The sequence below is a fragment of the Bombina bombina genome, chromosome 6, assembly GCF_027579735.1.
Source record: "Bombina bombina isolate aBomBom1 chromosome 6, aBomBom1.pri, whole genome shotgun sequence".
Lineage (NCBI taxonomy): Eukaryota > Metazoa > Chordata > Amphibia > Anura > Bombinatoridae > Bombina > Bombina bombina.
Genome location: NC_069504.1, coordinates 264,901,913 through 264,974,001, shown reverse-complemented (window position 1 = coordinate 264,974,001; position 72,089 = coordinate 264,901,913).

The following is a 72,089-nucleotide window of genomic DNA, read 5'->3' as shown; positions in this document are numbered from 1 at the left end:
AGGCTTACCTGTGTACCTATGTATAAAGAATGTGGAATATACAATGTAATTGACTAAATTAAAGTACATTACAAAAAATTTTGATAATGTGTTAAGAACCCAGAGTCCGTATTTAGTCCAGAATTAAAAAAGTTGAAGTGCATTATCATTTTCATTTCAAAGATTTTTCTTTCCATGGTGTTTTTGAAGTTGCCTCTGAGAATTTTGATTTTGAAGTTTTGGATGGAGTGGTCAGGTTGTGTGAAATGGTGACCAACAGGGGTACAGTATTTTGTTTCACAGTGATTTTTGATTGAGTGTCTGTCTAAATTCATCCGAAGGTGCAGTTTTTGGCTTGCTTCTCCAATATAGCATTCCACTTCACATGCAGTTCAATGTATGATGTATACCACATTTGCAGATATACATGAATATGTAATAATATATTCATGTATATTATATCATGTATATCTGCAAATGTGGTATACATGATACATTGCACTGCATGTGAAGTGGGATGCTATATTGGAGAAACAAGCCAAAAACTGCACCTTCGGATGAATTTATACAGACACTCAATCAAAAATCACTGTGAAACAAAATACTGCACCCCTGTTGGTCACCATTTAACCCAACCTGACCACTCCATCCAAAACCTCAAAATCAAAATTCTCAGAGGCAACTTCAAAAACACGATGGAAAGAAAAACCTTTGAAATGAAAATTATAATGCACTTCAAATGGTTTAATTCTGGACTAAATGTGGACTCTGGTTTCTTAACGCATTATCAAAATTTTTTGCAATGTACTTTCATTTAGTCAATTACATTGTATATTCCACATTCTTTATACATAGGTACACAGGTAAGCCTATGTACACACTTTTTTTTTTTTAACTTTTGTATTCCCCCTGTATATACAATTTCACATCTTTATAGATATTGATTCAATGTTGATATATAACTTTATGTCAGTATATGCTCTATGTATAGCTATATATTTCCCCTGTCTGTTCTCCTACACTAGACACTGTCTGCCTGTTACCTAAGCCCCCCTCATGATTTTTACGACACCTCCTCCTCTCCCTGCACTTTCTGTCCTCTTAGCTATTCTGTGTTTTAAGATATAGGCCTCTATTTATCAAAGTCTGGTGGAACTGATCCGACAGTGAGGATCAGGTCTGCCAGACCTCGCTGAATACTGAGAGCAATACGCTCTCCATATTCAGCATTGCACCAGAAGCTCACAAGAGATGCTGGTGCAATGCCGCCCCCTGCAGAATCGCGGCCAATCGACCGACAGCAGGGGGGTTGTCAATCAACCCGATCGAACTCGATCGGGTTGAATTGCGGCGATGTCTGTCCGCCTGCTCCGAGCTTTAGACCGCTGCTTCATAACTGGTGTTTCTGGTGAGTCTGCAGGCTCTCCAGAAACACGGGGCCTCAAGCTCTATCCGGAGCTTGATAGATATGCCCCATAATCTGTAAATTCCATTGAATTGGTCAGTATTGCTTCAGACTTGATAAAAGACGGAACTCTTCCGAAAGCTTGTCAACTTATCAATCTATAGTTAGTCCAATAAAAAAAGTATCATTGCTCAATGTAATACTCTTGTTATTTTGATATCTAAATCTCTGGCCTAACACGGCTACTCCAATCAACGTATATATATATATAGTATATATTTTAATATATATATATATATATGAAAAAGCTGTTTTTGCTGATCTATAAATACAATCTACTTCAATGGCGGAGTTTGCAGAAAGAGCAGAAATTATCTATTCCTCTAAACACAAATGCCTCATCTAATTTTTTTGTCTAAGCACAAAAGGTGATACTTTGGTCCTGATTATCAAAACTCGCTAGCATGCAGGGAAATCATGCAAAATCTTTGTGTTTTTTTGAGAATTATATTTTTGTATGCAATAGACAGGGAAAAGGGACATACATTTAATTTAGCTACACATGCAAGTGCTAAGTAAGTATTGAAAATTACTCACACTTTGCAGGCATTATGTGTGAAATTGGATTATTTTTTCTGATGTCCATATTGGATATTTTAAGATTTTTTTATGACAAACATTATCAACTAGTAATAGTTTATATCTTCAGCCAGCTAAGTGCCCCTTTTACTATAGTGGGTATCACATTTGCATTTCAGATTTTAATGTATGTGTCTCTTCTTCAAATCCAGAATCCTGCATATTAAGATAAACACATCTCAAGCTAAAATTTGTATTTCTAAAATTCTTTGAGGGGCCTTACAGTACTGACAAGACATCTTAGATAATCTCACAAGATTAAAGTGCTTTAGATCATGTGGCCCTTAGAGAGAGCAATTAAAAAGTAAGATTTTAATACCTGTCTTTCCCACTCACTACTGGCCTACTGCTAATTCTTGTTTACATAGCCTTTCTTTAGAGAATACAGAAGTATTCATATGTGCTAATTTTAGCAGGCAAATTTTGTTTTTTTTAAAGTTGATTTTTATTCTACATATGATATGACACATATAATGTATTTCAGTAGGTCTGTAAAGATACATCACTTTCTGTTGCAACTGGCCACATAAAGGTTCAAGTAGTCCATGTTTTAGATATTTATCAACCCGTCAATGCATCTGTTTCTGTGCGAGCCTTCAGGCTGCCGGAAACAGGAGTTAAGAAGCAGCGGTCTTAAAACCACTACTCCTTAACTCATCCGCCACCTCTGAGGCGGCGGAAAGCAATCAGACCGATCAGATAGGATCGGGTTGATTGACACCCCTGCTAGCAGCCGCGAATGTGTAGGGGGCGGCATTGCACAAGCATTTCACTAGATCCGCTACAGCAGATCATGTCCGCCCACACATTAGTAAATCGGCCGCATTGAATCAAGCTATTTTATTTCACTGAAACTGATAGATTCAGAGTTTACAATCGGTTTCAGAGTCAAACGTGTGTGAGCTGTAGATCTGTCAAACAATTGATCTTTATTGTTTTGATTTTGAAACAAAACAAGGGTAAAGTAACAAAAAGACATTAAGTAAAACAAATAGATAAATGTATACTTGTATTGTGAGTAAGAGCTGCTTTAAGGTTTTTAAATGATTTTTAAAGAGACAGTAGAAATGTTCTGATGTTTTTGTTGATACCTTGCTGTACATAAGTAAGAACATTAGAAGTGCACCTAGCACTTATCTATTTCATTTCTGATCTGATCTCCATTGTCAATTAACTCAATAAGGTGGAAAATTATAAATGTATCACAAAAGCATCAGGAGTGACAGATGCAAGTTGCCTATAGGGATTCCCTATTTAACTCAGCAGCTGGATATAAAAACACACTTCCTTTTCATCCTCTTTTCATTTGCTATTTATATTTGATAAAGTATTGATACAAGGCAGGCTCTAAGTTTTGACGTTTAATGAATCCAGACATGACCTTTTCTGTTGCTCCAGAGAATGTTTTTTTTAAGATGAATTATCTCTGGAGCTATCAGCCATTTTGTGGTGGAATGTTACCATATAAAGCACATCTTTGGCTGCTGCAGTCACAGACACGGACCTACGGAGCAATAAAACTGTGATTTACCGATTTACAAAAAGCAGAACAGTGTCTATGATATGTTGTCTACAAGAGACAATTTATATTTTACTACTCATCAGCAAATTCTATCTTAATGGATAGAAAAATCATTATACCATAGTAAAATTGTAACATCTGGCAGAGTATTACATGATTTGAAAGTAATTTTCTTCATTTAAGGTCTCTGCAGTATTTATATTCTTATTCCAGGGAAAGCTGGATTTTTTTTTTTCTGTTTAGAATGTCACAGCCAAGCTATTTGTTTCACCACCTGTCAATGTTTCATACATTATTCAGTGTTGCTAGATGATTTATGAATTTCACCAAATCAATTAACATTGCTTTGACTCTAATAAGAACTTAAATGCCAGATCCCTCAGTAAAAAGGTTTAGTTTACCATTAAATGCTTCCTGCATCACATGTGCCACGGGCTTCTGTAACCACAGGCAACACCTCCCTTAAAGCAAATGACATGATAAAGCATTTTCTCGGACCCTCAGGGAACAAAAAAGGAAAAGAAACGTGCCATAGGTTAACTGCAATAAATAAAAGGATTGCCTTGTGAGCATCTCTCATGCAGCTGGCTGGTTTCCTATACATATTAAATCTCCTGTGTGAGATGTAAAATCTACATGGGAGATATGACTACAGCTTGTTTTGATCTATTGTGTCATGTTAATTCTTGTTTATACTTAACTCTTATTTTATATTCCATATGCATTGTTCAATAAAATAACAATTCTCTACTTAGAAGAAGTAACTCTCCACTTGATTTAAATACTATACTGGGAGAAACAAGTTTTTAAGAGCAATTATTATGACAGATGGTCTCTACTAACAAGATTAAATTGTAGATAATCATTCCTACTGCACTGTAAAATGTGGAAAAGGATATAGAGGTTCATATAGGAATATAGACATCCTAATTTTATATCCTAATTGTGAAATCATTTTTATTATAGTGTTTTTTAATTACTGATACTATAGGAAAGCAGCAAATAAGTGTTTATCCTACTACACCTACAATGTTACCCACTTGAATGCCAAGCAAGACTGCAAAGCATTGGGCGATCAATGTGCTGGCACCGGCAGCAGTGGTTTTCATTTGTTTCAAAGAACATATCAGTTCTTTTTGGCTTCTTACTTCATATATAGAATATATTGTAAGAACCCCAATTCCTATGGTCTCAAAGTGCAGTAAAAATGCTTATCAGAGAAATTCACAGTTTTCTGTTAATCCAACATTTCTGTTATTTTCATTCATATCTAGTCCATGCTTGACTGGATATATAGTAAGCACAGCTGCATCTGCCATTGTTTTTATTGTAGGAATGGATCAGCTTCTTAAAATAATCAAGTTGGTGCATATAGACAGTAGACAGGAAGTGCAGCAGCACATATAAATATATGTGATTTTTTTGGAAAAGTGAAAAAAAAAAATACGTTATGACTTAAGTGTTCTTAGTCATGTTTAAAGTTACAATGAAACACAGCCTGTATTTAAACAACCAACCCTAGCACCGCCCCCCAATTACTGATATCTCTGCCATTCTTTAACCCATACTTAAAACATGCTGTTCAATTAGACCGCAATGGGAGCCTTGGTTTAGTATGCATCTTGTGGTTTGGATACCGACAGTTCAGGCAGAGGATTTCTGTTTGCCATAATGCACTGGGGAGATAGGGAGATGGATATTTGGCTGGAAATTATGACTCCATTGCATGGTGAAGCAGTCCTTTTAGACCATCAGGACAAGTGGTTTGGGAGGAACGGGCTCAAATAATGCAGTTGTGATTATAAAAGGGATTATAAAATTGTTCTCAATTCAACGAAACCCAGTGTTGCTTTGGATCCTTGTGCAAATATAGAAATAGAGAAATCTTCTGGTCGGGGGGGGGGCGGGGTGTGTGAATATGAAATGAATGGTGCTTAACCTGGTTAAAGGGATATAGTAAGCTGATGCGGTTAAAGGGCAAGATGCAGAGTGTATTCTTATATGATTAAGTTTGGGTTTCAATACTCTGTTGTGAAGGAATGCTTAAGTGTTTATGTGAATTTAAAATTGACCAGAGAATTTCAGGAAGATAGTCAAGGACAAATTAAGTAAGGAAGTAACTTTGGGACGAATTGCTGGTCAGTTCAAGGATATCCCTTGAGCAAAATTCAACTGTCACTGGTAGTCCCTAAAAAAGTCTGGGACAATTTTGTCAATGAATAATGCAATTGATCCCAAGTTGTTTGCAGTGTCTTATGCATGTTTTGATTAGGTAGTTTAATTAGCTCAGGAAGCAGGGGTTGGAGCTTTAAAAGCTAAAATGGATGTAGATGTAGAATTGGCTTTCCATCTCCTCATTTATCCAACGTGTGATCATTTCTTGGGTTGTTCATTTGATACATATTTCCTTGTTCTTGATCTTATTCTTGCTCACAGGATGCTCTAAAAACAAATTAGATTGAAAGAAAGAAATGCAATCACTGTTGGATAAACTTAATTGTGCATGCAGAATCATCCCCAGTTGTCAGCAGTTGCCACATGCTCTGGTGGGAATGATAGAGCCTCATCACTATATTCATATAACACAACAGTTGAGAGAAGATTTAAAGATGTCCTTGCGGTTCCTTAAGGAATACAGTGGGAGATGTTTGATTCAGCAGGTGGTTGTGTTGGATTCATATTCAAATCCTATTCACAGATGCTGCTGGCTCATTGGAATTTGGAGCCTTTTTAGGAGGTGGTTAGTGGTGTTATAATGCATGGCCTTTGATATGGGTAAATGCTATTTTGATCAGGAACCTAGAATTCTTTGGGCTTTCTCTTTGCGAGTGTCTTTGAGGGTTTTGCCAGAGATATTAGGTAATAGGAAAGTTACTTTTCATTAATATAATTTGGGGGTGGGTGTCGGCTATTAACTATTTATCTGCATGCTCTCCCCCCTGTGGTTCATTTGCTCAGGCTGTTTGTGTTGGAGTGCTTGAGGTGTAATATTTTGTATTTTCTGTACTGTTTATATACGAGGGAGATTGAATATGGTGGCTGACGCTATCTCCCGTTTTCAGTGGGATCAGTTTTGAGTCTTGGCTCCAGGTGCAGAGGAGGAAGGATGAGGTGTCTGGAGGAGCTGTGGAAGGAGGCTTTCACAATCTCAAAAATATGGTGAGAAGAGCGTTCGCTTAAACAACTTGGAGAGCATATTTTTAGGTATTGAAGCTATTGTTTGAGAGATTGTAAGGTGTCTAAATGCTATTTGTAGCTGATCGATAGCAGGGGCCCTGCTGAGAATGCATGCAGGAGTGTTCAAAAGATGGGGTTTCAGGTTCTATGGTATAAAAAAGGTTGGCTTTAAACAAAACTTTGCCTCCCAGGAGGTATGTGAAGAATTAAGGTGTTACAGATTTTTAATTGAGAGGGACAGATTCAGGGGCCCATTTCCCCCCTCAGAGAACTGCTGGAGAATAGTCAGAAGGGAGATTGGAGTATGGGGTTTTGACAAAATTACTCCGGTGTAGAAGTTAGTCACAAGCCTGCCACAAGGTCGTCGTGAGACTGGTCCCTTAGCCTCCTCTGTTAGGTTGTTTATATACTCCTAATATATATCCTCTGCTTTAATGTATCAGCACTGGATTGAACTGTCTACTGGGCATACAGTAATTTCTACAGCTGGTAAATTCAGTGTTCTGGGTGCTTGATGGGCACTCACATAGCCCACAGGCTATCAGCAGGTACTTTTAGTATTGCTACATCATAGCCAGGGGACTTTAATATAGCAAACTACTCATAATAGACGTTATGGTTGTCATATTCCCTTTTATCTAATGGAGATTATGGAGCAGTAGGGAGCTCTGTTGGCTATACACAGTTCATTTGGCTTATTTTTATTTCTGGGGCTCTGATGGTGTTGACTCTACTTTATTTCATTTTATCTCTGTGTGACTGATACTTTTCATTTATAGTGTTGTACTGCACTAATAGGGTTCCATTAACTCTGCAGCTATTGCTTAATATTTTTATTCTGTGTGCATTGGCTTCTCTCATACAAGTGGAGGTGCCGATGCAGCTGCTGTGCCTTGCTCACATTTGTTTAAATTAGCGCTCCTGATATTTCTCCACATATGCCATGTGTGCAGAAGAAGTAATTAGGTGTTGCGGGGGTATAAAAAAATATTCCCGCAAATGGAAAGCTTGCTTTCTCTTCTTCCACACAACAATCAGCCTCTATTATTGTATAACCTAATTTGCATATGCCAGATCAATTTAAAGGGTAAGTAATCAAATAGGACTTTGGAGCAATAGCAGCAGAAAAGTAATCATCATAATTAAGCTTCAAGCCTTCCCACAAAAGAATCCCATGTTTTAAGGGCTTTATCGCAGGTAATAACAAATTATGAGCCCATTTAAGGGGCCCATCTGATAACAAAGAAATAGTAGTTTGGGGTTTCAAAGAAAACATTACCTCACAGGCCATAATAAAGGTTCTAAAACTGCTGCCGGTCCCCTTTAAATTTATTTTAACATAGGCAATTTAGGTTATACAATAATGGAGGCAGATTCAAAGGGATTGGAAATATTTGCAGTGGTGTGAGGTACAGGAGAAGTTACTTGCAAAGACAAATCAGGCTTGTTATTATAATACTAAAAAAAAAGAGACTGATTAGTTTGCATATCTTGCAGAGATTTAGCAAAAGAAGCTACTTGCATAGTAAGGAACTTAATAGTTTGCACCATCTCTGCTGTTTCTATTTTTAGGCTTGTGTAAGTAGAAAACAGTAAACCGTTTTCCTGGCCGGGCCTGCGTCTTCACCAGCATCAAGTAGAGTACTGTTCCATAATAAAACAAGCTGGAATCAATGGTTTAGAGGCCCAACTCACCACAAACCCTTACCGGGGCACTGCAAGCTAAGAACAGTAACCAAGCAGAGACTAGGGGTAAGAGAGGAATGAGTCTAAACTTAGTAGCTGTAAGGCTTAGATCTCCTCTGTACTTTAGTCCTGTAATTTCTGTTGAGAGTGAAAAAAGGGAACCTCAACTGCAGACTGAATGTGAAATAAAGTTTGTATATGTGTATATACAAAGTTATGAGCTAGCTCCCTATTAAGTAAAATGATATTAGTGTGCCTCTTATGTTGATATAAACTATAGTGTTCAAATAATGCGCTCAAGAGATGAAGGATACAGTGTAACGGTATTCTAGTTACACTGTATCTTACAGGAGGAATTTGTTATACCCTGTGACGCCGGAGACACACAGAATATGCTAATAACCCTTAGCAGATGTGAATACGGCGTCGTAGAGACAGATGAATGTTAGCTAACAAATGCAGGTGATATAATCCAAAAGTGACAAACTTGTAAAAAATAAAAAATAAACAACTGCTTACCACAGAAAGAAGAGTCACATATGAGAGCAGGAGGCGGAGGGCAGAAAGAGTTGATGTCACTCGGCTGGCGTGGATGAAGAAAACTGATTAGCTAATATTAAAAACGGAGGCCACACGGTAATAATAAAAACGGAGAAGTATACAGCCGAAAGTGTAGTATGAGAGATCTGTACAGGAAATCTCCCGGTAGCAACAAACAGGAAGTTCAGGGAAACGATGTCCGGTTAAGGTACATACAGGCTTGGAACACTCTCTGAATGAATACCAAGCAATGAAGTGATAGAGAGGCTAGCTTGAAGGGACACTGAACCCAAAATTTTTCTTTCGTGATTCAGATAGAGCATGAGATTTTAAGCAACTTTCTAATTTACTCATATTATCACATTTTCTTCATTCTCTTGGTATCTTTATTTGGAAATGCATGAATGTAAGTTTAAATGCCGGCCCATTTTTGGTGAACAACCTGAGTTGTTCTTGCTGATTGTGGATAAATTCATCCACCAAATAAAAAAGTGCTGTCCAGAGTTCTGAGCTTAATAAAAAAGCTTAGATGCCTCTTTTTCAAATAAGATAGCAAGAGAACAAGAAAAATTGATAATAGGAGTAAATTAGAAAGTTGCTTAATCTGCATGCTCTATCTGAATCCTGAAAGAAAAAAAATTGGGTTCAGTGTCCCTTTAAATAGGCAGGGGAGATAATCACAGGAAAGTCTTAATAGGAATAGTACACTTTCAACTTGGCAAGTTATGAGGAAATCCGTAACAGTAGCTGAATTCTCTCTAGTACTTTAATCAGCACCTTCAAAGTAAAAGGAACAAAAAAGTATTAGAAAGTAACTGTAAATTTATAAATCCAAATATCAAAGGAAAGCTTTTTATAGTAAACCGTTTAGTCTCATTATCCAGACGAAGACAAACTTGCATAGGTGACTTAAATGTTGCCAAAACAGTCCGGGGTCAAAGCCTCACAGGGAAAAACAGTACAGAAACAAGCTAAAGTCAAATACCAAGTGATTTCAAATCAAGGGTTTAATACAGAAGCGTGGTCAGGGGAAGCAAAATCAAACCGTATAGTCAAACAATAAACTGCCAGAGTAAAGGTAAGAAAACTCAATAAACAAGCAGCTTCATGTTCAAATAGAGAGCTTATAAAGACTACTACAGTTAGGGCCTAGCAAAACCTACAGAAAACCCCACCCCCAATTAGGACAGAAAAAACCGCCAAAACTGTCTCTATGGTAACCACCCTAGACACAAACATACGATGAACAACAGTGTGTAAATAAATTTAAACTTGTCTGAGCATATCATTGCATCGATATATAATGTAAAGTGACCTTAGTAAAGCGGGAGGATAAATAGCATGTAACCCCAGATATGGAAGACATAGATACCAAATATAAACACTGTACCAAATGCCAAGCAAATGTATACGTCATCTAAACCTATATAGAATTACATAGGATGAAGGGACATATTAGTCTCATAACATGCAGGCATAAACTCACTATAGATGGCCACAGATGAAAACCGCTCGTTATATTACAACCTAATAGCTTGCACCGGCACCACATCGTAAACCCGGGAAGTAGCCGCATCTCACAGTCCAGTGCACGTCATGATCACGCTGTGAACGTGGAACCAATCAAATGACGGGCATCATCGTAACCATGAAAATGTGGTTATTATTATAGCGGAGATGCAACTAGGGAGCGATATCATAGAACAATGCCAATAGGGTAATCTGAGTGACATCCTATTAGCTATGCAGACCACTGGCTTGCAGTGGTGTCTATTGCACATATTGTATATCCAAACTACAGTGGGTCCTAAGAGATACGCTAAAATGCCTTAACATGTTATACATTAGACTAGGAATAGGGTGATATCAATCTGTAAAAAGTACCTAAAACAGAGGAGATGATCATCTTACAGCATGTAGAGATATATATTAACAAAAATTGCTTACTAATTACCAGGCTATGTGTAAGAGCACCATAATGACTATATTCACAGATACTCTGAATAAAGGCATTTACATGTATTATGGATACAAAAAAACCTGTGCATAAAGCACCTATATGTAAGCATGTAACTACAGCATCTATATGGGGATATATTCATACTTAGTCAAGCTAACCTGGTGATGGTACATCAATAAAACTATAAGAGGGGAGAAGTATATACAATCAAAGCAGTGTAGGACATTGTTACACTATGTGTAGTATCATGGACTCTCATTGTAGGCACACTAAATCCTTCCCAGAACTAGGGTCAGCTGAGTCAAAGAAGCAGTGCCAATCAAACATAGTAATTTAGTCCCATTGGGCTGTAAGGTGTTTAGTCGATGGATCCATCTTGCCTCAACCTGTACGCAATCTTTTGTTCCTATCCCCACCATGTTTCAAGGGGGGGAACATGATCTATAAAGAACAAAACGAAGGACATTGACATTATGTCCGGCCCTCAAAAAAAGTGTCTTGCCACTGGCTATTCACTTTTTTTGTTCTTTATAGCACTCTGAATTGCAGACCTGTGGTTGGCGAAATGAACTCTGGCGTCGATCTGTGGTCTTGCCCACATAGAATCTGCACAGCTGCATTTCTGCAAATAAACTGCATGGGTGGTAGTGCAGGTCTACAAAGTGTCTGATGGAATATCTTCCTCTGCATATGTGGGTGACCAAAACTAAACCTTTAATCATCGCACTAACAAGTCATGCATCCTGTACACCAAAGTGAACCACTCTTCTTGCCCTGCAAAAGCCAGGTGTCCTTCTCATAGCAGTGAGTGGGATCCATGATCATTAATGCATCTTTTAGACTTATTTTGTGTTTGAAGCCTACCCTAGGAAGTTGCCACCTTGAGAAAGGTAGTGTTGGATCACTTTGTATTATGTTTCCAGTGTTGATTTAGGCATTTACCCCAATGATCTCACCGATGGACTGTACATCATGGTAAAGGTCAACCTTTGTTCATTCATCTTGGCCTGACTCCTCAGTGTTGTAGGGTTTTCAACCATAGCTTTGCTTTGGCTGATCAACCTTGGGTTGTAGCCCCTCTTGATAAATTTGTGTGCCATTTTAGACAGTTGTCCCTGTCTACCATGTGCCTCACTGTAAATTTCTGCTTACATGGATCATTTGAGCCCTTGGAATAGCCTTAAGCAATGATGTTGGATGGCTGCTGGTCGCATGAAGCAGCGAGGTTCCTGTCCGTAGGTTTCCTATATAATGCAGTACCGAATCTATTATTTTCTGTCTTGAAAATTCTCAGATCTAAGAATTTATAGATGATGTATCGTAAGAGATTTTAAACTTTACTGGGTTTTTCATGAGTTTAATTGAGTAAATCAGTCCTCCAGTTGTTCCACTGACCCCCTCCATATAATGAGGAGGTCATGTAGTGTCTATAAAATACCACTTCTGGTTTTTAATACACCTGCATCACACTTGTCTCATATTTCTCCATGAACAGATTCGCCAAAGAGGGGGCCACGTTTGAACCCATGGCCGTACCAGAGGTTTGTTGGTAAAACTTACCCTCAAAGCAAAAATAGTTGAGACAGCCAACCTAGAGGTGATAGAATTCCTTTCCTTCAAAGCAAGATTGAACAAGCAGTGGAACATGGCCTGAATGAAGGTTTTATAGATGAAAACACCTTGAAGTTCCTGAGGTTAGAGTTTCCTTCCTGCCCAATTTTGTATACACAGCCGAAGATCCACAAAGACATGAGAAGACCACCTGGCAGACTGATTGTCTCGGCCAGGAATTCTATCACCTCTAGGTTTGCTGTCTTTGTGGATTACTTCCTACAGCCACTTGTTAGGAATATGCACTCATATCTGAGGGACCTCTTCCCATCTTATTGAAGAGATTGCATCTCTGAATGTTGAGGAGTCCTGGATTCTGGCTACATCCGATGTGAACAGTCTTTATACAATAATACCTCACGAGATTGGCAAAGAGTGTATCAGTGAAGCCCTGGATAGATACCCATATATTATTCCCCCAAGTGAGTTTCTGATTGAACTATTTGACTTAAGTCTAAGGCTCAACTATTTTCGCTTTGAGGGTAAGTATTACCAACAAACCTCTGGTACAGCATGGGTTCAAATGTGGCCCCCCTCTTTGGAGAATCTGTTCATGGAGAAATATGAGACAAGTGTGATGCAGGTGTATGAAAAACCAGAATTGGTAAGTGGTAGAAGTGGAGGGGGTCAGTGGAACAACTGGAGGACTGGTTTACTCAATTAAACTCCATGAACAACCCAGTAAAGTTCAAAATCGATTACGATACATAATCTATAGAATGCTTAGCTCTGAGAATTTTCAAAACAGAAAATAATAGATTGGGTACTGCATTATATGGGAAACCTACGGACAGGAGCGCACTACTTAATGCGACCAGCAGCCATCTAACATCATTGCTTAAGGCTATTTCAAGGGCCCAAATGATCCATGTAATCAGAAATAACAGTGAGGCACATGGTAGACAGGAACAAACTGTCTGAAATGGCACACAAATTTATCAAGAGGGGCTACAACCCAAGGTTGATCAGCCAAAGCAAAGCTATGGTTGAAAAACCCTACAACACTGAGAAGGAGTCAGGCCAAGATGAATGAACAAAGGTTGACCTTTACCACTATTTAGAGTCCATTGGTGAGATCATTGGGTAAATGCCTAATTCAACACTGGAACATAATACAAAGTGATCCAACACTACCTTTCTCAAAGTGGCAACATCCTAGGGTAGGCTTCAAACACAACAGAAGTCTAAAATATGCATTAATGATCATGGTTCCCACTCACTGCTATGAGAAGGACACTTGGCTTCAACAGGGCAAGAAGAGGGGTTCATTTCGGTGTACAGGATGCACGACTTGTAGTGCGATGTTTACAGGTTTAAGTTTTGGTCACCCACATATGCAGAAAATATATTCCATCACACACTTTATGACCTGCACTACCACCCATGTAGTTTATTTGCTGAATTGCAGCTGTGGCAGATTCTATGTGGGCAAGACCACAGATGACGCCAGAGTTCATTTCACCAACCACAGGTCTGCAATTCGGAGTTCTATAAAGAACAAAAAAAGAGACTAGCCAGTGGCAAGACACTTTCTCTAGGCCGGACATAATGTCAATGACCTTCGTTTTGTTCTTATAGATCACGTTCCCTCCTTGAAACGTTGTGAGGATAGGAAAAAAAGATTGCTGAAGGTTGAGACAAGATGGATCCATCGACTAAACACCTTACAGCCCAATGGACTAAATACTATGTTTGATTGGCACTGGTTTCTTTGAACTGAACTGACCCTAAGTCACTTTACAGACCGTTTTGGTGGTTTTTCTGTCCTAATTGGGGGGTGGGGTTTTCTGTATGTTTTGCTATAAGTTTGTTACACTTTGTACACACTGTATCTGTATCTGTCCACGAAATATCACTGTTCACAGTAAAGGATTGCTTTTTTTTAAATGACCAGATAATGCAAGTCTTTTGTTCGTATCTATGGAAGTTTACTAGCACCCTGGCAGTTGTCTGACAGAGTGAAAGTGCACATCCCATCTCTCTCTCTCTCTCTCTCTCTCTCTCTCTCTCTCTCTCTCTATATATATATATATATATATATATATATATTATTACCTTCCTTAATGAGAACCTTTTTGAAACAATATAAAGTTTATGTGTGTGTGTAAAAGTCATTAATTTGTAAACTAGTGATAAAACATAGTCTTTCTTGTTATAGTGATTTACTTCAGTATATATATAACTATTTTAAAGTTTTTAGCTCCATTTATTCTTTCATTTAGGGCTAGATCACGAGTAGAGAGCAAAACTTGGGCGCAAGCGTTAAGGGGTTGATTGCAGGTGTTTGCATTCATCGGGCAGACGCACTGACATATTTATTTCCATTTCCCTTTCTATCTAATATATCTATATATAGTATTAACAAATTACTGTTATTTTATGTCTATGTATTTAAGTGCACAACTGCATATTAAGAGCAATTGTGTACTAGCTGGAAAAAAAGTTTTACACACCTTAGAGGGAACTATGTTTCTAACAACTAAGGACTAGATTATAAGTGGAACGCTAATTTATCATGCATGTTTGCAAGTTTGCAGTAGACATGTGCAACGCTAAAAATTTAGTTTAGTTTCGTTTTCATTAGTTAAATAAATAATTTTGTTTCAACAAATTAGTTTAGTTAAGTTTAAAAAAAAAAATATTGTTTCGGTAAATTAGTTATGTTAAGTTAAATCGTTTTTTCGCATCCATTCTTTATTCATATGCATTATTCTATTCTGAAGTTTAGAATAAAATAATGCATATGAATAAAGAATGGATCCGAAAAAAAAAGGTCCAGGAAAAACGATTTTACTAAACATAACTAATATGCCGGCGATTGCCGAAACAAAATTATTTAAAACCGCCGCCACCCACATCACTGACACTAAATAAAGCTATTAACTCCTAAACTGCCGTCCCCCCACATCGCCAACACTGCCTAAACCTATTAACCCCTAAACCGCAGTTCCCCCGACATCGCTGACACTAACTAAATCACTAAATAAAGCTATTAACCCCTAAACCGCAGTTTCCCGACATTGCCAACACTAACTAAACCTACTAACCCTTAAACCGCCGTTCCCAAACATCGCCAACACTTACTAAACCTATTAACCCCTAAACGATCGTTCCCAAACATCGCTAACACTAACTAAACCTATGAACCCCTAAACCACAGTTCCCTGACATCACCGACACTAACTATACCTATTAACCCTTACACTGCTGTTCTCCGACATCGCCAACACTAACGAAAAAAAAAAAATGCCTAATCTAAAAAAAAAACACCCCAAAAATAAAAAAAATCCTATTACAAAAAATAACAAAGGAAATTATCCAAAATAATAAAAAATATTCCTATTCTAATACTCTGTTTAAAAAAAAAAACCACCCCAAAATAAAAAAAAACTTATCTATAATAAACTACCAATGGCCCTTAAAAGGGCCTTTTGTAGGGCATTGCCCTAAAGTTAGCAGCACAACCCCCCCAAAAAAAAAAACTTAACAAAAAAAACTAATCTATTCATTGCCCTGAAAAGGACATTTGTATGGGCATTGCCCTTAAAAGGGCATTCAGCTCTTTTTCGGCCCATTAAAATAAAAAAAGCCCTAATCTAAAAAAAAAAAATACCCCCCAAAAAAACAACTAACACTAACCCCAAAATCGGTACTCACAGTTGCTGAAGTTCGGCGAAGCATCTTCATCCAGATGGCTCCATCTTCATCCATTGCGGGACTGGCATCTTCTTCATTCCTGATTTAAACACCCAATAGGATTTAAGGAGCTCTCATTCCTATTGGCTGATTTAAATCAGCCAATAGGAATGAGAGCTGCTTAAATCCGCCAATAGGATTTAAGCAGCTTTCATTTCAATTGGGTGATTTTAATTTTTCAGCCAATAGGAATGCAACGGTACCCCAATATAAAAGGAGTACCTTGCATTGAATCCTCAGTGTGCGGCAGACGATTGCATATAGAGGACCTCCACGTCGGACCGATGGACCTCTGCCTGGACCTCTGCCTCAGTGCATCGACCACTCCATCTCCGCAGGGATGAAGAAGATGCCGGTCCCGCGATGGATGAAGATGGAGCCACCTAGATGAAGATCTTTCGCCGGACTTCAGTAACTGTGAGTACCGATTTTGGAGTTTTATTTTGTGGGTTTGGGGGGTTGGAGGGTTGTAATGTTAGAGGGTGTTTGCTTTTATTTGCAAAAGAGCTGTTAACTTTAGAGCAATGCCCTACAAAAGGCCCTTTTAAGGGCCCTTGGTAGTTTATTATAGATTAGGGTGTTTTTTTGGGGGTGGGGTTTTCTTTTTAAAAACGGGGTATTAGAATAGGAATAATATTTATTTTTTTGGATAATTTTGTTTATTTTTTGTAATTGTAGTTTTAATTTTTTAGTAATATTAGGTTTTTTATTTTTAGTAATGTTAGGTTTTTTATTTTTAGTTATGTTAGGTTTTATTAGTGTAAGCTTAGGTTTTATTTTTTTTTTATTTTTTTTTAAATAAATTTTTTATTGAGCATTATGAAAATATACACCACAAGTTTTCATACAGTTACAAAGAAGTTGAAAAAGTAAACAGATGCAACGAAAACTGTTATAACATGGGTTAATCTTGAATGGTAGAATGGTTAAGTCTGTGATTCCCAGGGTGGTCACCCCCTGGTATCCATGTTGTGGTCCCATGAAGATTGTCTACTGCTCATTTCAACTCTATTTTCTTCATAAGTAATGTCCATTGCAGTACAACCACACCTTACTTATAACAGTTGTCAACAACAATGTACTGTCCTCATTAACATATTTCTGATATAACTATTAATCGCTATTTTCTGACATGTAAAGTACATACGAGGTTATCAACCCCGCGTCCTACTCTATAGAGCATTACACAATTCAAGATGCATCGTACAATGATAAATTAGAATTCAGACGTCTTTTCGCTCCAGGGCAGACCCTGACCAGGTACCCATTCCTCCCCCCATACAGGTGCAGCGAATATTTGACCCCACTACCCCCCCAGGACACAGCTCCTAGGCAGTTTCTGCAGTGTGACAGATGGGGCGCTTTGTCGACCATATTGCTAGCATTGTCTCATGTATGTCTAGTTTTCCTGTCAGGAAGTAGTGGTATCTTTCCAGATGTAGTGTTGTGTTCACCTTATCTCTCCATTCAGTTAAAGTGGGTATGTAGGTGGACTTCCAATGTAGGGGAATTAACATCTTAGCGCAGGACAGCAGTAGCACAAGCAGTGATTTTTGGGCCTGTGTTTGGAATTTGAATGGGAAATGGAACAGTAGAGTATCTGGGATTCTAGGTATCGTCAGTTCAATAATTTGGTTAATTTTGTTCCAGATCTCTCCCCAGAAATTATCTAGTCTTAGGTTTTATTTTTATTTCACAGGTAAGTTTGTATTTATTTTTAAATAGGTAGGTAGTTAATAATTGTAACTTTAATTTAGGTCTATTTTAATTATGTTAAAATTAGGGGGTGTTAGGTTCAGGGGTTTATATAGTTTAATATAGGTTGTTGCAATGGGGGGCTGACGGTTTAGGGGTTAATAGGTTTAGTTAGTGCTGGCGATGTTGGTGTACAGCGGTTTAGGGGTTAATAGGTTTTGTTAGTGTTGGCGATTTCGGGGAACTGCGGTTTCACATTGCTCTCATCTTGTAATACCAGTGCACTGGTATAACTCAGTGAAGCACAAATATCGCTTTCACAAAAGCTATGCTGGTAACCCACAGGGAAAATCAATGCTGAAATTGAAGTTTAAATTTAGTTAATGCAAAAGAATAAAAATTACCTCAGCATAGGTGTAATGTGAAACTGTTAAAGAAAATGGTTGTTTAAAATTACTCTAAATAATATATCTACTTTCTAGATTTAATAATTACCTTTTGTAAAATTTTAATAAGAATATTGATGCATTTTAAAGCCATTCATCAAACTTTTTCAACCATAGCAGTATAAAAAAAATATTTACCTCAGACCATCATAAACAGATATATTGTCTTCCAAAAAAGAAATATTAGATGGAGAAAAATTTGTATTTGAACTTTAAGGGATAGAAAAGTCAAAATTAAACTTGCATGAATCAGATAGAACATGTAATCTAAGACACTTTTAAATTCACTTCTATTTTCAAATGTACTTTGTTCTCTTGGTATCCATAGTTGAAAAATAATATTTGCATATCCTACACTACTGGGAGCTAACTGGCGATTGGTGCCTCACACATTTGTCTCTTGTGATCAGCTTACTAGATGTGTTCAGTTAGCTCTCAGTAGTGCAGTGCTATTCCTTAAGCAAAGGTTATCAAGGAAATGAAGCAAATTAAATAATAGAAGTAAATTGGAAAGTTGTTTAAAAACATAATTTATGTAAGAACTTACCTGATAAATTCATTTCTTTTATATTGGCAAGAGCCCATGAGTTACTGATGCATGGGATATACAATCCTACCAGGAGGGGCAAAGTTTCCCAAACCTCAAAATGCCTATAAATACACCACACCCACCACACCCACAATTCAGTTTAACGAATAGCCAAGCAGTGGGGTGATAAAGAAAGGAGTAGAAAGCATCAACAAAGGAATTTGAAATAATTGTGCTTTATACAAAAAATCATAACCACCATAAAAAGGGTGGGCCTCATGGACTCTTGCCAATATGAAAGAAATGAATTTATCAGGTAAGTTCTTACATAAATTATGTTTTCTTTCATGTAATTGGCAAGTCCATGAGCTAGTGACGTATCGGATATCAAATACCCAAGATGTGGAACTCCACACAAGAGTCACTAGAGAGGGAGGGATAAAAATAAAGAACAGCCATATGCTGAAAAATTAATCCACAACCCAAAATATAAGTTATTCTCATAAAGAAAAGAAAAACTTAAAACATCAGCAGAAGAATCAAACTGAAACAGCTGCCTGAAGAACTTTTCTACCAAAAACTGCTTCTGAAGAAGCAAATATGTCAAAATGGTAGAATTAAGTAAATGTATGTAAAGAAGACCAAATTGCCGCTTGCAAATTTGATCAACTGAAGCTTCATTCTTAAAACCCACAAAGTGGTAACTGATCTAGTAGAATGAGCTGTAATTCTCTGAAGCGGGGCCTAACCCGACTGCAATAAGCTTGAAGAATTAAAGCTTTAATCAACAAACCAAGGAAATAGCAGAAGTTTTTCTGACCTTTCCCTAGGACCAGAAAATATAACAACTAGGACTAGAAGTCTTCCTGAAATCTTAGTAGCTTCAATATAATATTTCAAAGCTCTCACTACAATCCAAAGAAGTAAAGATCTTTCCAAAGAATTCTAGGATTAGGACACAAGGAAGGAACAACAATTTCTCTACTAATGTTGTTAGAATTCACAACCTTAGGGAAAAAATTGAAATGAAGACCGCAAAACCCGCCTTATCCTGATGAAAAATCAGAAAAGGAGATTCACAAGAAGAGCAGATAGCTCAGAAACTCTTCTAGCAGAAGAGATGGCCAAAGGAACAATACTTTCCAAGAAAGTAGTTAAATGTCCAAAGGAAGCATAGGCCTCAATATGGAGGGAGGCCTGTAAAGCCTTCAAAACCAAATTAAGACTCCAAGGAGGAGAGATTGATTTAATACAGACAGGCTTAAATATGAACTAAAACCTGTACAAAACATTGAATATCAGGAAGTTTAGTAATCTTTCTGTGAAATAAAACTGAAAGAGCAGAGATTTGTCCTTTCAAGGAACTTGCAGACAAAACCTTATCCAAACCATCCTGAAGAAACTGTAAAATTCTTGCAACTCTAAAAGAATGCCAAGAGAATTTATGAGAAGAACACCATAAAATGTAGGTCTTCCAAACTTGATAATAAATCTTTCTATAGACAGATTTTACAAGCTTGTAACATAGTATTAATCACTGAGTCAGAGAAACCTCTATGACATAGCACTAAGCGTTCAATTTTCCATACCTTCAAATTTAATGATTTGGATCCTGATGGAAAAAACGGACCTTGAGACAGTAGGTCCGGCCTTAACGGAAGTGGCCAAGGTGGCAACTGGACATCCGAACAAGATCGCATACCAAAACTTGTGGGGCCATGCTGGAGCCACCAGCAACACAAACAATTGTTCCATGATGATTCTGGAAATCACTCTTGGAAGAAGAACTAGAGGCGGGAAAATAATAAAGCAGGTTGATAACACGAAGGAAGTGTCAGCGCACCCACTGCTTCCGCCTGAAAATCCCTGAACCTGGACAGGCATCTGGGAAGTCTCTTGTTTAGATGAGAGGCCATCAGATCTATCTGTGGAAGACCCCATATCTTGAACAATCTGAGAAAACACAATCTGGATGGAGGAACCACTCCCCAGGATGTAAAGTCTGATGGCTGAGATAATCCGCCTCCCAATGTCTATACCTGGGATATGCACCGCAGAAATTAGACAGGAGCTGGATTCCGCCCAAGCAAGTATCTGAGATACTTCTTCATAGCTTGTGGACTGTGAGTCCCACCCTGCTGATTGACAAATGCCACTGTATGTGATATTGTCTGTTTGAAAATAAATGAATAGTTCTCTCTTCAACAAAGGCCAAACTGAAGAGCTCTGAGAATAGCACGGAGATCTAAAATATTGATTGGTAATCTCGCCTCTTGAGATTTTCCAAAACCCCTTGTGCTGTCAGAGATCCCCAAACAGCTCCCCAACCTGAAAGACTTGCATCTGTAGAGATCATAGCCCAGGTTAGCTGAACAAAGAAGCCCCTTGAATACTAAACGCTGGTGATTTACCACCACGTCAGAGATGGTCAAACATTGGGATTTAAGGATATTAATTGAGATTATCTTAGTATAATCCCTGGCACAATGGATTCAGCAAACAAAGCTGGAGAGGTCTCATGTGAGAATGGGCAAAGGGAAATGCGTCCAATGCTGCAGTCATGAGACCTAAATTTTCCATGCTACATAACCACTGAAGGGAATAACTGAGACTGAAGGTGCCAACAGGCTGCAACCACTTTTCAAACGTCTCTTGTCTGTTAGAGACAGAGTCATGGACACTGAATCTATCTGAAAACCTAAAAAGGTGACCCTTGTCTGAGGAATCAAGAAACCTTTTGGTAAATTGATCCCCAACCATGTTTCCGAGAGAAACAACACTAGTTGATTAGTGTGAGATTCTGCAGAACGGAGGACTGAGCTAGTGCCAAAATATCGTCCAAATAAGGAAAAATGGCAATACCCTGCTCTCTGGTTTCCTTAAAGCAGGCACCAAAAACCTTTAAAAAAGATTCTTTGAGGCGGTTGCTAATCCAAAAATGGAAAAGCAACAAATTGGTAACGCTTGTGTAGAAAGAGAATCTCAGGAACTGATAATCGACCTGAATGAATCAGAATTTGAAGGTATACATCCTGCAATCCATTATGGACCTATAATGTCCTTGCTGAATAAAAAGCAGAACAGTCCTTAAAGTCACCATTGAAAATCTTGTACTCTTACATAACGATTCAAAATTTTCAGATCCAGAATTGGTCTGAATGAAATTTCCTTCTTTGAGACAATGAATAGATTTGAATAAAAAACCCCAGACCTTGTCCTGAAAAGGAACTGGCAATGACTACCCCTGAAACTCTAGGTCTGAAACACACTTCAGGAAAGGCCTGAGCTTTAACTGGATTTGCTGGGATACGTGAGAGAAAAAAATCTTCTCACAGGAGGATTTACTCAGAATCCTATTCGAAACCCCTGAGAGACAATACTCTGAAACCATTGATTTGGGTACCGAATTATCCAAAACTTTCTTGAAAAAAAACCTTATCTGCCCCTACCAGCTGAGCTGAAATGAGAGTCGCACCTTCATGCGGACTTAGGGGCTGGCTTTTTGGTTTCTTAAATGGGTTGATTTATTCCATTTAAAGAAGGTTTCCAATTGGAAACAGATTCCATAGGGAAGGATTAGGTTTTTGTTCCTTATTTGAAAAAAAGAACAAAAACAATTTAGAAGCTTAATATTTACCCTGAAGGTCTCTTATTACCTTGGAAAGAAGAGATAGTTTATCTAGACTTAAAAAGTCATATCAGCATTCCAAGATTTAAGCCTCAAACTCTTGTAGCTAAAAATAGCTAAAGACATAGATCTAACATCAATCTTGATGATATCAAAAAATGGCATTCAGAACTGATTAGTATGTTGTCAGATAGTGAACAATACTAGATAAATCAGAATCCATTTCTTGTTGTGCTAAATCTCCAACAAAAAAGTTGATGCAGCTGCAACATCAGCCCAAAGAAAATGCAGGCCTGAGACGACCTGAATATAAATAAGGCTTTCCTTAGATAAGATTCAAGTCTCCTGTCTAAAAGAACTTAAGTACTATCTTCCATAGGAATAGAGTACGTTCAGCAAGAGTAGAAATAGCCTCAACAAGGTTTAGGATCTTTTCCCCAAACTCTATAGAAATTGCTGGTAAAAAGATACAATTTTTTTAAACCTTGAAGAAGGAATAAAAGAAGGTACCCGGCTAATTTCCATTCCTTAGAAATCATAAGAGAAATAGCATCAGAACGGGAAAAAAAAAAAAAAACCTCTGGAGCAATCACAGGAGGTTTAAAAACAGAATTTAATAGTTCTAATATCAAGAGGACTAGTTTCCATGATATCCAAAATAATTAACACTTCTTTAACAAAGAACGAAAATACTTAATTTTAAATAAATAAGTAGATTTGTTAGTGTCGATATCTGAGGAAAGATCTTCTGAATCAGATAGATCCTCATCAGAAGAGGATAATTCATTATATTGTCGGTCATTTGAAATTTCATTAACCTTATGAGAAGTTTTAAAAAGACCTTTATATTAATTATAAGGCAGAATAGCAGACAAAGCCTTCTGAATAGAATCAGAAACAAATTCTTTAAATTCCATAGGTATAACATGTACATTAAAAGTTGAAGGAACAACAACAGAAATGTACTATTAACTGATGGATACAATTCTGCATGTAAAAAGTTTATCATACAATGACATTCAAAAATATAATGCACTTAGCTTTAGTAGAACCGACATCAGGCAGCAAAGTTCCAACAGATACTTCTGAGGCAGGATCAAATTGAGACATCTTGCAAATGCAAAATAAAAAAACAACATATAAAGCAAAATTGGTCAATTTCCTTATATGACAGTTTCAGGAATGGGAAAAAAATGCAAATAGCATAGCCCTCTGACATAGAAAAAGGCAACAGGCAAAAGCAATGGGGCAAATAAATAATGAAAAAAATTTAGCGGCCAATATGACGCACAACGTAACTGGAAATTTTTTTGGCCGGCCAACCATGTCCAGAAATGGCACACCGCGCCGTCACTTAACAACGCAACCCCTGTGTGAACATCTGCATCAATTACGACGCCGGAAACGACGAACTTGCGTCAACGGACGTGCCCTTTCGTGCCCAAAAAATATCGCGCCAAGAATTACGCAATAAAGTGTAGCATTTGGTGCACCCGCGAGCCTAAGTCAGCCCGCAATTTGAAACAAAGTAGTCAATTGAAAAAAAGACTAAACCCCAGGTAAGAAAAATATTTCTTAATATTAACTTTCCCCAAATATGAAACTGACAGTCTGCAAAAAGTAAATACATGAACCTGACTCATGGCAAATATAAGTATAATACATATATTTAGAACTTTATATAAATGCTTAAAAGTGCCAAACCATAGCTGAGGTGTCCTTAATTAATAAAAAACATACTTACCAAAAAGACACCCATCCACATATAGCAGATAGCCAAACCAGTACTGAAACAGTTATCAGTAGAGGTAATGGTATATGAGAGTATATCGTCGATCTGAAAAGGGAGGTATGAGATGATCTCTACGACCGATAACCGAGAACCTATGAAAAAGATCCCCGTTAGGAAAAGTCATTGCATTTAATAGGTAATACTCTCTACGTCCCTCTGACATTCGCTGTACTCTGAGAGGAATCGGGCTTCAAATGCTGAGAAGCGCATGTCAACGTAGAAAATCTTAGGCACAAACTTACTTCACCACCTCCATAGGAGGCAAAGTTTTGTAAAAACTGAATTGTGTGGTGTGGTGAGGGGTGTATTTTTTAAGGCATTTTGAGTTTGGTAAACTTTGCCCTCCTGGTAGGATTGTATATCCCATACGTCACTAGGCTCATGACCTTGCCAATTACATGAAAGAAATTAATATTTCTATCTGAATCCTGAAAGAAAAAAAATGGGTTTCATGATGTCCCTTTAAAGAAAATCTTATTTGTTTTTTGTTTTTTTTAATTCTTGTAGTCTTCAAACATAGAAATTCTAAGTGACTTTTTGCTGCATGGATCTCCTTTTATTAAGACTTCAACTGTTAGTAACAGATATTATGTCATGCCAAAATGTATATCAGTCATCCCCATAGAACCAAAATACAAAATATAATGTACTATCTCAGTGATGGTTAACCTTGGCAACCTAATGTTTTCAGATCAACATTTCCCATGATGCTCAACTAGACTGCAGAGTACCTAAGCCTCATGGGAAATGTAGTTTCAAAACATCTGGCCTGCCAAGGTTAGCCTTCAGTGTACTATACACTTCTTTGACACTCTTTCAAGTTGAATTCCTGGAATCTCTTTTTCTGCAATTATCTCCTGTGTGGCAATCAGCTCTCCTACTTTTAAATTTGTGAATTATTCAACAAGTGGGTCTTTGCCCCAAAGCTGTGCCCCAGAACTTTTTCGGTTTTAAACATCTTAGGAGCAATGAAAACAGCAGACACTCATCTGGCAGAGCAAACAAAAGTCTTATTATAGAGATCTAGGGGCCTATTTAACAAGGTGCGGATGGACATGATCCGATATTGCGGATCATGTCCGCCGCACATCAAAAATGCCATCAGCGTACGCTGTCGGCATTTATCATTGCACCAGCAGTTCTTGTGAACTGCTGGTGCAATGCCACCCCCCTACAGATTCACGGCCAATGGGCCGCTAGCAGGGGGTGTCAATCAACCCGATCGTATTGGATCGGGGTGATTTCTTGCGAGTTCTGTCTGCCTCCTCAGAGCAGGCAGACAGGTTATGGAGCAGCGGTCTTTAGACCGCTGCTTCATAACTTGTGTTTCTGGCTAGTCTGAAATCTCGCCGGAAACACGGGGCATCAAGCTCCATACGGAGCTTGATAAATAGGCCCCCTAGTATAAAGATACCATGGCAATCCACTTTCCCTTAGCTTGTAGCTTGCCTTGCATATTAAAAGCATGCATGTTTTAATGGCTGTTCCATGATCATCCTAATTAAATGCAGGAAGAGGCTGTGAAAGGTTCTCTTAGTAAAAGAGTGGAGCCCTGGAAGTCCCACAGAGATGAGAGATGCCTCCTGTATAAACTAATGAGGCTCTCTGGGATAAAGAATCACACAGGGGAGATGGAGGTTAACAGGGGAGCAGCTGGCACTGATTTAATTCTCAGTTTGCAGCAAATACAAATTAAACTGGAATGTTTCACTACAGTTTATTTTTTAGTTATTATTATAATTTTTCTTTCATGATTCAGATAAAGCTTACAATTTTAACAAAGTTTTCAATTTACTTCTATATCAACTTGACTTAATTTTCCAAAGTATTCTTTTTTGAAGAGATTACCTAGGTAGCGTTCACCTTGTTTGGAGCATCTAGGGCTCTTGTGAATGTATAACATTTTCAAAAGCATTTTTGCAACACTTCTGCAATATAGTGTTCCAAGCACATGCACTCTAATAAAGATATATACCTGCTTTTTAACAAAGGATGTCCTTTAAATAATGCATTGCGAATTTTGAACAAACTTCTCTGCATACAGCTTGCAAGATTAATCAGTGAGAAATGCAGGTGTAAAATGCTTAGAGAATGTAATGATGGAAGTTAGAGAGCTTTAAACACATCCAGGGAACTCGCCTGTCCAGCCTACTTTCTAAAACTATCAGGCTTATTTCACAAAGAGAAAATTCGAAGTTCAATGCATTTGTAAAAGATACACAAAAATATATAAAATATAAACCCTAATGCAAAAAATGTACACAAAAACTTTCAAAGCACAACCAGGCTTTGTAAAATAGCAATCTTAAATAATACACAGCTGTTATACAAAATCTAAATGAATTTAAACACAAAATAGTGAAATGCTTGTGCAATGATAAATGGCGACAGCATATGCTGTTGGCATTTATTGATGTCGGGCAGACATGATCCGCTACAGCGGATCATGTCCGCCCGACACTTGATAAATTGGCCCAATGTCTGAACTTCAAATGAGTAATAGATTTTCTCTGACAAATTCCAGTTATGTCTGTCTGTCCTCCCCTCCTGTATCATGTGTCAGTCATCAGCCAATCACAAATGCATATATGTATATTCTGTGAATTCTTGCACATGCTAAGTAGGAGCTGGTGACTCAAAAAGTGTAAATATAAAAAGGCTGTGCATATTTGTTTAAGTAAATTGGAAAATTTTATAAAATTGCTGTTCTATCTGAATCATTAAAGTTTTATTTGACTTGAGTGTCCCTTTAAAGGGCAAAATCTGAAGTATAAAGTAAATTAAAATAAAAAAAACACAAAGTGAAAATGTAACAAAAGTTCCATTTCTTTCATGTAATTAGCAAGAGTCCATGAGCTAGTGACTTATGGGATATACATTCCTACCAGGAGGGGCAAAGTTTCCCAAATCTCAAAATGCCTATAAATACACCCCTCACCACACCCACAAATCAGTTTTACAAACTTTGTCTCCTATGGAGGTGGTGAAGTAAGTTTGTGCTAGATTCTACGTTGATATGCGCTCCGCAGCAGGTTGGAGCCCGGTTTTTCCTCTCAGCGTGCAGTGAATGTCAGAGGGATGTGAGGAGAGTATTGCCTATTTGAATTCAATGATCTCCTTCTACGGGGTCTATTTCATAGGTTCTCTGTTATCGGTCGTAGAGATTCATCTCTTACCTCCCTTTTCAGATCGACGATATACTCTTATATATACCATTACCTCTACTGATTTTCGTTTCAGTACTGGTTTGGCTTTCTACAACTTGTAGATGAGTGTCCTGGGGTAAGTAAGTCTTATTTTCTGTGACACTCTAAGCTATGGTTGGGCACTTTTTTATAAAGTTCTAAATATATGTATTCAAACATTTATTTGCCTTGACTCAGGATGTTCAACGTTCCTTATTTCAGACAGTCAGTTTCATATTTGGGATATTGCATATGAATAAATCAATTTTTTCTTACCTTAAAATTTGGCTTTTTTCCCTGTGGGCTGTTAGGCTCGCGGGGGCTGAAAATGCTTCATTTTATTGCGTCATTCTTGGCGCTGACTTTTTTGGCGCAAATTTTTTTTCTGTTTCCGGCGTCATACGTGTCGCCGGAAGTTGCGTCATTTTTGACGTTTTTTTGCGCCAAAAGTGTCGGCGTTCCGGATGTGGCGTCATTTTTGGCGCCAAAAGCATTTAGCCACCAAATAATGTGGGCGTCTTTTTTGGCGCTTAAAAAATATGGGCGTCACTATTGTCTCCACATTATTTAAGTCTCATGATTTATTGCTTCTGGTTGCTAGAAGCTTGTTCACTGGCATTTTTTTCCCATTCCTGAAACTGTCATTTAAGGAATTTGATCAATTTTGCTTTATATGTTGTTTTTTCTATTACATATTGCAAGATGTCCCACGTTAACACTGAGTCAGAAGATACTTCTGGAAAATCGCTGCCTGGTGCTGGATCTACAAAAGCTAAGTGTATCTGCTGTAAACTTATGGTATCTGTTCCTCCAGCTGTTGTTTGTACTGATTGTCATGACAAACTTGTTAATGCAGATAATATTTCCTTTAGTACTGTTACATTACCTGTTGCTGTTCCGTCAACATCTAATACTCAGAGTGTTCCTGATAACATAAGAGATTGTGTTTCTAAATCCATTAAGAAGGCTATGTCTGTTATTCCTCCTTCTAGTAAACGTAAAAAGTCTTTTAAAACTTCTCATTTTTCAGATGAATTTTTAAATGAACATCATCATTCTGATTCTGATAATGGTTCTTCTGGTTCAGAGGATTCTGTCTCAGAGGTTGATGCTGATAAATCTTCATATTTATTTAAAATGGAATGTATTTGTTCTTTACTTAAAGAAGTCCTAATTGCATTAGAAATAGAGGATTCTAGTCCTCTTGATACTAAATCTAAACGTTTAGATAAGGTTTTTAAATCTCCTGTAGTTATTCCAGAAGTTTTTCCTGTCCCTGATGCTATTTTCTGAAGTAATTTCCAGGGAATGGAATAATTTGGGTAATTCATTTACTCCTTCTAAACGTTTTAAGCAATTATATCCTGTGCCATCTGACAGATTAGAGTTTTGGGACAAAATCCCTTAGGTTGATGGGGCTGTCTCTACTCTTGCTAAGCGTACTACTATTCCTATGGCAGATGGTACTTCCTTTAAGGATCCTTTAGATAGGAAAATTGAATCCTTTCTAAGAAAAGCTTACTTGTTTTCAGGTAATCTTCTTAGACCTGCTATAACTTTAGCGGATGTTGCTGCAGCTTCAACTTTTTGGTTAGAAGCTTTAGCGCAACAAGTAACAGATCATAATTCTCATAGCATTATTAATCTTCTTCAACATGCTAATAATTTTTATTTGTGATGCCATCTTTGATATCATTAGAGTTGATGTCAGGTATATGTCTCTAGTTATTTTAGCTACAAGAGCTTTATGGCTTAAAACTTGGAATGCTGATATGTCTTCTAAGTCTACTCTGCTTTCCCTTTCTTTCCAGGGTAATAAATTATTTGGTTCTCAGTTGGATTCTATTATCTCAACTGTTACTGGAGGGAAAGGAACTTTTTTACCACAGGATAAAAAATCTAAAGGTAAATTTAGGTCTAATAATCGTTTTCGTTCCTTTCGTCACAACAAGGAACAAAAGCCTGATCCTTCATCTTCAGGAGCGGTATCAGTTTGGAAACCATCTCCAGTCTGGAATAAATCCAAGCCTTATAGAAAACCAAAGCCAGCTCCTAAGTCCTCATGAAGGTGCGGCCCTCATTCCAGCTCAGCTGGTAGGGGGCAGATTACGTTTTTTCAAAGAAATTTGGATCAATTCCGTTCACAATCTTTGGATTCAGAACATTGTTTCAGAAGGGTACAGAATTGGCTTCAAGATAAGGCCTCCTGCAAAGAGATTTTTTCTTTCCCGTGTCCCAGTAAACCCAGCGAAGGCTCAAGCATTTCTGAAATGTGTTTCAGATCTAGAGTTGGCTGGAGTAATTATGCCAGTTCCAGTTCTGGAACAGGGGCTGGGGTTTTATTCAAATCTATTCATTGTACCAAAGAAGGAGAATTCCTTCAGACCAGTTCTGGATCTAAAAATATTGAATCGTTATGTAAGGATACCAACATTCAAAATGGTAACTGTAAGGACTATCCTGCCCTTTTGTTCAGCAAGGGCATTATATGTCTACAATAGATTTACAGGATGCATATCTGCATATTCCGATTCATCCAGATCACTATCAGTTTCTGAGATTCTCTTTCCTAGACAAGCATTACCAGTTTGTGGCTCTACCGTTTGGCCTAGCAACAGCTCCAAGAATTTTTACAAAGGTTCTCGGTGCCCTTCTGTCTGTAATCAGAGAACAGGGTATTGTGGTATTTCCTTATTTGGACAATATCTTGGTACTTGCTCAGTCTTCACATTTAGCAGAATCTCATACAAATCGACTTGTGTTGTTTCTTCAAGATCATGGTTGGAGGATCAATTTACCAAAAAGAGTTCATTGATTCCTCAGACAAGGGTAACCTTTTTAGGTTTCCAGATAGATTCAGTGTCCATGACTCTGTCTTTGACAGACAAGAGACGTCTAAAATTGATATCAGCTTGTCGAAACCTTCAGTCACAATCATTCCCTTCGGTAGCCTTATGCATGGAAATTCTCGGTCTTATGACTGCTGCATCGGACGCGATCCCCTTTGCTCGTTTTCACATGCGACCTCTTTAGCTCTGTATGCTGAACCAGTGGTGCAGTGATTACACAAAGATATCTCAATTAATATCTTTAAAACCGATTGTACGACACTCTCTGTCATGGTGGACAGATCACCATCGTTTAGTTCAGGGGGCTTCTTTTGTTCTTCCGACCTGGACTGTAATTTCAACAGATGCAAGTCTTACAGGTTGGGGAGCTGTGTGGGGGTCTCTGACAGCACAAGGGGTTTGGGAATCTCAGGAGGTGAGATTACCGATCAATATTTTGGAACTCCGTGCAATTTTCAGAGCTCTTCAGTCGATGGCCTCTTCTAAAGAGAGAATCGTTCATTTGTTTTTCAGACAGACAATGTCACAACTGTGGCATACATCAATCATCAAGGAGGGACTCACAGTCCTCTGGCTATGAAAGAAGTATCTCGAATTCTGGTATGGGCGGAATCCAGCTCTGTCTAGTTTCTGTGGTTCATATCCCAGGTATAGACAATTGGGAAGCGGATTATCTCAGTCGCCAAATGTTACATCCGGGCGAATGGTCTCTTCATCCAGAGGTATTTCTTCAGATTGTTCAAATGTGGGGACTTCCAGAAATAGATCTGATGGCCTCTCATCTAAACAAGAAACTTCCCAGGGTATCTGTCCAGATCCAGGGATCCTCCAGCGGATGCAGTGGATGCATTGTCACTTCCCTTGGAAGTATCATCCTGCCTATATCTTTCCGCCTCTAGTTCTTCTTCCAAGAGTAATCTCCAAGATTCTGAAGGAATGCTCGTTTGTTCTGCTGGTAGCTCCAGCATGGCCTCACAGGTTTTGGTATGCAGATCTTGTCCGGATGGCCTCTTGCCAACCGTGGGACTCTTCCGTTAAGACCAGACCTTCTGTCGCAAGGTCCTTTTTTCCATCAGGATCTCAAATCCTTAAATTTATAGGTATGGAGATTGAACGCTTGATTCTTAGTCAAAGAGGTTTCTCTGACTCTGTGATTAATACTATGTTACAGGCTCGTAAATCCGTATCTAGGGAGATATATTATAGAGTCTGGAAGACTTATATTTCTTGGTGTCTTTCTCATCCTTTGTCCTGGCATTCTTTTAGAATTCCGAGAATTTTACAGTTTCTTCAGGATGGTTTGGATAAAGGTTTGTCTGCAAGTTCCTTGAAAGGACAAATCTCTGCTCTTTCTGTTCTTTTTCACAGAAAGATTGCTAATCTTCCTGATATTCATTGTTTTGTACAAGGCTTTGGTTCGTATATAAACCTGTCATTAAGTCAATTTCTCCTCCTTGGAGTTTGAATTTGGTTCTGGGGGCTCTTCAAGCTCCTCCGTTTGAACCTATGCATTCATTGGACATTAAATTACTTTCTTGGGAAAGTTTTGTTCCTTTTGGCCATCTCTTCTGCCAGAAGAGTTTCTGAATTATCTGCTCTTTTCTTGTGAGTCTCCTTTTCTGATTTTTCACCAGGATAAGGCGGTGGTGTTGCGAACTTCTTTTCAATTTTTACCTAAGGTTGTGAATGCCAACAACATTAATAGAGAAATTGTGGTTCCTTCATTATGTCCTAATCCTAAGAATTCTAAGGAGAAATCATTGCATTCGTTGGATGTAGTTAGAGCTTTGAAATATTATGTTGAAGCTACTAAGAATTTCCGAAAGACTTCTAGTCTATTTGTTATCTTTTCCGGTTCTAGGAAAGGTCAGAAGGCCTCTGCCATTTCTTTGGCATCTTGGTTGAAATCTTTAATTCATCATGCTTATGTCGAGTCGGGTAAAACTCTGCCTCAAAGGATTACAGCTCATTCTACTAGGTCAGTTTCTACTTCCTGGGCATTTAGGAATGAAGCTTCGGTTGATCAGATTTGCAAAGCAGCAACTTGGTCTTCTTTGCATACTTTTACTAAATTCTACCATTTTGATGTGTTTTCTTCTTCTGAAGCTGTTTTTGGTAGAAAAGTACTTCAGGCAGCTGTTTCAGTTTGAATCTTCTGCTTATATTTTCAGTTTTTTTCTTTATAAGATTTAAAACTTTATTTTTGGGTGTGGATTTTTTTCAGCGGAATTGGCTGTCTTTATTTTATCCCTCCCTCTCTAGTGACTCTTGCGTGGAAGATCCACATCTTGGGTAGTCATTATCCCATACGTCACTAGCTCATGGACTCTTGCTAATTACATGAAAGAAAACATAATTTATGTAAGAACTTACCTGATAAATTCATTTCTTTCATATTAGCAAGAGTCCATGAGGCCCACCCTTTTTTGTGGTGGTTTATGATTTTTTTTGTATAAAAGCACAATTATTCCAATTCCTTATATTTATGCTTCGCACTTTTTTCTTATCACCCCACTTCTTGGCTATTCGTTAAACTGATTTGTGGGTGTGGTGAGGGTTGTATTTATAGGCATTTGAGGTTTGGGAAACTTTGCCCCTCCTGGTAGGAATGTATATCCCATACGTCACTAGCTCATGGACTCTTGCTAATATGAAAGAAATGAATTTATCAGGTAAGTTCTTACATAAATTATGTTTTTTCTGTTTTGCTTGTCTCTTCTTCACATCCAGAAATAACAGAGAACACCACTTAGAAAGATACAGCAACATTTGCCTTTCTAGAAACTTGTGAGGGATTGTGAAGTTCTGGAGTGTTCATTTTAGATAATCTTATCTGTGGGGAGCTTTAGAGAATCAAGCTCTAAGAAGTTATTTAGTTAAAACAATAGCTTAAAAGGAAAATTAAAGGTTTTTTATTATTATTTTTCTTTCAACCTAAATGGTGATATTTTTTAAATATTATACTTATATTTTTTCTTCGAAAAATACATTTTCTTTCATTCTCTGGTATCCTTAGTTGAAAAGCATAGGTTCAGGAGCAGCAATGTACTATTGGGGGCTAGCTGCTGATTGATGGATGCTTTTATTATTAGTTCACCAGATCTGTTCAGCTAGCTCCCAGTAGTGCATAGCTGCTCCGCTAACAAAATATAGCAAGGGAATGAAATGAATTTGATAACAGAAGCAAATAGGAAAGTTGTGTCAAATCACATCCTCTAAATCATCTAAATCATGAAAGAAAGAAAAAATGGGTTTCATGTCCCTTTTAATTTACATTCAAGTGCAGTGACAGTGAAGTGAATGTGAAACTGATTTAGATTTTTTCTAAGGAACACCACAGATAAAAATCATAACCTGCTGGTAAACTTTTATAGAGGAGGATTCAAATATTAAAACTGCTGACTTCGGACTAGATTGCAAGTGCGGCTCCCACTTGCACGCTAACTCCGCTAGAAGTAAGTTGAAAGTAAAAAGTTTTCGCACAAGCGCTAACCTGACTTGGAATATCTTGACCTCGTTAACCTATTTCCCATAGACTTCAATAGAGCGTGAAAAATGGGGCAAACAACGAACACCCTTACTCGAGCATAAACTCAAACGTGTTTTCTCAACCCGCTAACCCGACATGAAATATATTAATATTTCATATTACCTATTGTAAAGAGTGTATGTTCTATTTATTCTTAAATACATATTTATATTTTTATATCTGATTGTTTTTTTGGGAAGATAATATATATATATATATATATATATACCTATATATATATATATATATATATATATATATATATATATATATATATATATATATATATATATATATATATATATATATATATATATATATATATATAATGTGAAGAACATTGGAATGTGAAATATTTACAGTGAATACATAGTTAAACACTTTATTATAAATAAATATTGCATACATATGCTTTTACATGTTATCAGCTCTTGACTGCAAAGTGATCCAATGCACTCATATATATGTCTGTAATATACACATATAAATACATGTGTGCACACATATATACATATATATGTCTGTAAATACACATATAAATACATGTGTGCACACATATATACATATATATGTCTGTAAATACACATATAAATACATGTGTGCACACATATATACATATATATGTCTGTAAATACACATATAAATACATGTGTGCACACATATATACATATATATATGTCTGTAAATACACATATAAATACATGTGTGCACACATATATACATATATATGTCTGTAAATACACATATAAATACATTGTGTGCACACATATATACATATATATGTCTGTAAATACACATATAAATACATGTGTGCACACATAATATACATATATATGTCTGTAAATACACATATAAATACATGTGTGCACACATATATACATATATATGTCTGTAAATACACATATAAATACATGTGTGCACACATATATACATATATATGTCTGTAAATACACATATAAATACATGTGTGCACACATATATACATATATATGTCTGTAAATACACATATAAATACATGTGTGCACACATATATACATATATATGTCTGTAAATACACATATAAATACATGTGTGCACACATATATACATATATATGTCTGTAAATTACACATATAAATACATGTGTGCACACATATATACATATATATGTCTGTAAATACACATATAAATACATGTGTGCACACATATATACATATATATGTCTGTAAATACACATATAAATACATGTGTGCACACATATATACATATATATGTCTGTAAATACACATATAAATACATGTGTGCACACATATATACATATATATGTCTGTAAATACACATATAAAATACATGTGTGCACACATATATACATATATATGTCTGTAAATACACATATAAATACATGTGTGCACACATATATACATATATATGTCTGTAAATACACATATAAATACATGTGTGCACACATATATACATATATATGTCTGTAAATACACATATAAATACATGTGTGCACACATATATACATATATATGTCTGTAAATACACATAAAAATACATGTGTGCACACATATATACATATATATGTCTGTAAATACACATATAAATAACATGTGTGCACACATATATACATATATATGTCTGTAAATACACATATAAATACATGTGTGCACACATATATACATATATATGTCTGTAAATACACATATAAATACATGTGTGCACACATATATACATATATATGTCTGTAAATACACATATAAATACATGTGTGCACACATATATACATATATATGTCTGTAAATACACATATAAATACATGTGTGCACACATATATACATATATATGTCTGTAAATACACATATAAATACATGTGTGCACACATATATACATATATATGTATATACATACATATACATCTCTAGGCATGTATATGTATGTATCTCTCTGCTAAAGCCCTCTGCAGTCCTTTGTTTTTTCTAGTACCTGAGACCTCATATGTTTGAGCCTTTTTTTTATGCAATAATTTTTTTAAATAATTTTATTGGACAGTGCTATTATGATTGTAAACTGTACTTTTTAAATGTACTTTTGATTTATTTTGTGCAACTTTTTATTTTAGTGTAACAGTTAACCAGAGCTCTGAAGTTGTTCTATCCCGACGCACATTAAATTGCACTTAAGTGAACACATTTACTTTCAACTCGTAATACGCTCGCTACTTCTGACACGCACACACACTCACAATAAACCCCTTTTCACATGCGCACAACAGTTAGCGCGCCACTCATAATCTAGCCTTTATTGTTTTTAATACGAATATTGCTTACCTTTACATTGACCCTGATCCCAAGTAACTGAACCTCTAATCTTTGATCTCATAATTAGTAGTACCATTAGCATATCAGCAAAAACACTAATGTGCTAGTTATAGATACGTTTATTTGGGAATTGCTCAATGGCTTTAATGACTGCAAAGACATTTTAACAGAGCTATCTTGCTTCAGTGCTCCAGGAAGAAAGATCATTATTTCTCAGTAATGACTACAACAGCCTTCATCAAGCACATGCACCGTCTGTTAGCCACTGATATCCCTAACGGAGTTACATTAATAGCTATTGCTTTAAAATCTCAAGTACTTCACTAAGATTATAGCAATTTGGGGGCAGAGGTTCTCTTTCAATTATATATTTTTTCTTTTTCTTGGATTGTTTTGTCTTTTGTTTCGAATGATTTATAGACAACACAAAACTCTGCCTATGGTCACAATAAAAACAGTTTTTCATAATAAGTCTCACAGACCTGTATTTTGTATACTTATTGAGTAACTGGGTCAGTCCATTAATATTTGGAAGCATGAAGCTAACCATTTTGGTCAACGTCATAAATATTCGGAGGAATCAGGAACATGATACAATATAACAGACAAATATTTATAGTTATTTTTTTTTATTTTTACAATTCATAATATTCCTTTTGTGAGCTTTAAAAGGATATTACTATAAATTGTGTTTAGTTTTACTTCTCTTTAAACTTCCTAGCCATTATGGTAATTTATTAAATAAATATTGTACAGTGCACTGTGCCTCTTAACTGAAAATATTGAGTTATACAAGGACCAAGTTGACATTGCTGTTGTAAAAAATGAGCCTCAAAGCATTAAACAACTTGGCTAGTGTCATAGGGGCATATTTATCAAGCTCTGTATGGCCGGAAACATAAGTTATGAAGCAGCGGTCTAAAGACCGCTGCTCCATAACCTGTCTGCCTGCTCTGAGGCGGCGGACAGACATCTCCAGAAATCAACCCGATCAAATACGATCGTGTTGATTGACAACCCCTGCTAGCAGCCGATTGGCCGTGAATATGCAGGGGCGGCATTGCACCAGCAGTTCACAAGAACTGCTGGTGCAATGATAAATGCTGAGAGCGTATGCTGTCAGCATTTATCGATGTGCAGCGGACATGATCCGCAATATCGGATCATGTCTGCTCGCACAATGATAACTCTGCCCCATAGTGTCAAGTGTTACTGTCTCTGTTTTCACTAGGTTTATTAGAGCAAACCCCTCACCACATTTATATGTTCAACAAATTAGTATTTCAGAGTATGGTGCTTAGCTTCTCTTACCTGATAGTATTAAAAATGTATTTTGCATGAGCTGCCTTCGGTCTGTGATCAACTCAGCCGCAATATACATGTACATATATGTAGAATATTTAATAAACTATTTCATTTACATCTATGTTAAACTTCCATGTTTAGTTGATATCTTTTTTTTATTGTTTTTAAACAATATGTACATAGTCATGATATTATTTAAATACTTAAAAATACAACTCCAAAGGGTTCTAATGCACTTTTATATATGCCTATGTATGTATAGGGGTATACATATGTATTTTCTGTGTTATATCTGTATATATGTCTGTAAATACATATATACACATAGAAATACATAAATACATATGTACACATACACATATATATATATATATGTATATATTTATATATATAAATACACACATATTTAGCCATGTATATGTATGTTAAAGTCCCAATATTCAACAAAGGTATGTGCTGCAAGGGGTCTTATTTATCAAAGCGTCAACTAAATTCCGCCTCTTATTTGTCACGAGATTGATCCGCTGTAGTTATCAAAGCGTCAAGATCTGCAAATGTTGAAATTTGTGACGTAAAATACGATCCCGCTATCTCAATCCGACTCAGATCGATGCTTGCATAATTACAGATGTTTTGAGTTCAGATTCAACTCTATTTGAACCTTTTCCAAATGTATCAAACATTTAACAGGTACGCAGCGTACCTAGTTTTCAATCCGGCACCCTTGAGGTCACGGATGCCATAGAACTCAATGAGAAAACTTATGTTGGATGTTGCAAGACAATGAAGTATATTACATAATAAAAGTAAATTAGAAACTCTATTAAAATTGTATACCCTTTCTAAATTATACAATATTATTGCACATTTGGTGCACTAGAAGATATAGGGATAAAAATGAAAAATACATTACTACTTATGGATTATGCTACAAATTTGTCTCTCATTACAAAGCAAGGGGACAATATTATTTCTACAAATTTGTTTGAAAGTTGTGCACAAACTTGTCGCACTAATAGATATAGAGATAAAAATGAAATACACAACATAATATAGCTAACTTCCTTTTAATATTTTTGGAAAAATCTATGTGCACCATGTTTAAGCCATGTAATACAAGTCACACTTTCGACTTTGCACCAATTTTGACGCAACACTTTTCGCACCAATTATGATGCAAACTCCAAAACAACCCACACACTAGTGAATTTTTCCACCACTTTTGATTGGAATATGCATAATCACATTTATTACATCAGCCAATCTGATTCAAATATACATTTTAAACTATTACTAACAAATCAAATTGCTCGATACTTGTGTCATTGATCACTCATCAGAACTTGTAAGTGCCATTTGTTACATTGTGTATTATACTTTGAAAGTATGTATATGTGAATTTAAAATAAAAGATAAACATTGATGCTGACATTAGGACACACAGTGTAATATTTTAAAATTTGAATTGATGTTTGATTCAATAGCTGGTTTGCTGTGAATACCAGCCTGCTCCTATAGGCACATTGGAGTGCCTTTTCATATTGTGAGTACCCTGCACATGTTTTCTATCTGATGTTGGCTGTTTCAGATTCACACATACGGCGCCTCTTTCCTTGTGTTTGATTCAATATAATCCTAAGCTGATAGCTCAAAGGGATAGCCCACCTAACATTAAACTGTCATGATTCAGATACAGCAGAAATTAAAATCACCTCTTTACTGTCATGCTATTTTTAGTGTATTTCTTCCTTCTCTTGAATTTCTTTTTCAGTAAGAAATGTTATCTTATTTGCCAGCCCATTTTATAACACCTGTGAAGGGGTGGTTTTGAAAACCAGATTGCAATCAGGAGGGGTTACACAGGTACAGAGAGAAAACTGTCCCAGCTCTTAAAATATCCATTGATTGCAAATAAATACATATGATACCCTGATTACATGTTATATTTGCAATTATTCCTGCTCAGAATAATAATAATACATTTACACTATATACATATAGTGGTATAAATAAATATGAGATATGAAAGCCAACATTGTTTAGAACAAAACAATGGAATTTAGGGACATGTAAATATGTTTGCAAAAGATTTCTGACATAACACACACACACACACACACATATATAAATATATATATATATATATATATATACATACAAGTATGTGCAAAGATATATGTACAAATTCTAGCATTAATAATCATTTCTAAAAAAAAAAATGAGATAAAAGCATATCATGACTTCTAGAAATTCAAATACACATTAATATATGTGAAAGTATCATATAATAGATATATATATATATATATATATATATATATATATATATATATATATATATATATATATATATATAAACAGGCAAGAAATCCCCAAAGGCGGGAAGGATTGAGACTGAAGCTACATCCAAGGTCAGTTCAAAACCAGTTTATTGGCAAAGTGCAGGTACAAAAGGTGAAGCCAGAGCAAAAACCACCTGACGCGTTTCGCGCATGCGCACATGCGCTTCATCAGAGGTGATGTGTTCAAGGTGTGAATGGGCTTATATACAGCAAAGTAGCCAATCCAGGTATCTTTAAGTAAATGGGACAACGGTTACACCTGTAGTATGTAATAAGATCGTTTGCTGTAAACAAGGCATCCACTCATTCTTTCTCTTATAGATAAATATACATGTGTAAATAGTTAAATTCTAACACTTCATATATAGAAGTCTATAAGTGTGTATAAACATATATCGTGATATATTCAATAACAATTTTTTATAAGCAATAGAAAAAATACAATTCATAAATACAACAATAACTAATAACTAATAATCTTAAGGATCTAAACATAAATAGATAAATAGGTGATACTTATAAGTGAGGATAGGACACAAAGTACTAGTTATGAACCTTGAAAATAATAATAAAAAAATATAAATGTAAATGTAAACTTTGTTTCCAGAATAATAAATAAATGAGAATTAGATAGCTAATTATAGATCCAATCTTAACCTTATAGCTATCTCTTATAGGAAAGGAAAAGAAGATAAAAAAAATTTTTTGAAAACATATTCTCTAAGCAAGGAAACACAATAAATGTTTTTTTATGTATCTTGTTATAAAAAAGTATATATTTAAACATTAAATAATATTATTAACCCTAAATAAATAAATAAATAAATAAAATATGTATATAAGGTTAATAAAAAAGAAAAGAAAAAGATCTAATTTTAAATGAGGGAATTTCACTATAGTAATAAGTAATTTTACTATATCAGTTTTCAAATACATTTTGATTTTTAATTTTAAATTCTTAATTAGAACAGACTAGGGAACTAATGAGTTATATTTATTTATTCATTAGCTAGGGAACAGTCGAAAACTAGCTTTTATAGTGACTCACTTTTTTAGCACACTTTTTTAACTGATCAATAGAGGGATTATGTAAGAATTAGATAACAGGGCAGCATGGGGCTTATTCAACAAATAAATCAACATCCATCCTCTTGTTGATGCCCTCTTGTGCTCTTGTATGTAATTTTACAATCCAAAAGATTTCTTTTTTCCTTAGGCTTTTTTCCCTATCTCCTCCTCTGGGATGTTTTTTAATCAGGTCAATGCCTATGAATGAGAAATATCTAGAACCTATACCATGGAGTCTGAAGTGTTTAGCTACAGGTGTTCTAGGCTCTTTTTCATCCAAAGAGCGCAGATGCTCGCGGATCCTATCTTTCAGTGGGCGAGTAGTTATGCCCACATATTGGCAGGAGCAAAATAGGCAATTAACCAAGTAAACTACATATTGAGAATTAAAATCAATCCTGTCCCTGATCTGAAATGTTTGATTCGTCACATGTGAGGAAAAAGTATCTGTCACAGTTATGCTTGTACACCCTTTACATGGTACATGGCCACATTTAAAGCATCCTGATTTTAGACTTAGCCAATTGGAGCCTACTGTTACTTTTTCAGTGAATTGCTTACTAGTTATTTCTTTTATGGTAGGGGCTTTTCGTGCTATGCACTTGATTCCAGATGTTAAGATGTCTTTTAAAGCTTCATCACCTTTTAAAATGGTCAGATTATTCTTGACTATACTACAAATCTGATTATATTGTTTACTAAATTGTGTAACAAACAGGAGATTTTGACTAGGCATCACAGCCCGGTTAGATCTCTTGTTCCTCTCCAGATTATTCCTTCCTTGTAGTAAGTCCTGTCTATCTAGAGTTGCTATTTGTTTTTCTGTTTGTAGTAATAGATTTCTTTGATAGCCCCTATCTGTCAGTCTATTTGTCAATTCTCTAGCCTGGGAACAGTATTCTGTTAGTTCTGTACAGTTTCTCCTAAGGCGCAAGTATTGGGCCTTCGGTATACCTCTCTTAAGGTGGTCGAGATGGCAAGAATCAGCTCTCAGTATTGTATTTCTGGCCAGGGGTTTACGATAAGTACATGTGGAAATTTTATTATCTGATACCTTTAGGTTCAGATCCAAAAAGTCAATAGTATAATTATGTGTCTGTGCTGTAAATGTCAAATTATATTCATTTTCGTTCAGATATTCTGTTAATTTATCTACATTGCAACTATCCCTAGTCTCCCAGATAACAATAATGTTGTCTATAAAACGACCATAAAGTATGATATTGTTTTTATATGGAAATGAATCTGAGAAGATCATATTAAGTTCTAACCACCCCATATAAATATTGGCAAAGGCTGGGGCAAATTTTGCCCCCATCGCCGTGCCTCGTCTTTGTAGATAATAGGTACCCTGAAAGATGAAAAAATTATGTTTCAAAAGGAACTCAGTTACCTGAACAATGAATGTTATAAATTCATGACTGTAATCTGAGTATCTATGTAGCATAAAATCAATGGCTTCTAATCCTTTTGAATGGGGGATATTCGAATATAGAGCAGTCACGTCAATAGTAGTCCATACATAGGAATCATTCCACGTAAGATCTGTAATTTGTGTAAGCAAATGTGTACTGTCTTTAATATATCCAGGGAGAGCCACCATGATTGGTTGAAGGATGTGGTCGAGCCAGCCACCCAATCTTTCGCACAAAGACCCATTGCTGGCTACAATGGGTCGTCCAGGGGGATTCTTAAGTCCCTTATGTATTTTGGGTGCAATACGGAAGTATGGGGTGGTCGGCTCTTCCACATATAAATATTCTGTTAATTCTCTAGTCATGAAATTATGTTCTATTGCATGGTCCAACAAATGGCTAAGTTTATTTTTGAAGGAGGTGGTGGGATTGAATGTTAGTTTAGTATATAACATACAATCACTCAATTGATTCTCAACTTCGCCTATGTAATCTTTTTTATTTAAAACTACCATCGCCCCTCCCTTGTCAGCCTGGGCTATGACTAGATCTTTATTTTTTTGAAGTCTGATTAGTGCTTGTCTCTGCCGTCGAGTAAGGTTGTCCCTAGGTATATTAAAAGGGTTATTCTCAGTGTTTCTGAATAGGTCAGTAAGTTCCTTTTCTACTACTCTCTGGTATATATCTAATAGGTGATGTCTAGCATGAATTGGGTAAAAGTGAGATGTGTTTTTAAATTTAAAAGATGTGCAATTGTCAACCAAAGTGTCAGGAGTTCTAATAGATTCCTGCTGTAAAGAAGTTAAATTAATGAGATCGAGCAAATCAGTATACCTGAGTCCTACAGTATCATATTTGGTAGGTATATGAGTTGTTAGAGGTAAGTGATCCATTGGATTGTCTTTGAAATGTCTTTTCAAGACAATCTTGCGAACAAATCTATTAATGTCTATAAGTGTGTTCACAAAATCAAAATTATGTGATGGTGCATATGACAAGCCTTTATTTAACAAATTAGTTTCTGTGCTAGACAAAGTATAATCAGAGAGGTTAATAACCGCTATTTCTTTACATTTTTTCTGACTCTGCTGGGGTAACGAAAAGTAGACTCAGATTGTTCATTATCAACTTTATCTGATGGTCTTATTGGGGTGCTAGTTTGGGCCGGTGGTTTAACCAAAGTTTTTAAAATTTTTCTATTAGGATTCGAATCTAAACTGGTCTTTTCTAGTACAGGGAGATCTTGTGACTGTTCTCCTTCTGATGATTGGGCACTGGTGTCTTGGCCATCAGTGTCTATGCTTGAAAAAGTAACATGTTTGCTTCTATGTGACTTATTTTTGTTACCTTTTTTATTTTTATTTTTGTTCTTATTATTCTTACTAGATGACCAATTTGATCTAGCCGGTTTGTGTTGTTGCCAAGAATATACTATATTCAATTCATAATCTTTAACATCTCTCTGGTATTTTTGTACCTTTCTTTCAGATAGAACTGTGTCAAGATTATCAATTGTCTCAATTAGTTGTTTAGTGTAGTCAATATATTTCTGAGTGGATTCAAAGGGTTTAAGTGTCTCAATAACATTATTAATTTCAACTAAGATCTGTTCCCTTTCTACTTTTTTGTGGTTTAATAACTGTTTCATCAATATTATAGAGCAGTTGGTTAAATTCTCATTCCATTCTTCCATAAATATTGGATTACTGAGCGCAAAGGAGGGGTATTTTTCATTCTTAATCCCCTAGGTACTTTGCGTTCAGATATATAGAGTTCTAGGAACTCTATATCCCACCACAAATTAGTCTCCTTAAACCTCAATAGTTCTAATTTAGAAAATTCATTTGTAGTGTCATCCTCATTTTCCAGAACCAATGCCTGGTTATCACCTTTAAGTGCATTCTCCATAATGCGTTTTCTTTTTGTTTCATTTATAACCCCCCATGGGTACTAACATGGTTGCCATTATGGAGAGTGTACTCAAGTACAAAAATTACAATTTTAATATAATATGAACCAACGAAACCCTGGATATATCAGCTGAGATAAATCTAAATCAAGAACAATCAAAAGAAAACAATAGCTGATTAATCTGAGGGAAACTTTAAACACATGTGGACTCCTACTAATATAAATCTGACTGTTGGCTTAAAATAGTAGGTTAAGTATAGAGAACAAGTACGATTGTGCTATATACTCCAAAACTCTATATATAGGGTATGGATCTCAACATATCAGATAACGAAACTCAATCAAGAAAAGGGTTTTTAGTATAAAAATATATATATCAAGTATTTGTCCACATAGTGTCCATATAGTAATAATTTTTAAGTTCCAATATATAGCGCTTAGTTTGTGTGTAATCCCAGCGCTGTGGAAAGTTCCAAAGTAATGGACCGTAGTGAGAGTAAAGTTCCCTTAATGCAACCTCAGAGCCAAAGCACTATCCAGGTGTGCTAAGTAAAAAGCTGTAAAGTACCTTCAAATTTAGCGGATCAAGCCAATGCTTTGAGTAGGCTTACAGAACCAAACAACCTCCTCCGAAGATCCCAGTAGGGCAAAAGCTCACCAGTTCCGACGGGGGAAGTTTGTACCGTCTGTATCCACGTCTCTTGTCGTCCTCAATGATCTGGAACTCTGACGTCAGGATGATGTGCCGCGTCGCACATCAGGTACGCTGAACCGTGTCAGACGTGGAGTATGCGTGAGGAATACGTGCAGCGTCGCACGGAAGATCCGCAGGAACGTACCAGGCGTCCACTGGGTCCCAAAGTTAGAAGGCTCCTAGGTCTAGATGAGGGTTCCAAGTAGCTCACGGTCAAAGCGGTATCTCATCCGCTGTATACAACAGGCAAGAAATCCCCAAAGGCGGGAAGGATTGAGACCGAAGCTACATCCAAGGTCAGTTCAAAACCAGTTTATTGGCAAAGTGCAGGTACAAAAGGTGAAGCCAGAGCAAAAACACCTGACGCGTTTCGCGCATGCGCACATGCGCTTCATCAGAGGTGATGTGTTCAAGGTGTGAATGGGCTTATATACAGCAAAGTAGCCAATCCAGGTATCTTTAAGTAAATGGGACAACGGTTACACCTGTAGTATGTAATAAGATCGTTTGCTGTAAACAAGGCATCCACTCATTCTTTCTCTTATAGATAAATATACATGTGTAAATAGTTAAATTCTAACACTTCATATATAGAAGTCTATAAGTGTGTATAAACATATATCGTGATATATTCAATAACAATTTTTTATAAGCAATAGAAAAAATACAATTCATAAATACAACAATAACTAATAACTAATAATCTTAAGGATCTAAACATAAATAGATAAATAGGTGATACTTATAAGTGAGGATAGGACACAAAGTACTAGTTATGAACCTTGAAAATAATAATAAAAAAATATAAATGTAAATGTAAACTTTGTTTCCAGAATAATAAATAAATGAGAATTAGATAGCTAATTATAGATCCAATCTTAACCTTATAGCTATCTCTTATAGGAAAGGAAAAGAAGATACATTTTTTTTTTTTTTTTAAACATATTCTCTAAGCAAGGAAACTCCTGAGAGCTCATATATTTTGAGCCCTTATAACTTTTTGTGCAATATTTTTGTTTAATTATGTTTATTAGAGAGTGTTATTATGAATGCAACTGTACTTTTAAATATATTTTTCATGTGTTTTGGGACACTTTTAAGTTTCGTGTAACAGTTATAGTATAGTGCACACTAAAATAAGCAGTATAAAACAAACAGAAGAGAATGACCAGCGCTAGGCTCTGGGTGCTCACCAGCTTTAACTAACTTCATTTTATGCATTCAGCCGCCTGTGTGCCTCTAAGTGAGTGATGGATGGAACTGCATTAAAGGGACAGTCTTGTCAAAATTAAACTTTCAGGATTCAGATAGAGCATGTAATTTTTAACAACTTTCCAATTTACTTTTATCATCAAATTTGCTTTGTTCTCTTGGCATTCTTAGTTGAAAGATAAACCTACGTAGGGCTCATATGCTAATTTCTAAGCCATTGAATGCATTTGACCTGTTTTCACAGCTAGAGGGCGTTAGTTCATGTGTGCCATATAAATTACATTGTGCTCATACCGTGGAGTTACTTATGAAGAGGGCACTGATTGGCTAATGCAAATCTGTCAAAAGAACTGAAATAAGGGGGCAGTCTGCAGAGGCTTAGATACAAGTTAATCACAGAGGTAAAAAGTATATTAATATTACCGTGTTGGTTATGCAAAACTGGGGAATGGGTGATAAAGGGATTATCTATCTTTTAAAAAAATTAAATTCTGGAGTAGACTGTCCCTTTAAAAAATCTAAAGAAGAGTGTCTCAGTTTAATGGTTAGACCTTATTTTAATTGATTCCAATAAAATATAATTTCAAATTACTGATACTTTATTGGTCGCACTCAGACACTCTATAATTGCATTGCACTCAAATACACGGTATGCTGTAATTTGTAGTTCAGATACAGGTAATACTCCAAACAATGTAACAGTATAGGTGCAAATCTGCTCGTATATAATACCTGGGCTTCACCTTGACTTTCAATAAAGTCGGCCTTTATTTGCAATTATTGCGGCTGTTTGTGTTTTCCTTGTAGCGGATCCTCTTATCAGTATTCATAATTTCAAATTAGACAGCCTCAGACTTTCTCTCTTCGATGAATCAGTTTTATAAGGAGTGTATTCTGCTTCTGTTGAAATGATATTGTATTTTCTCATTTTTTGTAATGAATGATTTGGCACAATATTTAGTATGGCACTCAATATAGAGAAGGAGATTCTTTAAAAAATAATCATGTAAATAAAATTGCCAATACTCCAATATAAGGTAATATTAGTAAGCATTTGCTACGTGAAGTGATCTCATACTATGGGGGATGTGTATCAAGCCGTCAACCGCAAATATGCCGGAATTCTGCAGTGTAATTTTTGCGAGATTAATCTGACCTAGTTATCAAAGCCTACAGACCAGCAAAAGTTGAAATTTGTGACGTAACATACGAACCGCCGGTCTCAATCCGACGCAGATTGATGCTTATGTCATTACAGATGTTCCGAATACACATTCGGCTCTATTTGACACTTTTTCAAAGTTATAAAATAGTTAACAGGTACGCTTGCGGCTATTCGACCCAGCGTACCTGGTTTTCAATCTGCCACCCTGGAGGCCACAGATGCCATAGAAATCAATGGGAGTCTGAAAGCAGTGAAAGCTTATGTTCGTTGCTGCCAGATATCCCATTGATTTCTATAGTTGAAAACAAGTTACGTTTACACTTAACACCCTAACATAAATCCTGAGTCTAAACACCCCAAATTTGCCGTCCCGACATCGCTGCAACATAAATTAAATGTATTAACCCCTAATCTGCCGCCCCCGACATCGCCGCCACCTACATGATGTTATTATCCCCTATTCTGCTGCTCCCGGACCCCGACGCAACCTAAATAAAGTTTTTGACCCCTATCCCACCACTCCCGGACCCCACCGCCACTAAATAAATGTATTAACCCCTAAACCTCTGGCCTCCCACAACACTACCACTAACTAAACCTATTAACCCCTAAACCGCCAGCCCCCCACATTGCCATAAACTAAATTAAGCTATTAACCCCTAAACCTAACAACCCGCTAACTTTAAATTAAGATTAAAACATCCCTATCTTAAAAAAAATTTAAACTTACCTGTAGAATTAAAATAAACTATTTTTAAACTATTAATTAACCTACCCTAACTATTATACTACAATTAAATTAAACTAGCAATTAAATAAACTAAATTACATATTAAAAAAACCCTAACCCTACTCAAATTTTTCAAATAGACTATTAAACATTATTACAAATTACTAAATTACCAAAAAAATAAAAGCTAAGTTACAAAAAATAAAAAACACTAAATTACGGGAAAAAAAAAACACATTATCAAAAATAAAAAAGAATTACACCTAATCTAATAGCCCTATCAAAATAGGATTTTTTTAATTGGTAGTTAGTTTAATTTTAGTTTAATAGTTATATTAGTTTAATTGTTAGTTTAAACTTAGTTTTGTTAATTTGACAGGTAAGTTTAAATTTAATTTTAGATAGGAAAATTGTAATTTTAATATAAAGTTAGGGGGGGCGTTAGGTTTAGGGATTACTAGTTTAAATTAGTTTATTGCGATGTGGGGGCTTTCGGATTAGGGGTTAATAGGGTTATTATAGTGGCTTGCAGTTTAGGGGTTCAAGTAACTTTAGTATAGTGGGGGCGATGTGGCCGGACGGCAGATTAGGGGTTAATATTTAAATAGTGTTTGCGATTTTGAGAGGGAAGCGGTTTAGGGGTTAATAACTTTATTATAGTGGCAACGATGTCGGGGAGCGGTGGAATAGGGGTTAATACATTTTAATTGTGGCAGCAACGTCGGGAGCGGCAGGTCAGGAGTAAATAAATGTAATATAGTGTTTGCGATGCGGGAGGGCCTCGGTTTAGAGGTTAATAGGTAGTTTATGGGTGTTAATGTACTTTGTAACACTTTAGTTATGAGTTTTATGTAACAGTTTTGTAGCGTAAAACTCATAACTACTGCTTTTAGATAGCGGTACGGATCTTGTCGTCATTTTTACGAGTGCTGGACTGGCTAAAAGACTTGCGGTACAGCTATACCGACAAGACTTGTAATGGCTGCGGTGCTGTTTTAACGCTGAAATTACATTTTTTTCAGCGTTAAAACACAAACGCACAACTTGTGATCTACCTGAATAATAATAATGTAGTCTGGCCTTGTATTGATATTCAATATTTAAAATGAAATGCATGTATATTGCATATTGTTTTAAGTACATGTATTTATGTTAGCATTTTTTTTTATTAGTGATAACATAGATATATATGTTAATATATATTTATGTTATAGTAGTCAGTAGCATTAAATTATATTTTACTTAGTAGGAATGCAGTTATACAGAACTATAATTTTAATTATACTGTATTTAATAACAAATAATAAACACAACAAGCAACATTAATTACATTTTAATTTATATGCAAATATTTACATAATATGCATACTACATAACAATGCATAATTTTTAATATTGAATATTTATGTGTAGGACCTTAGCTTCTACAGTTAGTTTTAGGTTATGGCAGTTTAGGGGTCAATGTTTAAATGATATGCATAGTCATGTACAATGCATATTGTCTACAGTATTGTATATATCTATAAGCTAAAAGGTATTTAATGATGATTTCTATTATTTTAAACATAAACATATAATTTCAAATACATATTTATGTTTGAAATGATAGCAAGCAACAATTAATAGATATCTACAATACTTTAAATAATTTACAGTGTACCTGACCTTTTTTTCAAGAAGATGTGGTAAATGTTAGAGGGCGGGCAAAACACTGCCGGCCTAGCCAGGTTCCTAGAACTCAGTGAATTGAGACCCCGTCCAGCACTTCTTAAAAAAGGGTGCCGATTGAGCAGGGTGAAGGGGATCATGTTGCCCTATTAGTATGTTGTCGGCAATTTGATGAGGCACCTAGGGTTACTACTAGTTAGGTGGTGCTACCTTCTAGAAGGAATGGGGGACACCCCTTTTAAGATGCGCTGGACCGTGGCTCAATTCCAGTCAGGCGTTGCATTCCAGGAGCTTGGCTAGGCCAGTGAGGTTTTAGCCCATTTCTGTGACACATCATTTAAACATTAATTATAATTTGAGCTCTTATAGTTATAATGGGGAGGTTTACTATTTAGTATAGTTTATTATAGTGAGGTATTTTTCATACAGTAGGCAGTATGTGAGAGTTAGCTGGGGCGTTCCAATAGTGCGTAGGTTAGGCGTGACGTAGGTGTAGGCAGTTAGGGGGAGTTAGCTGGGTGGTGCAGGGGGTGTGTAGGTTAGCTTTGATGTAGGTGTAGGCGGTCAGTGGGAGGAAGCGAGGCGGTTCAGAGGAAGTGTAGTTTAGATGTGATGTAGTTATAGGCATTCAGGGGTAGTTAATGGAGCGTGCTAATGGAAGTAGGTTGCACTTTGTTTCCAAAACATTGATACCAGTGCGATATGTTCAAAACAGCAAAGTGCAGGTTGCGAGGAGGATAGCAGCCATGTTTGTCTCGCCAGTTGATAGCTAAATCACCTGAAGTACTAGAGTAAGTATATTAAATCTTAGGTCCAACATGCAATATTTAGAGTGTGCCTACACTGAATTATTTTTAGATTCAGTGAGCACACTGTCTGAGCCGTGTAGGCCCACTTCTAATAGGGCCCCCTGGCCGAAGCAAAATGAAGATAAGCGGTGATGTCAGCATTGCTCATTGCAATATCATTATTGTCAGCATTGCCCAGTTATGTACAGTAATATATATATAAATACACCCAAATACTAGCCTAAAAATACATGCAAATATGTATATATACTTAAGCAGCAAAAACTAATAAACTGTATTCTAGATGATCTCGAAGTCTTAATGTCAAGGTATAAGAAGCAAAAGCTCAAGGCATAACAGACCACAAATCTGAATTACTTTATTTACTCTATGCTACAAGCAGTAAACTGAGAGTCAGGGTTCTTTTGTGTATTCCACTTAGTCCCACTCTCAGAGACCTGATGGCTCAAGAAGTGAAAGTCACCCACAGAGGTAGAGGTGCAGGGGATTACTGAATTCACCTGATGAAAGAGTCCATTAAGACTGATAAACATGTTGTGAATTTTTATATGGTTTTATTAAAAATCTATATATTTTTTAGACTTTGTCAGCATGCTTGTATTTGAAATAGGAGTACATATGGGTCCGTATTGCCTGGCACAGACAATCTGTGAACAAAGCTGAGTTGCTGTACGATTGCAACAGGACCTTGGACATTAATATAACCATTGGAGCTGGTAATCGCTGAATGGTCCCACAAAGATGGAGATACGTGTTATAAATCGGATACACCAGACGACCTAAGTAGGATCATGGAGATTAATTGAATTACCAGAGTCTGAGCCATCTGAAAAGCTCCTAAAGATTCAGGAGACACTTTGAGCACTCCATGGTGCTAATCCCTTTGTGAGTATACTGTTATTGGGGGAAATGTGTCTCAAGTGTTAACGATATTATACCATTGCTTCTTTTTTTGCTGTAATTTCAGATTTGTATACTCAGTGCCAATTGAGGGATTTAAGAAGTCAGCTGCCATGATCTGAATTAATTTATTAACTAGACTGAGAGTTTTGCACTTTTTGAGATATAACAGGGTGGACTGGCCAGATAATAATAATATTGTGCAATCCTTGATTATATGATTATTTAATTATGTTGAGAGCAAGTTACTTATTCAATTGGTTCATTTGAAGTAGTGGCACATTCCAGTTGTTATTTTTTAAGTAAGGGGATCACTAAATACCTTACAGTCCTTAGTGATTGCATCTGATTTTTTGGCGGTATACGTTCCAAAGGCTTTGACTCACAGTCATTCCAAAACTCCCTAGCGATCAGCCTCATCGTATTTTCGAGCACTGTGTTGAAGCAAAGTCCTGTAAATAGCAGGTTGTTAACTAGATCAGCCCTCAGTGGAACGTCGAACGAAGAGGATGCTCTGCGTCGGATGTCTTGAAGATGGAGCCGCTCCACGCCAGATGGATGAAGATCGAAGATGCTGTCTGGGTGAAGACTTCTGTGGGCTTGGAGGAAGATTTTGGCTGCTTGGATGAAGACTTCTGCCGGCTTCTTGGAGGATGGATGTCGGATCTTCAAAACTGTAAGTGAATCTTCAGGGGTTAGTCTTAGGATTTTTTAAGGGTTTATTGGGTTGGTTTTAGTTTTAGATTAGGTTTTGGACTGCAATAGAGCTAAATGCCCTTTTAAGGGCAATGCCCATCCAAATGCCCTTTTCAGGGTAATGGGGAGCTTAGGTTTTTTTAGTTAGGTTTTTATTTGGGGGGGGTTGGTTGTGTGGGTGGTGGGTTTTACTATTGGCGGGGTTGTTTGTATTTTTTATTTACAGGTAAAAGAGCTGATTTCTTTGGGGCAATGCCCCGCAAAAGGCCCTTTTAAGGGCTATTTGTAGTTTATTGTAGGTTAGGTTTTTTTTAATTTTGGGGGGGGGGGGCTTTTTTATTTTCATAGGGCCCTTAGATTAGGTGTAATTAGTTTAAATCTTTGATAATTTATTTTTTATTTTTTGTAATTTAGTGTTTATTTTTTTGTGTAACTTAGTGTTTGTTATTTTTTGTAACTTAGTAATTTTTTAGTGTAGATTTAAATTATTTGAGTAGGGTTAGGTGTTTAAATATATAATATAGTTAATTTAATTTGTAGTTTAATGTAATTTTAGTATAAAAGTTAGGTTAGGTTAATTATTAGTTTAATATAGTTTAATGTAATTTAGTATAATAGTTAGGCTAGATTAATTAGTAGTTTAATACAGTTTAATTTAAATCTAAAGGTAAGTTTAAATTTATTATAAGATAGGGATGAGTTAATATTTAATGTACAGTTAGTGGGTTTAGGGGTTAATAGGTTAATTTAGTTTATGGCGATGTGCGGGGCTGGCGGTTTAGGGGTTAATAACTTTATTTAGTTGCGGTGGGCTCCGTGAGTGGCGGGATAGGGGTTAATAACATAATGTAGGTGGCGGCGGTGTAGGGGGCGGCAGATTAGGGGTTAATAACATAATGTAGGTGGCGGCGGTGTAGGGGGCGGCAGATTAGGGGTTAAGAACATAATGTAGGTGGCGGCAGATTATTGGTTAAGAACATAATGTAGGTGGAGGCGGGCTCCGGGAGCAGCGGGATAGGGGTTAATAACTTTATTAGAGTGGCGGTGGGCTCCGGGAGCGGCAGTTTAGGGGTTAAAAACTATTCAGTTGCGGTGGGGTCGGGGAGTGGCGGGATAGGGGTTAAACAGTTTAGTATAGTGGCGGTGTTTAGTGACAGTATAAAAATAAAGCTGTGAAAAAGCTGAATAGCAGTGAGATCAATGACTACTAGTTAACAACAGTCCGCTGCTCATCGCCCCGTACTTGGTGCGCAGCTTTTTGACAGCTTTTTTGTTAAATATGGAGAGCGTATTCAGGTCCTCGGCCGCGATGTTAGGCGATGTCAGGCGAGCGTATTGGTGCCGTTGAATGCAGCACAGTTGACGGCTTGATAAGTAGGTCTCACTATAGCATTGTATTCAGCGTAGACACATCAGCTATCACAACTGCTCTACCCGGGGGTGGGGGTGTTGAGAAATGTATTTAAAGGGATAGTAAAGTCCAAATTAAACTTCCATGATTCAGATAGGGCATGTCATTTTAAACAACTTTCTAGTTTACTTTTATCATCAAATTTGCTTTGTTCTCTTGTTATTCTTAGTTAAAGGCTAATACTAGGTAGGCTCATATGCTAATTTCTAAGCCCTGGAAGGTCGCTTCTAACTTGAATGCATTTGACAGTTTTACACAGCTAGAAGGCCGTTCCGATCAGCCAATAGAATGCGAGCTCAATCTGATTGACTGATTGGATCAGCCAATCGGATTGAACTTGATTCTGATTGGCTGATTCCATCAGCCAATCAGAATATTCCTACCTTAATTCCGATTGGCTGATAGAATCCTATCAGCCAATCGGAATTTGAGGGACGCAATCTTGGATGACGTCCCTTAAAGGAACCGTCATTCGGCTAGTAGGCGTCGGGAGAAGAGGATGTTCCGCGTCGGAGGTCTGCAAGATGGATCCGGAAGAAAGAAGATTGAAGATGCCGTTGATAGAAGACTTCATCTGGATCATGGACCTCTTCAGCTCCCGCTTGGATGAAGACTTCATCCGGATCATGGACCTCTTCAGCTCCCGCTTGGATGAAGACTTCAGCCGGATCATGGACCTCTTCAGCCCCCCGCTTGGGCTTGGATCAGGACATCGGAGGAGCTCTTCAGGACGGATCGGTGAACCTGGCAGGGTGAAGATAAGGTAGGAAGATCTTCAGGGGCTTAGTGTTAGGTTTATTTAAGGGGGGTTTGGGTTAGATTAGGGGTATGTGGGTTGTAATGTTGGGGGGGGTATTGTATGTTTTTTTTTTACAGGCAAAAAAGCTGAACTTCTTGGGGCATGCCCCGCAAAGGGCCCTGTTCAGGGCTGGTAAGGTAAAAGAGCTTTGAACTTTAGTAATTTAGAATAGGGTAGGGCATTTTTTATTTTGGGGGTCTTTGTTGTTTTATTAGGGGGCTTAGAGTAGGTGTAATTAGTTTAAAATTGTTGTAATATTTTTCTTATGTTTGTAAATATTTTTTTATTTTTTGTAACTTAGTTCTTTTTTATTTTTTGTACTTTAGTTAGTTTATTTCATTGTAGTTATTTGTAGGAATTGTATTTAATTTATTTCTTGATAGTGTAGTGTTAGGTTTAATTGTAGGTAATTGTAGGTATTTTATTTAATTAATTTAATGATAGTATAGTGTTAGGTTTAATTGTAATTTAGGTTAGGCTTTATTTTACAGGTAATTTTGTAATTATTTTAACTAGGTAACTATTAAATAGTTCTTAACTATTTAATAGCTATTGTACCAGGTTAAAATAAATACAAAGTTACCTGTCAAATAAATATTAATCCTAAAATAGCTATAATATAATTATAATTTATATTGTAGCTATATTAGGATTTATTTTACAGGTAAGTATTTAGCTTTAAATAGGAATAATTTATTTAATAAGAGATAATAAATTTCGTTAGATGTAAATTATATTTAAATATGGGGGGGTGTTAGTGTTAGGGTTAGACTTAGCTTTAGGGGTTAATACATTTATTAGAATAGCGGTGAGCTCCAGTCGGCAGATTAGGGGTTAATAATTGAAGTTAGGTGTCGGCGATGTTAGGGAGGGCAGATTAGGGGTTAATACTATTTATTATAGGGTTAGTGAGGCGGATTAGGGGTTAATAACTTTATTATAGTAGCGCTCAGGTCCGGTCGGCAGATTAGGGGTTAATAAGTGTAGGCAGGTGGAGGCGACGTTGTGGGGGGCAGATTAGGGGTTAATAAATATAATATAGGGGTCGGCGATGTTAGGGCAGCAGATTAGGGGTACATAGGGATAATGTAAGTAGCAGCGGTTTACGGAGCGGCAGATTAGGGGTTAATAATAATATGCAGGGGTCAGCGATAGCGGGGGCGGCAGATTAGGGGTTAATAAGTGTAAGGTTAGGGGTGTTTAGACTCGGGGTACATGTTAAAGTGTTAGGTGCAGACGTAGGAAGTGTTTCCGCATAGCAAACAATGGGGCTGCGTTAGGAGCTGAACGCGGCTTTTTTGCAGTTGTTAGGTTTTTTTTCAGCTCAAACAGCCCCGTTGTTTCCTATGGGAGAATCGTGCACGAGCACGTTTTTGAGGCTGGCCGCTTGCGTAAGCAACTCTGGTATCAAGAGTTGAAGCTGCGTTAAAAATGCTCTACTCTCCTTTTTTGGAGCCTAACGCACCCTTTATGTGGACTCTCAATACCAGAGTTATTTTTATGGTGCGGCCAGAAAAAAGCCGGCGTTAGTTTTTCGGGTCGTTACCGACAAAACTCCAAATCTAGCCGCAAGTGTTTAAACAATAACATTTTTGGTGTTTACTATCCCTTTAAGGCCGCCACCTTTAATCTCCAACTGTCAGAATTGGATCTTCTGTCTGAAAGTTCACAATACCATCTAACTCAGGATCTTCTCTAGCAATAAATATTAGAAATTATCATTAAATTATTATTAAATTATTATTATTATTATTAAAGGGACACTGTACCCAAAAAAAATTCTTTCGTGATTCAGATAGAGCATGGAATTTTAAGCAACTTTCTAATTTACTCCTATTATCAAATTTTCTTCATTCTCTTGGTATGTTTATTTGAAATGCACAAATGTAAGTTTAGATTCAAGCCCATTTTTGGTGAACAACCTGGGTTGTCCTTGCTGATTGGTGGATAAATTCATCCACCAATAAAAAAGTGCTGTCCAGAGTACTGAAACCAAAAAAAGCTTAGATGCCTTCTTTTTCAAATAAAGATAGCAAGAGAATGAAGAAAAATTGATATTAGGAGCAAATTAGAAAGTTGCTTAAAATTGCATGCTCTTTCTGAGCTCAGTGTCCCTTTAATCAGCGGATTAGCTACAGTAAATACAGAGCTTCAAAATTTTGCATCTCAACATGGCCACGGTCCAGACACGCCCCCCGCCAGAAATCTTTTTATTGTTGAAGTATCATACTACTTGATACAATCTAGGTGTCCAACTTAAAGGGACAGTAACATCAAAATGAAACTTTAAGCAATTAGATAGAGCATGCAATTTTAAACAAATCTCTAATTTACTTAAATGATCTGTTTTCTTAAGTTCTCTTGGTGAAGTTTCTTGAAAAAGATACCTAGGTAAAGTCAGGAGCAGCAATGCACTTTTGGGAGTGCTGATCGTTGGCTGCAGCTTTTGTCATTGGATCACCCATTGGGCCCCATTTAATAAGGTATGAATGAACCTTTGAGGCCACAATGCGCAAACCTGAAACGCTAGTTATGTAGCTGCAGTCTTAAGACTGCAGCTTCTTAGCCTTTCTGCTTAAAGTGTGGCAGAGCTGAATCATCCCGATCCAATTGTGTGCTTGCAGGGGATAGCATTGAACAAGCAGTTTCATGTCCCTTTAATTTATAATAAACATTACATATACAGGTAGCCCTCAGTTTACGCCGGGGTTAGGTTCCAGAAGGAATATGGTAAATCGAAACCGTTGTAAATTGAAACCCAGTTTATAATGTAAGTCAATGGGAAGTGAGGGAGATAGGTTCCAGGCCCCTCTCAAAATTGTCATAAGTAACACCTTATACATTATTTTAAAAGCTTTGAAATGAAGACGTTAAATGCTAGACAGCATTATAAACCTAATAAAATAACCACACAACACAGAATATATAATTAAACTAAGTTAAATGAACAAAAACATTTGCTAAACAGCATTATAAACATAACAAAATAATCACACAACACAGACTTCACTTGCATTTTTCTGCAAACAGTTTTTTCTATGCATTCCAATCTGGACTGAGTTATAGACAGGAAGATCGTGTTCCTTTGAAATCTGCTCAATAGCTCAGGTCTGGTTAAACTGATTAATTTCAGCTTGCTTGGCTTTGCTGCAACACAAGCGGACAGCTCCACCTACTGACTATTTTAATAAATGCACTGCTTCTCAATGCTTTTCAATAGCAGTCACATGACTGGAAAAAAAGGTTGTTATTCTGAAACGGTGTAAATTGAACCGTTGTAAAACGAGGGCCCCCTGTACTGTGTACAATTGAGAATACTAATGCAACATAAAAGGACAGAGGGATATCAGGGGAGCACGCAATATACAACAAATGGTACCAAGCTTGTCTTGAGTTTCTTGTTGTTTTATTTTATAATTTGCAGTAAAAAGAAGCGTAATTCTGTTACATAATCCTTAACAATTGCAAGGTAATTTTACAACTATCAAGCTGTCTACATGGTTTGAGAAAGATATTTTCTGAAATATTGTTATTATTTTTCATTTATTTGTAAAGCAAACATTTATGTATTTATAACCTTACTACTTGTGCAAATTAACACGTTATTTTTCTTGACGTAGTGAGAGCAGCTATTAGATACAATTATTATGCCCCAGTGAATTTGTATAAATGAGGAAGGAAATAAATGTTTTAACTAACTGTTGAGTCATTTATATCCAAGTCAAAATGAAAATAAGCTTTTTAAAAGTGTAATTTATGGATATGATGAAAGCACTTCCGCTGAACAAATGATATTCTCCTAGAAAATAGCACACCTGGGCAATCTTCATTTTCACAATTAACTATAGCTTCTTTTTCTACAGTTTCCTATAATAGCAGTGAAATTGCACTCTATTGAATAGGAACTAGCCTATTCAAAATATTTCAATACTGCTTTACTGGTTAAGACAATGTTCCTAAAATACTCCTAGAATATTATTACAGAATTTTCTAAAGTTGAATTAAATATACACTGATTAAAGCCTTCATCATGGTGTGGTTCAAAGGTTCGAACAAGGAATCAAACATTTAGGGCTAGATTACGAGTGAAGTGCAAATTAGCTCTCCTGCTTGCCCAAAAAATTAGCTAGAAGTAAGCTTTTTGCGCGTCGGTAGTGCGCATATCACAAGTTGAAAGTAAAACTTTTTCGCATGATGCGTGCAAAAAGCAAAGCTTTGAATATCGCGAACACGGTAATGTATTCCTGCTTACACTTCAGTGGAGCTCGAAAAGCGGGGGGAAACAACCTTACTCGCACACTAACCCAATCGTGTTTACTCAGGTGTGCTAACCCGACATGAAATAGGAATATTTCACATTCCAATGTTCTTCACATAGCAGAAAATATTCTATTTATTCTTAAATAAATATTTCTATATATATCTGATGGTTTTTGGTCAAATATATATATATATATATATATATATATATATATATATATACCTAGAAATATAATCATATAAAGTTATAGATTTATACGGATATATATATATATAGGAATAACTATTTTAAAATACTTAGAACAGTGATTTGCAACCTTTTTTTTGCCGTGGCACACTTTTTTACATTAAAAAATCCTGCGGCACACCACCATCCCAAAATTTTACAAAATCACACATTGTAGCCTAAGACAGCATATATATATATATATATATATATATATATATATATATATATATATATATATATATACATACATACACACACTGTACAGTGCTGTCATGCCATGCCTCCTACAAACTATACATGAAATATTGACATTCATTCACAATCATAATGATTGTCTGTGAATGAATATCAATATGTCATGGTTGTAAATGATGCCTGATGAGCCTGTCACATACCTTCCATATATTTTAAAATTTGAAGAGGGACACCCCCGCTGGCTGGAACTGTTCTGGAGGAGGAGAATAAAAAACAAACAAAATTTAAAAAATATGTCACACTGTTGTCAGTCTGTCGCGGCACACCTGAGGATCTCTCACGGCACACTAGTGTGCCACGACACACTGGTTGAAAAACACTGACTTAGAACATACTCCCTTATGTGAAGGACATTGTATTGTGAAATATTTATAGTACAAACATAGTTAAACACTTTATTAACCCCTTCACTACCGGGACTTTCAGAGAAAAACTTGCCCGAAATGCCAGAGAATTTTTAGCATTTTTGCTATCACTCCATTTAAACAGAAATAAAGCCTTTTTTTATTTACCTGTCAAAATTTTATATAGTTTTTAAGTAAATGAATTAGAAAAAAGTTGTAACTTGGAAGCCTGTAAGTGCTGTATAAAAGTTCCTTTATTTATCAATTTTTGTATGTAAATGCCATTACTTTTTGGTAATTAGAAGGCCACTAATTGCAGCTGCGCACCACAGTTCTATTATTCTTGGTAGTGAAGGGGTTAATTAGCTACCTTAAAAGGTTAATTTTAACTTTAGTGTAGAGATTACCCTCCTATCTGACACTTCCAACTCCTGATCCCTACCTGGTCCCTCCCAAAAAGCTCTCTGCCCTCCTTCACCCCCCACTGGTCACCCCATCTTAGGTATTGGCAGACAATATGCCAGTATCAAAATGTAAGGATTTAAAAAAAAAAAAAAAAAAAAAAATATATATATATATATATATATATATATTTTTTTTTTTTATACAAGGGATAGGGTGCACACAGATAGGATAAAAGGGTAAAGCGTATTGTGCTGGCAATCCTAAATGAATATAAACAAATTAGTTAGAGAAGAGCTCTAACATATCAGAAGAACTAAAGCGGATACCTGGCCGCACCAAAACACCCCTACAGTATACTAAGGAATGACATCCTAAACAGGTGTGCTGAACATATACATTTTAATAAAAACAAAGCCAAAAAAGGTACATGCTGAGAATGATGGCAACAACAAGATAACAGCACACAACCATATAGCAAGCGTAGTGCACTACTGACAACTGTGAGCTAGCATATGCAGGGTTATTGTTAACTCATGAGAAAGTCCGTCCTTAATGCCGGGCACTTGAGTGTTAAGAACACGCTCCGGTTTTTAGATTAGACAGAATACCGTCCTTGATATCTCATTATTGTGTATTTGATCCGGTACCGGATTAGAGAATGTAATATGACAGTCCAAGAATGGTACTAGTACTGTTGCAAGCTTGATCCCATGTGCAAATGACAACTCAAACTTCAAACTTTCAGTGTGCAAGACTTATTACTGCATGGCTTACCTCCGCTCTCTTCACACACTCTACGGTATTACCTGACAGGATCTCATCCGTGGTGTGGCTTACAGCGATGTATTCCGCCTATGCAGCTCTTCACTTGCTTGGTTGTGTTCACTTGATATCGTCAGATTCACAGCATATCCACCATGCTGGCGTCCTCCACACTGTGTCTTGTTCTCCACATTACGCGTTTCGCCCCTCCCCCTTTCCGGGCTGAACTCAGGGCTTCATCAGATGTGTCTAATTAGACACCACAGCAAACTTTATAACACTTGTGCAGATACAAAGTTACACCTCCTTCATATATGTTAAAGGGAAGTGTATAGTGCATGTACATTTCAATGGCTACAATTAAGTTACATTAGTGCTTTTAATATACAACTAAACTATACAAATATGGCATCTTGCAATTTCCACATTCTGGAAGCTGCTTATTATATAATGATAAAATACAGCATTAGATTTAAATTATACACTGAAAAACACTTATGTGAACATGACAACATGCTCATTTCTAAGCACACGTATATTATTTCATATACATATTCTAACAGTGTATTTTTTAGTAAGGAATATTTATAGAAAACAAGAAAATTCGATTTTTTCATTCAGACCAAAGGGAGAGAGGGTATTGAGTCTGTACATCCAGCGTGACTCGTGCTGGAGCAATAATTGGTCAATATTGCCTCCTCTCCTCCTTGGTTTGATGTGTTCAATACCCAGTACTCTTAGGAGAGAGAAATCAGAGTCATGCATTTTTTGGAAGTGTCTGGCCACTGGACTGTCTGACTCCTTATCCTTAATGCTATCTCTGTGTTCCCTCACCCTTTCTTTTAGTTCACGTGTCGTTTTCCCAATGTAAAATTTGGGACACGAACAGTGTAACATATAAATGACATTTGAGGTATTGCAGACTATTCTTTCATTAATGTGGTAAGACCTGTCAGAATATTCAGTGCAAAAATTTGAGGCTTTAACGATGTACTTGCAGTACACACATCTGCCACAAGGTTCGCAACCTTTCCTAGTTTGTGCCTGTGTTAGCCAATTTTTTGGGGTATCTCTTTGGAACTCACTACGAACCAATTTATCCTTAATACTGGGAGCTCTTTTGGCTGTGAGCAGTGGGTACTCAGAGATATATTTGGCAACTGAACTATCATTTAATAAAATGTGCCAGTGTTTGTTAAGGATATTTCGCAATTTATTCCAATGGGAATTATATTTCGTTATTAGACGAATATTATTCTCTTCCTTAGGCTTTTCAGTTGTTCTATATAGTAATTCATTTCTGGGTTTCTGCCTAGCTCTAAGCCATCCTTTCCTTACTTGATTCTTAGAGTAACCTCTCTGAAGGAACCTCTGAGCCATCTCTCCGGCCTGCCTTTCAAAATCTGGTTCAGTGGAACAGCATCTCTTGAGCCTCAAGAACTGTCCCACTGGAATGCCATTTTTTAAAGCCTCCGGGTGATGGCTGGAGCCATATAACAGATTATTAGTTGCTGTTTCTTTTCGAAACACTTTACTTTTTAATAGTCCATCTTCAATGGTAAGTTTGAGATCCAAAAAGGTAGTTTCCTTATTACTTATCTGGTGAGTTAAGAACAAATTCCTGTTGTTTTTGTTCAAAATCTCAACAAATTTATTGGCTGAAGTTTCATCCCCTTTCCACAAAACTAGGATGTCATCCACATAGCGCAGCCATAGGGCGACGTGAGCCTCCACCCATATATCTAATTCCTGGAAGACATCAACTGCCTCCCAGACACCTAGATGGAGACAGGCATAGGTGGGGGCGCACGCCGAACCCATGGCTGTGCCTCTTAACTGTCTAAAAAATTTGCCATCAAACATAAATATGTTATTGGTTAACACAAATTCCAACAATTTGAGTACCAAGGTAGTGTTGTCACTGTACTCTTCTCCACGTAGTTTAAGGAAGTATTCTGCTGCTTCCAGACCTACTTTATGTGGAATAGAGGAGTACAGTGACTCCACATCAAGAGTGAGTAGGAGCATATCTGATTCCATTTTAATCTTATCCAGGTGTCTGGGAGGCAGTTGATGTCTTCCAGGAATTAGATATATGGGTGGAGGCTCACGTCGCCCTATGGCTGCGCTATGTGGATGACATCCTAGTTTTGTGGAAAGGGGATGAAACTTCAACCAATAAATTTGTTGAGATTTTGAACAAAAGCAACAGGAATTTGTTCTTAACTCACCAGATAAGTAATAAGGAAACTACCTTTTTGGATCTCAAACTTACCATTGAAGATGGACTATTAAAAAGTGAAGTGTTTCGAAAAGAAACAGCAACTAATAATCTGTTATATGGCTCCAGCCATCACCCGGAGGCTTTAAAAAATGGCATTCCAGTGGGACAGTTCTTGAGGCTCAAGAGATGCTGTTCCACTGAACCAGATTTTGAAAGGCAGGCCGGAGAGATGGCTCAGAGGTTCCTTCAGAGAGGTTACTCTAAGAATCAAGTAAGGAAAGGATGGCTTAGAGCTAGGCAGAAACCCAGAAATGAATTACTATATAGAACAACTGAAAAGCCTAAGGAAGAGAATAATATTCGTCTAATAACGAAATATAATTCCCATTGGAATAAATTGCGAAATATCCTTAACAAACACTGGCACATTTTATTAAATGATAGTTCAGTTGCCAAATATATCTCTGAGTACCCACTGCTCACAGCCAAAAGAGCTCCCAGTATTAAGGATAAATTGGTTCGTAGTGAGTTCCAAAGAGATACCCCAAAAAATTGGCTAACACAGGCACAAACTAGGAAAGGTTGCGAACCTTGTGGCAGATGTGTGTACTGCAAGTACATCGTTAAAGCCTCAAATTTTTGCACTGAATATTCTGACAGGTCTTACCACATCAATGAAAGAATAGTCTGCAATACCTCAAATGTCATTTATATGTTACACTGTTCGTGTCCCAAATTTTACATTGGGAAAACGACACGTGAACTAAAAGAAAGGGTGAGGGAACACAGAGATAGCATTAAGGATAAGGAGTCAGACAGTCCAGTGGCCAGACACTTCCAAAAAATGCATGACTCTGATTTCTCTCTCCTAAGAGTACTGGGTATTGAACACATCAAACCAAGGAGGAGAGGAGGCAATATTGACCAATTATTGCTCCAGCACGAGTCACGCTGGATGTACAGACTCAATACCCTCTCTCCCTTTGGTCTGAATGAAAAAATCGAATTTTCTTGTTTTCTATAAATATTCCTTACTAAAAAATACACTGTTAGAATATGTATATGAAATAATATACGTGTGCTTAGAAATGAGCATGTTGTCATGTTCACATAAGTGTTTTTCAGTGTATAATTTAAATCTAATGCTGTATTTTATCATTATATAATAAGCAGCTTCCAGAATGTGGAAATTGCAAGATGCCATATTTGTATAGTTTAGTTGTATATTAAAAGCACTAATGTAACTTAATTGTAGCCATTGAAATGTACATGCACTATACACTTCCCTTTAACATATATGAAGGAGGTGTAACTTTGTATCTGCACAAGTGTTATAAAGTTTGCTGTGGTGTCTAATTAGACACATCTGATGAAGCCCTGAGTTCAGCCCGGAAAGGGGGAGGGGCGAAACGCGTAATGTGGAGAACAAGACACAGTGTGGAGGACGCCAGCATGGTGGATATGCTGTGAATCTGACGATATCAAGTGAACACAACCAAGCAAGTGAAGAGCTGCATAGGCGGAATACATCGCTGTAAGCCACACCACGGATGAGATCCTGTCAGGTAATACCGTAGAGTGTGTGAAGAGAGCGGAGGTAAGCCATGCAGTAATAAGTCTTGCACACTGAAAGTTTGAAGTTTGAGTTGTCATTTGCACATGGGATCAAGCTTGCAACAGTACTAGTACCATTCTTGGACTGTCATATTACATTCTCTAATCCGGTACCGGATCAAATACACAATAATGAGATATCAAGGACGGTATTCTGTCTAATCTAAAAACCGGAGCGTGTTCTTAACACTCAAGTGCCCGGCATTAAGGACGGACTTTCTCATGAGTTAACAATAACCCTGCATATGCTAGCTCACAGTTGTCAGTAGTGCACTACGCTTGCTATATGGTTGTGTGCTGTTATCTTGTTGTTGCCATCATTCTCAGCATGTACCTTTTTTGGCTTTGTTTTTATTAAAATGTATATGTTCAGCACACCTGTTTAGGATGTCATTCCTTAGTATACTGTAGGGGTGTTTTGGTGCGGCCAGGTATCCGCTTTAGCTCTTCTGATATGTTAGAGCTCTTCTCTAACTAATTTGTTTATATCTATATATACACAGTATATATATATATATATTATTTTCTGCAGTGTAGGATCCCCCCTTAACCCCCAACCACCCTGATTTCCCCCCCCCCCCCCCAAACAGCTCTCTAAACCTCCACCCTCTAACTATTAGCCGCCATCTTAGGTACTGGCAATTTGTTTTATTTATTTTCTATGGCGTAGCTGCCCCATCCCTTCCTGTACCTTTTTTTTTCTTGTAGTGTAGGGCCCTCCCACTATCTCCCCTTCCCTCCCCAATCTGCTGCTGAGCTACCCACCCGCCTCCCGCCGGTACCAGTAGATTATCGTTAACGGGACATTATACACTAGATTTTTCTTTGCATAAATGTTTTGTAGGATGATCCATTTATATAGCCTATACAGTTTTTTTTTTTTCTTTATAGTTTTGCTTATTTTTAAATAACATTGCGCTGATTTTCAGACTCCTAACCAAGCCCCAAAATTTTAGGAAAATACTGTTGTCTACCTACTTCAGCTTGCTTCTGTTTGTGTAAAGCGTCTTTTCATATGCAGAGGAAGGGGGAGGGGGGTCTGCTTTTTTTGCTATAGAGCCACTTTCAGTGGGTGTTCCAGCTAACCTTTTTAACAGTGCTAAACTGGGAGCTTCTAAGTAAGTTTTTAAACAGTTTTATACGATGGGCCCGATACGATATGCAGTATCGCCCGCAAAAGCCGGCGATGCCAAATTTTGCGCTGGTTTGGTATCACATATACGGCGTAACATAGAAGTTATGCTCGTATATTTCTGCCTTCGGCCGTAGTTTTTTGACTCATAGACAGGTATACCAAACCCGCGCAGTTTGGTATCCAATATACAGCGTAAGGACTTACGTGGCGAAAATGGAGAAATCTTACTCCATTTTCACCTCTGCACAAAATGCAGGCGTAGTAAGCCTTACGCTGAGTATTGGAGCCCCGTAACTCCCTAAACTGGCTGCAAAATAAAACCTAACACCTAACGCATGCACAATGTCTATCTACCTGTCAACCGCAATCCCCCGCCGCAATCCCTAATAAAGTGTTTAACCCCTAAACCGCCGCTCCCGGACCCCGCCGCCACCTACATTAAATGTCTAACCCCCTAATGTGATCCCCCTACACCGCCGCCACCTACATTAAAATTATTAACCCCTAATGTAATCCCCCTACACCACCGCCATCTATATTAAAATTATTACCCCCTAATGTGAGCCCCCTACCCCGCCGCCACCTATTTAAACTACATTACCCCCTAATCTAATCCTCCTACACCGCCGCCACCTACATTAACTATATTACCCCCTAATGTGAGCCCCCTACCCCGCCGTCACCTACATTAACTATATTACCCCCTAATATGATCCCCCTACACCGCCGCCACCTATTTTAACTACATTACCCCCTAATCTTATCCCCCTACCCCGCCGCCACCTATATTAACTATATTACCCCCTAATCTAATCCCCCTACCCCGCCGCCACCTATATTAAAATGATTAACCCCTAATCTAATCCCCCTACACCGCCGCCACCTATAATAAATGTATTACCCCCTAAAATACTAAAATGTCCCTACCCTAAACTAAATTACAAATAGCCCTGAAAATTGCCTTTTGCGGGGCATTGCCCCAAAGTAACCAGCTCTATTACCAGCCCTTAAAAGGGCCTTTTGCGGGGCATTGCCCCAAAGTAACCAGCTCTATTACCAGCCCTTAAAAGGGCCTTTTGCAGGGCATTGTCCCAAAGTAATAAGCTCTTTTACCTGTAATCTGACCCCCTACACCGCCGCCACCTATATTAAATATATTAACCCCTAATCTAATCCCCCTACACCCCCGCAACCTATATTAAATATATTAACCCCTAATCTGACCCCCCCTACTCCGCCGCCACCTATATTAACTATATTAACCCTAATTATATTAGGGTTAATATAGTTAATATAGTTATTATATTATATATATTAACTATATTAACCCTATCTAACCCTAACACCCCTAACTTAATTATTATTGCAATAAATCTAAATAATATTAATCTTATTAACTAAAATATTCCTATTTAAAACTAAATACTTACCTATAAAATAAACCCTAAGATAGCTACAATATTATTTATAATTACATTGTAGCTATTTTAGGGTTTATATTTATTTTACAGGTAACTTGGTATTTATTTTAACTAGGTACAATAGCTATTAAATAGTTAATAACTATTTAATAGATACCTAGTTAAAATAATTACCAATTTACCTGTAAAATAAATCCTAACCTAAGTTACAAATACACCTATACTATCAATAAATTAATTAAATAAACTAGAATTATCTAAACTAAAATATAATTATATACACTAAACTAAATTACAAAAAAACAAACACTAAATTACAAAAAATAAAAAAAGATTACAAGAATTTTAAGCTAATTACACCTAATCTAAGCCCCCTAATAAAATAACAAAACGAAATTACAAAAAGTAATCAGCTATTACCAGCCCTTAAAAGGGCTTTTTGTGGGGCATTGCCCCAAAGTAATCAGCTCTTTTATCTGTGAAAAAAAAGAACAACCCCCCCATTACAACCCACCACCCACACACCCCTACTCTAAAACCCACCCTGTCCCCCCTTAAAAAAACCTAAGTCTAACCCCCAAGTGCTCCTTACCTGTCCTGAAGACCGGCGGAGAAGGTCCTGTTCCAGGCGGAGAAGTCTTCTTCCAGGCGGCGACCTTTTCTTCTTCCAGGAACCAGCCGGCATGGAACGGAGGAGTTGAAGACCGATGACCGCGGAGCTGAAGACCGTCCTCTCTGGAACTGAAGACTGGCGATGCAGGAACTGAAGATCGGCAACGCTGGAACTGAAGACCGGAGCCATGGAGGATCCTCTTCATATGATCGCCGCCGTACACTGAATCGAAATTCAAGGTACGCGATTAAAAATGGCGTCCCTTGAATTCCTATTGGCTGATTTGAGCCTTCAAATTCAAATCAGCCAATCGGATGAAAGCTACTTTAATTCTATTGGCTGATTTGATTAGCCAATAGAATAATAGTTACTGTAATTCTTTTGGCTATTCTAATCAGCCAATATAATTACAGTAGCATTAGTTTAGGGTAGGGACATTTTTTTAATTTGGGGGGCTTTGTTATTTTATTAGGGGGCTTAGATTAGGTGTAATTAGCTTAAAATTCTTGTAATCTTTTTTTATTTTTTGTAATTTAGTGTTTGTTTTTTTTGTAATTTAGTTTAGTGTATTTAATTATATTTTAGTTTAGACAGGTAAATTGGTAATTATTTTAACTAGGTAGCTATTAAATAGTTATTAACTATTTAATAGCTATTGTACCTAGTTAAAATAAATACCAAGTTACCTGTAAAATAAATATAAACCCTAAAATAGCTACAATGTAATTATTAATTATATTGTAGCTATCTTAGGGTTTATTTTATAGGTAAGTATTTAGTTTTAAATAGGAATATTTTAGTTAATAAGATTAATATTATTTAGATTTATTGCAATAATAATTATGTTAGGGTTAGATAGGGTTAATATAGTTAATTTATATAATATAATATAATAACTATATTAACTATATTAACCCTAATATAATTAGGGTTAATATAGTTAATATAGGTGTCGGCGTTGTAGGGGGGTCAGATTAGGGGTTAATATATTTAATATATGTGGCGGTGGTGTAGGGGGATTAGATTAGGGGTTAATATATTTAATATAGGTGGCGGCGGTGTAAGGGGTCAGATTACAGGTAAAAGAGCTGATTACTTTGGGACCCTTTTAAGGGCTGGTAATAGAGCTGGTTACTTTGGGGCAATGCCCCGCAAAAGGCCTTTTTCAGGGCTATTTGTAATTTAGTTTAGGGTAGGGACATTTTAGTATTTTAGGGGGTAATACATTTATTATAGGTGGCGGCGGTGTAGGGGGATTAGATTAGGGGTTAATACATTTAATGTATGTGGCGGCGGTGTAGGGGGATTAGATTAGGGGTTAATTATTTTAATATAGGTGGCGGCAGTATAAGGGGGTCAGATTAGGGGGTAGTACATATAATGTAGGTGGCGGCGGGGTAGGGGGCTCACATTAGGGGTTAATATAGTTAAAATAGGTGGCGGCGGTGTATGGGGATCATATTAGGGGGTAATATAGTTAATGTTGCTGGCGGCGGGGTAGGGGGCTCACATTAGGGGGTAATATAGTTAATGTAGCTGGCGGCGGTTTAGGGGTTAATATATTTATTGTTAGAGTGAGAGGGGGGATTGCGGATAGAGGGGTATACGTGTCGGGCTATGTTTGGGAGGCGTATTAGACAGTAACGGGAGATTTAATATTTTAAAAGTGCCGTAAGTCACTGGCGACTCCAGAAATTTGTACTTACGCTGATTTCTGGACATCGCTATTTTTTCAGACTTACGGCACTTTAGCAAATGTTGGCGCCGTATATGAGATAGCTCGATGTGCGAGCTGAAATTACGGGCGGCGCAAGTTTCCATGCTTGCGCCGAAACCTGCACCGTATATCGGATCGCGCCCTGGATTTTTAGATCAGTACCTGTGCATATTATTCTTTATAGTAGTTTCTATTACATGCAGTTAAATGAAAATGGTGTATACTGTCCTTTTAAGGATGAGGCATCTGCCCTCATATTTAAGCGGATCACCGATCGCGCTCCGGCTCTATATGCGGCAGATGCCTGGAGCTTCAGGATCTCCAGTTCTCGGCTGTAACTTAACAGCCAAGACTGCTGGAGCTTTCTGAAGCTCAGACGTATATATATACGTTTTGCAGTATGATAGGCAAAGTACTGCAAGACGTATGTATACGTCTGTTTGGGTGAAGGGGTTAAATATAAATATTTCATAAATATGATTTTACATGTTTTCGGCTGCTTGACTGCAAAGGGCTCCAATGCACACATATTTATGTATTCATATGTTTTTATGTGTAGTATGTCTGTAAATACAGTACATATATATACACATATAAATACATATGTAGACACATGTATACAGGTAACAAAAGAGTTCTGGATGCTCCGGGTATATAAAATGAAATCACTTTTATTTGTATATATTAAAAAATAGTAATAACATGTACGGACGGAATAGTAGACTTTGGCAGGCGCAGCACCAGGGCTACTATTCTGTCTGTACATGTTATTACTATTTTTTAATATATACAAATAAAAGTCATTACATTTTATATACCCGGAGCATCCAGAACTCTTTTGTTACCTGTACAAGTCTCCAGACCCCAGGATTGCTCCCCCACAGAGCTCTGTTGTGCCCTCCTGTGATTGCCTTAATCTCGCTCATTGCCACTGAGCATTGGATTACTCCCTGATACGTACCGGAAGCACGATCACGGAGGAGGACCTTGACCGAGATGCTGTTACCTCGGATCAGCGTGCATTTTGCCGGATTCAGAGAGCCGCTGACAGCTAGCACGGCAAGACACCTTAGTACTGCACGGAAGAAGCTGAAGGACACCTGTCATCAAAAGCCGGTAATCGACCAGGCACAGGTGAGCCAAGTTGGTAGCTGCACTCGCTAGTGTTCCGTTTACCTTCCGCCAATCACACATAAGCTTTGGGTATTCTTGCATTATTGTTGCTGCATTTTCAAGTACATTTGAGTTGGCTATATGAATCTTCGAGTTTTTTTGGCAATACACAGAAGAACTTTGTGTTATATCATTATCATTACTGTTGGATCTTCATTCACGCCTCCTATCTTTTCTGTTGACACATGTATACACACACACACACACACATATATATATATATATATATATATATATATATATATATACACACACATACATACATACATACATACATACATACATATACATATTTAAACATGTGTCTGTATGTATCTCTATGTTTAAGCCCTTTGCATGCATTTTATTTTTCTAACACCTTAGAACTCATATCTTTGAGTCCTTATAACTTTTTTTTTTCAACAATTTTATTAGACAGTGTTATTATGAGTGTAACTGTACTTTTAAATGTATTTTTGATGTGTTTTGTGCAACTTTTTTGTCTCACGTAACAGTTAACCAGAGCTCTGAAGTCTCGCTAAGCCAACGTCAATTCAATTGTGCTCAAGCGAACAAGTTTACTTACAACTCGTAATACGTACGTTACTTCCAATGTATGCAAAGAGACGCAATATACCGCTTATTGCTCACGAGCAACAGTTAGCATGCCACTTGTAATCTAGCCCTTAAAGGGACATTCCAGTCAAAATTTAAATGCACATAGATGAATTACGTCTTTCAATAGAAAAATATTTACAATATACATGTATTGGCAAAAATGCTTCTAGTAAAAAGGTTATCACTGTTTTAGTGTTAACATTTTCCTCTGCACGTGCATGTGAAGCATAGCTAGATATTCTCAGGCACCAGCATTTTAAATACTGCAGTTGTAAGAATATATGGATGTAGCCTGAGCGCCTCAACTAGAAGTGGGCTAGGATGTGAATAGGTAGTACACGTGTATTTATTAATGACAATAAATGTTGACAGTTAAAACAATTAAAACAATAATTTAAACAAAAGTTTAAACAATAAATAATATGCAATATGCAAAGGTACCTATGGGGAATATTCAAATAGCACATTAACTGGATCCATGTTTATCAACATTCAAAAAGACTGGTAAGATGTGACAGTAGACAATCTTGATAATAATATGCGGATAAAAGCTATATATACATATATATGTGGAAAAAGTACCACTAAAGAAAGTACCACTAAAAAAGAACTACACCACCTTGGTACACAAATGGGGCACTAAGCGCCCAGCGGGGTCTTGGCCGTGGTGTAGTGAGAAGTCACAAATTATTTTTATCAGTTAAGTGTAATTTGTAATCCCAGGTTCAGTGAAAATATGATGAATTTCCAAGCATTTACTTAGGTAGAGTCCAATATAGTTATGTTATAGATGATCCCTCATTAGTGATGGTGTAGGAGAAAAAAGCGGATGTGACTGAAAGCTCAAAAAATAGTGCAAAATAGTGAAGAAGAAAAAAGGATAATCCTTCAACAAAGGATAAAAATACAAAAATGTAAAAATGTGAAAAAAAAATTGAATTTTTTAGCAGAAATTGCCAAAAGATGCCATTAATGAAAGTTAGTGAATGAAAAATTATACTTCTAGTTGAGGCGTTCAGGCTACATCCATATTTTCTTAGAGTTCCT